Here is a 60,948-nt window from a genome sequence, read left to right as displayed (position 1 = left end):
TTGAATGGTGGTGCTGGCTCAAAGGGCCAAATGGCCTACTCCTGCACCTATTGTCTATTGAATTCCATAGATTTGCCAGCCTCTGGCTAAAGAAATTCCTCATCTTTTGAAAGGTATGTCCTTTTGTTCTGAGGCTATGGCTTCTGGTCCTAGACTCTCATTAACATGAGAGGAACATCCTCTCCTCACCCATTCCATCCAGGCTTTTCGCCATTCGGTATGTTTCAATAAGGGAAACAGAAATGAAATTATTAACCTTTCATTTTATGAAAATGAAAAGAAATATCCAAGGTCAGGGAATCCCTGACCTTGGATATCGATATCTCACTGAATGGGCAGCAATGGTGAGTAATTGAAGCTATAATTTTGTGTGTGCTGGACATTTTTCCAGTAAAAGTGACATTGGACTGAGTGTAAGCGTGTGTCAGTATAAATGTGTGGCTGTGTATGAAGGAACTGCAGATGCTGGTTTACACCGAAGATGGACACAAAATGCTGAAGTAACTCAGCGGGACAAGCAGTATCTGGATAGAAATCATCATCATTGGTCCAAAAACGCTCACCAAATCCACCCAAAACTTCATCCTCAATATTGATGGTCTCCCAGTATCCACCTCCCCTCACATCCGGAATCTTGGAATCATCTTTGATCAAACCCTCTCCTTCGACAAACACATCAAACACATCACAAAGACAGCCTTCTTCCACCTCAAAAACATCGCCCGTCTCCGTCCATCCCTCTCCTCCACAGCTGCAGAAACCCTCATCCACGCCTTCATCACCTCCCGTCTGGACTACTGCAACAGCCTCCTCTATGGCTCACCCTCAAAAATCATCAGTAAACTTCAATACATTCAAAACTCCGCTGCCCGTCTACTCACCCACTCCCCGATCCGTGACCATATCACCCCCGTCCTTTACAAGCTCCACTGGCTCCCCATCCCCCAGAGAATCCAGTACAAAATCCTCCTCATGACCTACAAAGCCCTCCATAACCTGGTCCCATCCTACCTGACTGACCTCCTCCACAGGCACACTCCCACCTGCACCCTCCACTCTGCTGCTGCCAATCTCCTGTCCCCCCCCCCATCCGGACCAAACTCAGATCCTGGGGGGACAGGGCTTTCTCCATCGCTGCTCCCACCCTATGGAACTCACTACCCCAAACCGTCAGAGACTCCTCCTCACTCACCACATTCAAAACATCACTGAAGTCTCACCTGATCAGCACTGCCTTCAACCACTGACCGTCACCTCACCTTCTGTCTCCTTTTTCTATTCGTTTACTTATTTATCTATTTATGTACTTCTCTATGTTCTAGTAATCCCTGTAAAGCGTCTTTGAGTGTTTGAAAAGCGCTATATAAATGTAATGCATTATTATTATTATTATTATAGAAGGAATGGATGATGATTTGGGTCGAGACCCTTCTTCAAACTGAGAGTTGGGGGAGAGGGAGACACAGATAAGGAAGTATAAGGTGGGAAAATGAGACATCAAAGCGGGTGAAGTCAAAGGAAAATAGAATAGATTGTTAACTTCAAGTAACCCTTGTTTTCCCTCTTTCCATCCCTCCCCCTTCCCCGTTCTCCGACCAGTCTGACTGTCCCCCGATTAAATTTTATCACCTTCTCCCAGCTAACAATGATCTATTCTAAGGTAGACACAAAATGCTGGGTCACTGGGTCAGGCAGCATCTCGGGAGAGAAGGAATGGGTGACGTTTCGGGTCGAGACCCTTCTTCCACTGCAAATTGGAGGAACAGCACCTCGTAGTTTGCTTGGGCTGTTTGCACCCCAGCGGTACGAACATTGACATCTCCCACTTCAGGTAGTCCCTGCTTTCCCTTTCTATCCCCTCCCCCTTCCCAGTTCTCCCACCATTTTTCCTGTCTCTGACTACATCCTATCTTTGTTCCGCCCCCTCCCCTAACATCAGTCTGAACCATTTTGTGTCTACCTTCGATTTAAACCAGCATCTGCAGTTTTTTTTCCCTAATGATCTATCGTACACTTTTTTTCCCTTCACCCCTTGTCCCTTTTGATATCCCGTTTTCCCACCCTGCACCTCCTCATCTCTGTATCTCCCACTCAGTCTGAAGCAGAGTCTCGACCTTCTTGTCCCTGGCCGCATTTCCACCGCCCGCCGCCAGGGTGAGCCGGCGGGCCTGAAGCAAGAGCGGGCTCTCCGCATGCGCTCCACGCTCGGCCACCTCTGGGCCGTGGTGACCCCGGGAGTGTGGCGAGAGTTGTTGTTTCACTCGCACGATCCTGACAAATTTATGAGAGGAAAGGTCAGGAAAACGATGGAAAAAGAAAGTGTAAACGGACAATCGGCTTCATGCAACACGGCGGAGGCGGCGACACGGTGATGGGCGTCCGTGTAGTCCAATAGGGAAGAGAGGGAAGTGGGAGGGCGCGTAGTTGGCCCATCAGGTGACGATGATGCGCACAAGCACCGCCCCTTTACGTGACGGACGCCGCAATGGTCCAATGAGATGCGAGCGATGCGCGTCATTCAGCCAATTATCGGCCAAGCACCGCCCAGGTACGCGAGTGATTGACGTGTGGGCGGGCCAATTGTCTTGGAGAACGTCGCGGGCCAATCAGCGAGTTGCACGGCTCGGCACCGCCTTCCCCCCTGCGATTGACTGACGCCGGACTGGTCCAATGAAGTGCGAGCGATGCGCGTCATGCGGCCAATCGGCGAATGGGGCCCGTCCCCACGGGGTGAGCGACGGCAACGCGGACCAATCAGGACGAGGCGGGGAAGAAGAGGGGCGGGACGGAACTCATCAGCCGGCGGCGCGGAGAGAGCGAAGGAGAGAGGTGGCGGCGCGGAGAGATAGAGGCGGCGGCTGTGGTGAGAGGTGGCACGGAGGGAGCCGGGAGCGTGGAGGAGAGGGAGGCAGCAGCGGCGCCGGGAGCGTGGGAGAGATAGAGCGGCGGGACGGAAGGATGGAGGGAGAGAGGAGCGAGGGAGAGAGAGAGGAGGGAAAGAGAGGGAGGAGCGAGTGGGCCGGGCCGGTCCAGCGGCTCTGGGCCCAGGCCCCGGCTTCCACCCCTGCCTGCCTGCCCGGGGCCTCTCCCGGCCCGGCGGAACCTTCTGGAACATCGGGAGTGTCTCCCCCCCCCCTCCCCCCTTATTGTTGCCCCCACTCCTGGTGCCGGGGATAGTGCGGCCCAGGGATGGACGGAGCAGATGCTGGGTCACCACGTGTAGGCAGCTGGGCCGTGTTGTTGTTGGTCAGTCTGGGCGAGTTGGGCCGAAGGGCCTGTGTAATAGACAATAGGTGCAGGAGTAGGCCATTCAGCCCTTCGAGCCAGCACCGCCATTCAATGCGATCCTGCCTTCTCCCCATACCCCCTCACTCCGCTATCCTTAAGAGCTCTATCCAGCTCTCTCTTGAAAGCATCCAACGAACTGGCCTCCACTGCCTTCTGAGGCAGAGAATTCCACACCTTCACCATTCTCTGACTGAAAAAGTTCTTCCTCATCTCCGTTCTAAATGGCCTACCCCTTATTCTTAAACTGTGGCCCCTTGTTCTGGACTCCCCCAACATTGGGAACATGTTTCCTGCCTCTAATGTGTCCAATCCCCTAATTATCTTATTCGTTTCAATAAGATCCCCCCTCATCCTTCTAAATTCCAGTGTATACAAGCCCAATCGCTCCAGCCTTCCACCACGCTGCATCACTATGTCTCGACGTGCTGGAGGTGCCCAGTGCAGTGGGCCGGGCAGCATCTTTGGAGGGAGGAACAGATCGAGAGAGGGTTCAAGACTTGGTCCTTGGTCCTCCAAAATATTCCAAATGGAATTTAAACTGGAGGTGGTGGAGTATGGACTTGAGCAAGAAGGGCTTCCTGGAGAAGAAGAGCCGCCTTAAATGTAGTTGAGTCTGGTTGAGTAACTATACTGGGGTGAAGACTTTAATTGTGCGAGGGAAAAATAAATCGCTACACACATCTGTTTTGGTATCTGGAATTGAATCGAGTGCCCACGTCTGCTCCGGTTAGGTGTAGATTTGGTGTCGAGCTGGCCATTTAACATTTTGGAAAAATAGGTCAAACGGTGGGCTTCCATCAGAATGGGGCCATGGGGTTGCCGGAGACAGATGGAACTGCAGGTGCCGGAATCCTGAGCTAAACACAGAGTGCTGGAGGAAACTCCCCGGGTCGGGGCATCATCTGCGGAGAGTGGCTCAAATGGAGATTGTTCAAGTCTGGGGGCTTAAACCAGCATGGGCCTGTGGGGTTGGAGGCACAAGGAACTACAGATGCAGGTCTACTCCAAAGATAGATGCAAATTGCTGGAGTAACTCAGCGGGATAGGCAGCATCTCTGGAGAGAAGGAATGGGTGATGTTTCAGGTCTGAAGAAGGGTCTTGACCCAAAACATCACCCATTCCTTCTCTCCGGAGATGCTGCCTGTCTCGTGGAGAGGAGATCTTATCGAATCCAGGCTGGGGCAGTCTGTTGGAAGGGTCCCAGTTGAACATGTTAGAGGCAGGAAACATGTTCCCAATGTTGGGGGAGTCCAGAACAAGGGGCCACAGTTTAAGAATAAGGGGTAGGCCATTTAGAACTGAGATGAGGAAAAACATTTTCAGTCAGAGAGTTGTGAATCTGTGGAATTCTCTGCCTCAGAAGGCAATGGAGGCCAATTCTCTGAATGCATTCAAGAGAGAGCTGGATAGAGCTCTTAAGGATAGCGGAGTCAGGTGGTATGGGGAAAAGGCAGGAACGGGGTACTGATTGAGAATGATCAGCCATGATCACATTGAATGGCGGTGCTGGCACGAAGGGCCGAATGGCCTCCTCCTGCACCTATTGTCTGTCTATTCCAACATTTTGTGTATATGTGCAGATGCTGGAGTACGGAGCTAAAAACAGAAGGTGCTGGAGGAGTTTAGTGGGTCAGGCAGCATATGTGGGGGGAATAGCCAGATGATATTTCACGTCGGGACCCTGTTCAGACTGAATCCAGGCTGGGGCAGTCTGTTGGAAGGGTCCCAGTACACATGGTCAGGTACTTCCTGGCTGTTCTCCAAAAGCATGTTAACATCCACTTATGATCGACCATCATGGAACTCCTGGTTTGCATCTGGACAAAGCCCCAGCAGGAGAAACTCAGCTGGTCAGCCAGCATCTATCTGTTCAAGGGCGTGCACTGGCAACATTTCCGTCGGGACCCTTCTTCAGACCAACACAATCAATCTGAAGAAGGGTTGTCGCCTGTCCATTCCCTCCATGGATGTGTAAGAAAGAACTGCAGATTCCAATTTATGACGATAGACACCAAATGTTGGAGTAACTCAACGGGTGAGGCAGCATCTCTGGAGAAAAGGAAAACATGACGTTTCTGGTTGAGAACCTTCATCAGATCTTCTGCCTGACCCGCTGAGTTGCTCCAGTATTTTGTGTCTATCATTCCCTCCACAGTTGCTGGGTGACCTATTGAGTTCCTCCAGCATTTTCTTTGATTGTTGCTCAAGCCTCCAGCATCAGCAGTCTCTTGTGTCTCTGAACCAAGAAGGTTGTGTAGTTTCAATGTCAGTGCTGACAATTTGGCTATGGTGGGGAGCTTGATACCTTGTCTGATGAGGCCAGGCAGGGTGGAAATAGGGCAGTCCCAAGCCCAACAGCCCATATAATATGTACAAGAAGGAACTGCAGATGCTGCTTTAAACCGAAGATAGACACAAAAAGCTGGAGTAACTCGGCGGGTCTCGACACAAGACGTCACCCATTCCTTCTCTCCAGAGATGCTGCCTGTACCGCTGAGAGCCCATATAATAAGCAGGATATCTCCAGGATAATGAATGGCCAAGTGCTGCCTGTTGGGAAAAACCTTTTGACATTTATGACCGTCTGTCCATCACTGCCCCACAGATGCTCCTTTAGCACTTTCTGTCATTAGTTCTGGATTCTAGCATCTGCAGTTGCTTGTGTCACCAACCCCACAGCCGTGTTCCAGTGAACGGTCCCAGCTGCAGTGAATTCTATTTTCTCTGTGATGCGGATGCATGGCGTAAATCCCTGTATGTGTCCTCTCAACTTGAGCCTGGCAGTATGTGCTTTGTCTGATTGAATGGAAGACTGTTTCCATTATAGTTTGCACATACTGCCTATGACTGCATGGGTTTCCTCTGAGCACGATGGTTTCCTCCTATACCTCTGAGGATGTGGGTTGTTAGATAAATTGGTCACTGTAAATTTCCACTGGTCTGTGGTGATTGGAGAAATCTGGGAAGAGTTGGTGGGAGTGTTGGGAGAACAAAAGTGACATTGCTCTAGGATTGTAGGCACTAGGAACTGCAGATGCTGGCTTACAAAAAAAAGAGAGCTGGAGTAACTCAGCAGGTCAGGCAGCATCTGGTCAGAGAACATGGGTCGGGACCCTTCTCCAATCTGAATCAAAACATCGCCTACCCATGTTCTCAAGAGATACTAGACACAAACTGCTGGAGTAACTCAGTGGGTCAAGTAGCATTTCTGGAGAAAAAGGATAGATGACATTTCGAGTTGGAACCCTTCTTCAGGCTTGTAGACACTAGGAACTGCAGATGCTAGTCTGAAGAAGGATTCCAACCCGAAACGTCACCCATCCCTTTTCTCCAGAGATTCTGTCTGACCCGCTGTGTTTCTTGAGCACTTTCTTTTATTTTCCTTCCGAGATGCTGCCTGACCTGCTGAGTTACTCCAGCATTTTGTGAATAAATTAGTTAACAAGAAGTTTGTACAAAAAGCAGAAAGATTAAACAAGGAACTGCTGGTCCTGGTTTACATTGCTGGAGTAACGCTGGGTCAGGCAGCATCCATGAAGAAGATGGACAAATGATGTTTTGCATTGGGGTACTTTGTCAAAAATCCATTTGTTTTTGTGGTCATTACTTTGACTCGTTTGTTATTCCAGAATTATTTAGTTCAAGCAATTTCAGGGCTCTGGCCTCCTGGGCCACTGATAAACCATTAGACTGCACTACCTTTCCCTCAGTGTCGGATGCAATGGTTACATGGGGATGGGCGTCCGAAGGCATCAGTGGTGGAGTGATCAAAGTCAGCGGAATTCCCCGCAGCTTTCCCACCATGGTGGGGCTACATCAGCCACTGGCTCTGGGTGCTGTCCTCCTGTCGTTACCTTTCCCAGATATTGTGGAGTATTTATGGGACTGCAGCCTTTCCCAGGAAGAGCCATGTTACCTGGTTCAAGTTGTGAAGGCACTGGAACTCCTTTGAGGGTGAGGAGAATAAATCACAGCACTTGTGCACGAGTTACACAAAGTCGTGCTTGGCACCTCGTGAGCACATGGTCCGTTGATTTTAGAAAACACTACTTGTTCTGATGACTGCGCCTTGCCATTGTGACCGTGTCAATAGCTTTGTCTCTGTCAATAGCAACCTTTTAATGTTGTCATTTGAACAATGCTGCTGAATTATGAGACGACTTTAAACAATGGTCTTGTTAATATCATCAACCAAAGGGCGGCACGGTGGCACAATGGTAGAGTTGCTGCCTCACAGCGCCAGAGATCCGGGTTTGATTCTCACTACGGAAGCTGTTAGTGTGGAGTGTGTACGTTCTCCCTGTGACCTGCAAGGGTTTTCTCCGGATTCTCCAGTTTCCTCCCACACTCCAAAGATATACAGATTTGTAGGCTATTTGACTTGGTAAAATTGTGAATTGGTAATGTGTGTAGGATAGTGTTAGTGTGCGGGGCTCGCTGGTCGACTTGGACTCGGTGGGGTGAAGGGCCTGTTTCCGCGCTGTATCACTAAAACCACTGACTTCCAGTCACTTCTCTTTGGCTCTGCAGCCCAGTGCTGGATGTTCCTTGCGTACAGGGTATAATATCTGGTGGCAGGACCGGCCTGTGACACGGGTCACGGGATGTTTCCTCTCCCTGTGCCTGCCCTTACCTCCATGTCCAATGAAATCTCCATTGCTCACTACAGGGGTATATGAGCCGTTGCAACTAGCTGTTGACACGTGGGCCCCAGCTTCTGTGGGAGAGTGCCATCCTGCGCAGACGTGGGTGTCTGTATGCACGTGGAGCTTTGCTGCATGCCTCTGGGTGAATCCATGCGAGGCACCACTACGTCCGTGCAGAGGTGTGATCATGTGGTTAGGTTATGATGCTGATTAACCAACATGCATGCACTCACACTGACTCCTGGAACCCAAGCCGTGGATTCCAGATACTCGACTCTTCTGCTGTTTACAAGCATGTTTTTTTGAGTTATCTAGATTAAATTTACTGTTCAGTTTGTCGTGTGTACTGAGGTACAATGAAAAGCTTTTTGTTGCATGCTCTCCAATCAGCAGAAAGACCACATTATTACAATCGAGCAGTCCACAGCTCGACCCTGAAGGTCTAAAAAGACGTTGAATCCTGTTTCCTAATGGGAACAAAAGTTTAAAACTGAGCATCCACTGCTTGTACGAACTTTATAGATGGTTTACGGGAGTACGTTTTACATGCGGCTCCTGAGACCGTGGTAGGTGTGACCTACTACTGTGAATCCCTGGTATTTATTCACAAAATGCTGGAGTAACTCAGCAGGTCAGGCAGTATCTCAGGAGAGAAAGAATGGGTGACGTTTCGGGTCGAGACCCTTCTTCAGTCTGAGTTACTCCAGCATTTTGTGAATAAATACCTTTGATTTGCACCAGCATCTGCAGTTATTTTCTTACACTGTGAATCCCTGAGTACTCATAATGAAGTAGCTGTTGGTCTGGTTCATTGAGAAACGGTTTATGGCGAGCCATTTGTGTACTGCGGCTGAATGAATCCACTACAAGATTCTGCTGCTCTGATTCACAAACGATATCAGTGCAGACGTTGTTGGGGGAGTCCAGAACAAGGGGCCACAGTTTAAGAATAAGGGGTAGGCCATTTAGAACTGAGATGAGGAAAAGCTTTTTCAGTCAGAGTTGTGAATCTGTGGAATTCTCTGCCTCAGAAGGCAATGGAGGCCAATTCTCTGAATGCATTCAAGAGAGAGCTAGATAGAGCTCTTAAGGATAACGGAGTCAGGGGGTACGGGGAGAAGGCAGGAACGGGGTACTGATTGAGAATGATCAGCCATGATCACATTGAATGGCGGTGCTGGCTCGAAGGGCCGAATGGCCTCCTCCTGCACCTATTGTCTATTGACGAGGGCAGAGCATACTGAACAGTGGGACGCGACGTGCCTGAAGGAGAACAGCTTTTGAGTTGCAAAGTTGGGTAGTAATTTATCCTTTTGTTGGCTTTGGCTTCCAGATCGCAGAATGGAGGGCGAGGTCAGTTTGGATTCCGTCTATCAAGCTGTTCAAGCTTTGTACCATCACCCAGAGCCACAGGGTAAAGAGAGAGCTTCAGCCTGGCTGGGCGAATTCCAGAAGTCGGTGAGTTCTTCAGTCTACAACATAGGTGTGCGAGGTGGTCTGTCTGGAAAGAGACGAGCAATGCACCCACACCAATCCTCACAAACATAGCCACCCACACAAATCACGCGACATAGTACTCTGTTGTAGTTTATTCCCCCGGTGATACTACTCGAGCGAATTGAAGGTGCTGTAATAAATTTTCAATGATTTATGGCATGAGTAGTTACTTCCACTGTCGGTGAGAAAATACCAGGGGGGGCACAAATTGCGGATGGTTGTAAAATAAAGTATTCAAGTTTAAACTAACTGTGTACACCGAGTTTGGCCAAGGTGCACAATTCTCTTCCGGCAGGTTGTTGAAACGGTCTATAGCTTGCTTTAAACAACCAAAAGATTAAACATTATGAAGAATGAGCAGATGGTGAGATCAGATCAGTATTGTCTAAGAAATCGCTTCCCAGCTGCAGGTGTGACCACAGGGCGCTTACTGAGCTCAAAGTTTAATGCATAAACCAGTATGTTGTGGCGGCGCCCGGGGGCTAGGCCACTCCCTTGGTCATTCCACTCGGCACTCAATGGACGGGAGGGATTAGGTCACTTCCTGGGTCAGTTCCCTTGGGTCAGGTGGTCTGGGACTATAAAAGGTTTTGGGTGTGTCGACTCACGAGTTCTTTAGTGCGGTGTATGTGTTCGTTGCGAAATAAAGTATAGCCACTACTCACCTGGCGTCTGGCCTGATTTCCGTGGCGACCGCACCCACTACACTGGTGACCCCAATTTTCCTTCGCAAGTCGCGATGGACCTGAACGCTCCACTACCCGACTCTTCCAGTCAGCCGCCTCTGGACCCTGCCGCCCGCGCCGCTCTCCACGCCGTGTCGGTGAGGCTGCCTCCATTGTGGACCGACGACCCCGACTTCTGGTTTGACCAGGCCGAGGCGCAGTTCGCCCCGCGGGGTGTAACTGCCGACGATACCAAGTATTTTCACGTAGTCGGCGCCCTCGACCCGGCCACCGCGCGCCTGGTCCGACCCTTCCTCCGCGACCCCCCGGCGACCAATAAGTACGTGGCCCTCAAGGCCTTCCTCCTTCAGCAGTTCGGCCTCTGCGATGCCGAGCGGGCAGCCCGGATCCTCCGAATGCCGGGCCTGGCTGACCGCCGCCCGTCGGTACTACTGGCCGACATGTTGGTGCTGCTGGGCGACTACGAGCCCGGTTTTCTCTTCAAACACGTTTACCTGATGCAGCTGCCGTCCGATCTCCGCCAGCAACTCCTCCACGACCCGTTCACCAACATGCAGGCGGTGGGCAGGCGCGCCGATGAGCTCTTGATGGCCCGTCAGCTGGCCCTCGACGCGTTGGAACTCCATCCAACGGCCGACGACTACCCGCAGGTAAGGGCCTCGATCGCCCGCATCTCTGCCGCTCCCCGACAGCCTTCCCGGCGGTATCCGGCTTCAGCAGCTCACCCAGCCGGCGGCGCGTCTTTTTCGCACGGCCCGCCTGCACTTCCCCCACCCGCCACCGGAGGTCGCTGGTGGTCGGACCCAGGGGCCGCGCTCAGCCTGCCGGCAGTTCCTCCATACACCACCGGAGGTCGCTGGTGGTCGGATCGGCCCGCACAGCCGCCCGTTTTCACGGACGCCAGCAGAAGGGTCTGGTGCCACTTCCATCGTCGGTGGGGCCCTTCGGCCCGTCAATGCCGGCAGCCCTGTTCGTTCCCGGGAAACGCAGGGGCCGTCCATCAGTGATTGCTTCGGCGGCCGGCCAGATTCATCGTGTGTTTGCGTGGGTCCGCCGCTCCGGGGCTTGTTTCCTTGTGGACACCGGGGCGGAGGTGAGTGTTGTTCCCCCTTCGCGTGCTGACCTCCGCAGTGGCAACCGCGGCCCCCTCCTTGCCGCAGCCAACGGGACTTCGATCCGATCATATGGGGTGCGCACGATCTCCCTCAACTTCGGGGCGGGCAGCTTCTCGTGGCCATTCGTGATCGCGGATGTGTCCCAGCCGTTGCTGGGTGCGGATTTCCTACGGGCACATTCCCTGCTCGTGGACGTTAAGCGGCAGCGTTTAGTGCACTCCGTCACTCTGCAGCCCGTTTTCCTCCGCTTGGGCGACCCGGTCGTGCGTCCAGATGGGCCCCTGTCGTCCGTGGACGCTGCGTTCTCACAAATTCTGGCCGAATTCCCCGATATTCTGGTCCCCCGGTTCCACTCCGCCGCCCCGAAGCATGGGGTGGTGCACCATATTACCACTACTGGCCCGCCCTTGTACGCCCGGGCGCGGCGTCTTCCACCGGACAAGCTCCGTCTCGCTCGGGAGGAGTTCCGCCTTATGGAGTCACTGGGGATCGTGCGCCGCTCAGACAGCCCGTGGGCGTCCCCGCTCCACATGGTCCCCAAGGCAGACGGTGGTTGGCGTCCTTGCGGGGATTACCGCCGGCTTAACGATGCCACAACCGCCGACAGGTATCCGGTCCCCCACATTCAGGAATTTAATGCACACCTGGCTGGGGCCACGGTATTTTCCAAGGTCGACCTGGTGCGTGGCTATAACCAGATTCCAGTCCACCCCGACGACGTCCCCAAGACGGCAATCGTGACGCCATTTGGCCTTTCCGAATTCCTCCGCATGCCGTTTGGACTCAAGAACGCTGCGCAAGCCTTTCAGCGGCTTATGGACTGTGTGTGCCGTGGCCTGGACTTTGTTTTCGTGTACCTTGATGACATTTTGGTGGCGAGCCGCTCGAGACAAGAGCATGCTGCCCATCTCCGCCAGCTATGCCAGCGCCTTAGCGATCATGGGCTTGCCATCAACATCACCAAATGCCGTTTCGGGGTGTCATCCATCGACTTCCTGGGCCACCACGCGACCCTGCACGGGGCGCTGCCGCTCCCGAACAAGGTGGACGCGGTGCGCCAGTTTCCACGCCCGACCACCGTGCGGGGCCTCCAGGAGTTCGTTGGGATGGTGGCCTTTTACCACCGATTTGTGCCCTCTGCAGCCCGGATCATGCGCCCGCTGTTCCACCTCATGGCGGGCAAGTGCAAGGAGGTCGAATGGACTGACGATGCAGTGGCGGCCTTCCAACACACCAAGGAAGCCCTGGCTACGGCCACGATGCTCGTGCACCCACAGGCGGATGCACCAACTAACCTGACGGTCGACGCTTCGGAAGTAGCGGTTGGGGCGGTGCTCGAACAGCGGATTGATGGGTGTTGGAAGCCTCTCGCTTTCTTCAGTAGGCACCTCAGCAGCGCACAGCGGAACTACAGTGCCTTTGACCGCGAGCTCCTTGCCCTTTACCTTGCGGTCCGCCACTTCCGCTATTTCCTCGAGGGGCGTACCTTCACCGCGTACACGGACCACAAGCCCCTCACCTTTGCTTTCGCCAAGGTGTCCGACCCGTGGTCAGCTCGCCAGCAGCGGCAGCTGGCTTTCGTCTCGGAATACACTACCTCCATCCGTTTCATCGGGGGTAAAGACAACCAAGTGGCCGACGCCTTGTCTCGACCCGCGGTCCACGGTGTCCGGCAAGTGGCCGATGGCATCGACTACTCAGCCCTGGCGGCTGCCCAGTTGTCCGATAATGAGATGTCCGCCTACCGTACCGCCGTTTCGGGCCTGAGGTTGGAGGACGTTCCCTGTGGCACTGGGGGCGCGACGCTGCTTTGCGATGTGTCCACCGGGCAGCCGCGCCCAATCGTGCCTGTTGCCTGGCGGCTCCGGGTGTTCGAGGTGCTTCACGGGCTGGCCCACCCTTCCATTCAGGCGACGACGACCCTCGTGGCTTCCCGTTTCGTTTGGCACGGGTTACACAAGCAGGTTGGACATTGGGCGTGCACCTGCATCCCGTGCCAAACTGCAAAAGTACAGCGGCACGTGCGTGCGCCGCTCCAGGAGTTCCCCGTCCCTCGCCACCATTTTGACCACATCCACGTGGACATCGTGGGGCCGCTGCCGCCTTCTCGGGGTTTCACCTACCTCCTGACTATGGTGGACCGTTTCACGCGGTGGCCGGAGGCAGTTCCACTGACGGACACGTGTGCCTCTACTTGTGCCCGTGCCTTGGCGGCACATTGGATTGCCAGGTTTGGGGTTCCGCTTGACATTATGTCCGACAGGGGGCCGCAATTCACCTCCGAGCTGTGGTCATCCATGGCCCAACTGCTGGGGGTTAACCTGCACCGCACCACAGCATACCACCCGCAGGCGAACGGCCTGGTGGAGCGCTTCCACCGCCAGCTCAAGGCCGCCCTGAAGGCCCGGCTCGTTGGCCCGGACTGGGTTGACGCGTTGCCGTGGGTTTTACTGGGTGTCCGCACCGCCCCCAAGGCGGACTTGGCCACCTCCTCGGCGGAATTGGTGTACGGGGCTCCGCTGACGGTGCCCGGGGAGTTCGTTCCCTCCGCCCAGGGTCAGGCAGAACAGCCCTCGGCCGCCCTGCAACGCCTTCGGGAGACGGTGGGCTCGCTGGCGCCAGTGCCGACGTCTCGCCACGGTTCGGTGCGGTCACATGTCCCTTCCGCCCTGCAGGACTGCCCTTTTGTTTTCCTGCGTCGGGATGCCACCTTCGTGTTGGACATGGGGGGGTCGTCCTGAGACGGTCTCTCTTTCGCGGCTGAAGCCGGCGCACGTTAGCCAGCCGGTTCTACTGGCGCGGCCTCGCCCTCGGGGTCGTCCGCTTTCCCCTGGCGGGGTGGTTCCGGTTCCTGCGCCCGCCGTGGCGCGCACGCGGGCTGGCCGTTTCGTGCCTTCGGTTCTTGGGGGGGGGGGGGGGGGGTCCTGTGGCGGCACCCGGGGGCTAGGCCACTCCCTTGCTCATTCCTCTCGGCACTCAGTGGACGGGAGGGATTAGGTCACTTCCTGGGTCAGTTCCCTTGGGTCAGGTGGTCTGGGACTATAAAAGGTTTTGGGTGTGTCGACTCACGAATTCTTTAGTGCGGTGTATGTGTTCGTTGCAAAATAAAGTATAGCCACTACTCACCTGGCGTCTGGCCTGATTTCCGTGGCGACCGCACCCACTACAATGTGTATAATTCAAGTAATTTATTTTCTAAATTTGGAATCTAATTTTCTTTTGCGACCGCGTTGCATTTCCTCTTTTAATTGAAAATTGCTGAGATAATTTGAATGAAACCTTGCCATTCCTGTGCTGACCGTTGAATTTCAACCTCCTGTCCATTCCCGGAGTTGATTATGTCAATTGTGTAGGAAAGAACTGCAGATGCCGGTTTAAACCGAAAATAGACACACAACACTGGAGTAACTCAGCATTTCTGGAGAGAAGGAATGGGTGACGTTTCGGGTGAAGGACTGAAGGAGGGTCTTGACTCGAAACGTCACTCATTCCTTCTATCCAGAGATGTTGCCTGTCCCGCTGAGTTACTCCAGAGTTTTGTGTCGATCTTTGGTTGTGTCAATTGTCTACTTCGCTTAACATTCTGGAGCTGCACGCTTTTTCACAGCGATGTCCCTGGAGATGATGTATCGAGGGAGTAGACCTGAGACGCAGCTAACGTTTCACAAAGTGCTGAAGAAGGGTCTCGACCCGAAATGTCACCCATTCCTTCTCTCCTGAGATGCTGCCTGACCTGCTGAGTTACTCCAGCATTTTGTGAAATAAGTACCTTCGATTTGTACCAGCATCTGCAATTATTTTCTTACACAAGCTAACGTTGGTTTATAACATTAAAGTGTTAGCACATGGGGCCGCCTCCTGTTCTGTACAGTTCTTTGACCCGTAATGTCCGTGCCGAACATGATGCCAAGATGAACTCATCTGCCTGCATGTGATACGAAACCCACAATTCCCTGCATAACCAGGTGCCTATCTAAATTCCTCTTATCTGTTTCCACCACTCTCCCCAGCAGTGTGTTCCAGGCGCTCGTCACCCTCTATGTACTAAAATAAACGCCCCACATATCTCCTTTAAACTTTGCCCCTTTCACCTTAAAGCTATGCCCTCTAGTCTTTGACATTTCCACCCTGAGAAAATTGTCAAAACGGTTTACCTTATCTATGCCTCTCATAATTTTATACACTTCTATTAGCTTGCAGTGTTCCAGAGAAAACAATCCAAGTCTGTCCAACCTCGCCGTACAGCTAATGCCCTCTTAATCCAGACCGCCTCTGATACATCTCTTCTGCACTCCGCTCAGCGACCAAAACTGCTGTAACTGCTCCAAATACATTACTCCAATGCATAACCAGATTTCTAGATAGAAAATTAACCCAATTCATTGAAAAAATTCTGGGAGAAACCTGGAGTTTATCGAGGTGATGCCCTTGTTAGTTAGGAATGTGACCTTTGTCAGCTTGCAGATACGAAGTTAGCTGTGCTGTCAAAACTGTTCCTTAAACCTGTTGCACTCACCGCATTACATGTCTAAAAGTAGTTCAGTGGAAGAAATTTAAGCCATGGATGAATTATATTAACAACTTGCATCGTCTTCTGAAGAGTGTAAGATTTTAGATGCTGTGGATTTCATAATTTGCTGTTGATTCTCTCCCACTGGCCAGATGTTCTCGTGGCAGATATCCGACCAGCTGTTGAGACTCCAGCGTGACATCGAGTCCTGCTACTTTGCCGCCCAGACCATGAAGATGAAAATCCAGTACTCGTTTTACGAGCTTCCCCCGGAGATGCACTCGTCGCTGCGTGATTCGTTGCTCGTGCATCTGGAGAGCCTGAAGGACTTGTCCCAAGCCATCGTTACACAGGTACTCACAGAGTCTCACAGTGTGCAAACAGGCCCTTCAGCCCAATTCATCCATGACGGCCATAATGCTCTATCCAAGCCAGTCACATTTGCCTGTGTTTGGACCAAATACCTCTCAACCGTTCCTATCCATCTACCTGCCCAAATGTCTTTTACATGCTGATATTCTATCTGCCTCAACTACCTTCTGTGGCAACTCATCCGTACACCCACCACCCTCTATGTGGGAGAAGCGCTCCCATATTCAATCTTATCCCTCTTGCCTTTAAGCTATGCCCTCTATTTCTGTGTTCTATCTTGTGATTCGCCTTGAATTACCTATTTCTTTACAATGTAAAATCTGAGTCAAAATGCCTCCTTTTACGGTGGATTTCAGAACAATTCCATCAATCTCCTATTTATTTCCTGGTATTTTCTGTCGTATTTCAACTCTTGTCCCCTATACATATGGACAATTTACAGCAGCCAATTAACTTCCAACCTGAAGAAGTGCCTCAACTGGAAACGTCACCTCTTCCTTTTCTCCAGAGATGCTGCCTGATCCGCTGAGTTACTCCATCCTTTTATGTCTGTCTTCAACTTACAACCAGCCTGCCTTTGGCGGTTAACCTCCCTCCTTGTAGGTTAATTGGCTTAGTGGCTTAGTATAAATGTAAGTGTTGTTAGTGTGCGGGGATCGCTGGTCGATGCGCACTTGTGGACCTGTTTCCGTTCTGTATCGCTAAACTACAGTGGACTAAACTAAAAGAAATTTTTCATCGAACGTGAACCATTTTGGTCACATAGCCTATTTTGAGCCTTGATTTGTGTTGTTTTCTTCTCTGTACAAGCTGGGTTTGTTTTGCAACCAGTGTACTGAGATAGTGGTTAAAGACGGCTCTGATTAGGAGGTTAAACACAAAATGCTGGAGTAATTCAGCGGGTCAAGCTGCATCTACGGAGAGAAGGAATGGGCAATGTTTTTTCCCGGAATGGCGGGACTATTGTATGTTAAAAGCATGGAGCGACTAGGCTTGTATACACTGGAATTTAGAAGGATGAGAGGGGATCTTATTGAAACATATAAGATTATTAAGGGATTGCACACGCTAGAGGCAGGAAACATGTTCCTGAAGTTGGGGGAGTCCAGAACCAGGGGCCACAGTTTAAGAATAAGGGGTAGACCATTTAGAACAGAGATGAGGAAAAACTTTTTCAGTCGGAGAGTGGTAAATCTGTGGAATTCTCTGCCTCAGAAGGCAGTGGAGGCCAATTCTCTGAATGCATTCAAGAGAGAGCTGGATAGAGCTCTTAAGGATAGCGGAGTCAGGCGGTATGGGGAGAAGGCAGGAACGGGGTACTGATTGAGAATGATCAGCCATGATCACATTGAATGGCGGTGCTGGCACGAAGGGCCGAATGGCCTCCTCCTGCACCTATTGTCTATTGTTTCGGGTCGAGGCCCTTCTTCAGACTGACTACGAGGTGGTCACAGGTTCCTGTCCATCTTCCAATTCCCCAGCCCCTATGCAGCCCCCACAGGGTTGAGGATAAGTGCACCCTGTACAGTTCTGTTGGTGAACGGATGTCCAAGGCTGCAATATTTCTCCTGTGCTCTGGTTGTTCTATTGTAAGCTGTGGCTCCCAATGACGTTGGAACAATCATCTATGATTGTGGGTTAGTCACTACCTTGTACTGCCCTGAGTGTGCGACAGAAGTCCACCACCAGTTAACCCCGAGTTTTCTCTCTTGTGCTGCCTTTATTAACAGTAATTGCTCGCTGACTTTTCTATTTTGGATCACAGCTGGCTCTTGCTGTTGCAGACCTTGCCATACAGATGACGTCGTGGAAGAGCTGTGTCCAGATGCTGATTGAAAAGTGAGTGTGGCCTTCATGTACCGGCAACATCAGGGACGCGAGTGGGAAAGTCGAGGTCGAGAGGTCACAGCCTCCAAATTAAAGGATGTTCCGTTAGGAAGGAGATGAGGAGGAATTTCTTTAGTCGGAGGGTGGTGAATCTGTGGAATTCATTGCCACGAAAGGCAGTGGAGGCCAAGTCAGTGGATATTTTTAAGGCAGAGATAGATATATTCTTGATTAGTAAGTGTGTCGGGTTATGAGGAGAAGGCAGGAAAATGGGGTTAGGAGAGAGATCAGCCATGATTGAATGGCGGAGCAGACTTGATGGGCCGAATGGCCTAATTCTGCACCAATCACTTATGACCTTATGACATGTCTTGTTCTATGTTAAGCCACTTTCGTATCCAACACACTAGTAGGGACAATGGGCAGAGGCCTATAAACCTACAAGTCTTTGGGGTGTGAAACCCAAATGGTCACAAAGTGAACATGCAAACTCCAAACAGACGAATGAATGAATAAGTTTATTGGCCAAGTATGTGCATATACAAGGAATGTGCCTTGGTGCTCCGCTCACAAATGACAACACAAACATACAGTTAACAACCCCCACATACCCCCCGAGATCAGGATTAAATCTGGGTCTCTGGCACTGAGGGGCAGCAGCTCCACTGATGCCCCTCTGTGCTGCCCTAGTACAATGCTAACCAGCATCATGGAGTTATAGAGGCAGAGTAATAGAGCCGTAGTGTTAATGAAACTCCCATTTATTCTCAGGGGTTTGTGTTGCTCCTGGTTTTTCTCCACATTATTGGTATCTTTGTGGAACCATGACCACTAAGCAGCAGTAAACATGGCATGCTGCGGAAAGGAGGCAGGGGATGGCATGGTGAAAGTATGTCTCAGTGTTGGATTCTAATAGGTGCAGGAGTAGGCCATTCGGCCCTACGAGCTACCTGGCCCATAAGACAGGCTGACCAGATTCGGGTTCCTTCCCATCCTGCAGGTTATTGAGTGACTTGGTGTGCCACGTATTTTTTTCTGTGTACCTGTTTGGGTTTGGGTGATGGACCTCACTGTGTGCGCCGTGTGTCCCAGGTACGGCAACGATGAATCTGCTCTACCGTTCCTGCTGGAGATTCTGACGGTGCTGCCGGAGGAGGTGCACAGTCGTTCGCTGCGAGTTGGCACCAATCGAAGGACGGAGGTCATCGAGGACCTGGCTTACCATGCCAGCTTGGTGATCGGATTATTGGTAACTCATCCTGCCTTGGTGTTCCCGTGCCCGCGCGTCACTGTGCCCAGCGCTGTCCGCGTCCTGCATCGTTTTAGATATTTCGGTTTAGTTTAGAGATACAGTGTGGGAACAGGCCCTTTGGCCCACCAAGTCCGCTCCAACCAACAATCACCTGTACACCTGAGTCTGAAGAAGGGCCTCGACCTGAAACGTCGCCCATTCCTTCTCTCCAGAGATGCTGCCTGTCCTGCTGAGTTACTCCAGCGTTTTGTGTCTATATCACCTCTACACTAGTTCTATCCTACACACTAGGGACGATTTATAGAAGCAAATTATCCTGCATGCTTATAGAATGTGGAAGGAAAAGGGAGCACCCAGATAACACTCCCATTTATCAGGAAGCCCTTTTTTAAGATGTTCTGTTAGTTTGGTAACACTTCACGTTGCCATTTGTTGTTGAGATATTTAACCCACTGTCCTGTCCCTTCTTCAGACAGCCTACATGGAACGTTGCAGCCATGATGAAAAGCTGGTGGTTAAAGTTTTCCGGTGCCTGATGAGCTGGATTAACCTGGGCATCCTGCACACCGACCACATTGCCAACAGCCAGCTACTGGTGGCTCTCTTCCAGGTCCTTGTGAGTATGAGCTGATAAGCACTGGCTTTTTGCATCAGTCTGGTGTATGAAGGGCAATTCCAGCATCCTTCGCTACACTTTGTGCTCTGATTCTTGCTGGGTGGTGTTTCGTGCGTAACAGTTGGCCACGGTGGCGCGGTAGTAGAGTTGCTGCCTTGCAGGGCCAGAGACCTGGGTTCGATCCTGACTACAAGGACTGTCTATGATGTTTGTACCTTCTCCCCGTGACCTGCGTGGATTTCCTCCGAGATCTTCGGTTTTTTCCCACACTCCAAAGATGTTAATTGACTTGGGGTATATGTAAATTGTCCCTGGTGTGCATAGGATAATGTTAATGTGCGGGTATAGCTGGTCGGTGCGGACTCGGTGGGTCAAAGGGCCTGTTTCCACGCTGTATCTCTAAAATTAACATAATTAATCGGAGCCCTGCAATTTTTCCTCGTAGTTGTCTTTGCTGCCTGTGTGAAGGGATAATTCTGCTCAAATCTCCACCAAAAGCTGTGATCTTTACCCACATGCCAAGCATTCGCCTTCCACTTTGCACTCTGCTGCCTTCATCCTGCCCCAAATGAAGCAATTGTACCACTTAACATAACATTTCACTCTTAGCACATAACAAAAGCTTTTCACTGTACCTCTGTGCATGTGACAATAAACTAAACTGAACTGATCTGACATATATTTGCGAGGCCTCCATAGTAGATCTTCAATCTTTGTTTAACTGTAACGTTGTCCCGGCTGATTTGCACCCTGCCTCGCTGGTGACCAGGTGACTATGCTCCAGGTAAGGCAGAGCTATTCCCAATGCAGGGCTTTCACCCAGAATGTTGACCATTCCGTTGCACCAACAGATACTGCTCGACAGATTACAAAATCTGCAGCCTCTTGTATCCCCATCCTGTTGGCCTTCCTTTGTTCGATTAGTTATGAAAGTTGATCTTGGGTGGTGTCGATGTCAAAAGCTTCACAACCTCACTGTGTTCCAAAGTGTTTGAGTCTGAAGAATCATATCATATCATATCATATCATATCATATCATATATATACAGCCGGAAACAGGCCTTTTCGGCCCTCCAAGTCCGTGCCGCCCAGCGATCCCCGTACATTAACACTATCCTACACCCACTAGGGACAATTTTTACATTTACCCAGCCAATTAACCTACATACCTGTACGTCTTTGGAGTGTGGGAGGAAACCGAAGATCTCGGAGAAAACCCACGCATGTCACGGGGAGAACGTACAAACTCCTTACAGTGCAGCACCCGTAGTCAGGATCGAACCTGGGTCTCCAGCGCTGCATTCGCTGTAAAGCAGCAACTCTACCGCTGCGCTACCGTGCCGCCCAAACCGAAGGGTCCAAACCGATTATATTGTTGAGGTGCATTGTCTGTTGTAGCACAATACTTGCCATGGCAATTATGGGCATGGCAATCTCTGTGAGCATGGGGTTGACCCTGGCCAGATTGTGTTGTTAACTAAATACTGTCCATTGCAGCCGGAATTATTCTCCCACTCTTCCCTGAAATAGTGTTGCAGTATCTATTATATCCACTGGAGGGAGCTGATATGATCTCACTTTAATGTCCCGTCTATTCCAGTTAACATTATCCCTGATATGGGTTGTACAATGTTTAATGCTAACGTGTCTTCAGTGAGACTTCAACCATTAATCTATCCTTTTACTTACTAGTAGTCTTGCATCCAATCTCCTGCTAACATGGCAGTTTTCAATGCACCAAGGTGGAGGGAACCAGTCCCAATCAGCTATCTGATGCCATCTGCTGGGAAGTGAATGATATGGTCTTTAGTTGAGGATTGAGCCAGGCTTACCCAGGGTAAAGTATGTGTTCAGGTAGCCACATGATGCTCGGAAACTGGTGAACCACACAAGGGATGAGAGTTGTTATGGTGGAGGAGGTAGAGGGGACCAGTTTGCTGAATGTAACTCTGACTCGAGAAACTAACATGGCCATAGCTGTTCTACTGTTACAACAGTGACGTTTTGTGAACGTTATAATAAATTCTCCGACATCCTGAGGCCGTGACAGGCGTTGTAGGCAGGAACTGCAGATGCTGGTTTAAACTAAAGATAGACACAAAATGCTGGAGTAACTCTGCGGGCCAGGAGAGAAGGAATGGGTGACGTTTCGGGTCGAGACCTTCTTCAGACCTTTAACTGGAATGGAATCAGCAGCCCCAGGAGTTGAGCAACTGCTGTAGCTGAAGAACCTGCCAGCCGCTGTGGACAGAGCTCTGAGCTTGATCGTCACACAAGCTTGGGTCATAGACGGGTTATCTGACTGTGCTTCACAGTGGACGTTTATACTTTTCTTACCATGCACGCTCTCGACCCTGCACTCTATGTGCCCAACAATCAGAAGCTGATCAAACTGCAGCCATGGGTTCAGTTTCTTTCCCCAGTCTGTGCCCCTTAAACCAGCGTAGCATTGCAGCACCGAGTAAACTTGGCCAATTCCACTCAGCCTGGGAATCACACTGGGGACTTTATGTTCCATGGGGCACAATGCTGCATTTGGCAGGTCAGCTTTGTGACCGAGCCAGCCTTTCTATTTTCTGTTAGCAGTTGGCATTGTTGCCATTTTCTTTTGCCATCCTGGGAAATATGCCAATTACATCACATCAACTCTGCCGGCCCTCTGTAACATTTAATTCCTGTCGATCGCAATGCTGCTTCCATTTGTTTTTATTCTCGTTGCCTGTTGCAATATTGACATTGCCTCCAGCAGAACTTGGGACTTGCTCTTCACATGTTTTTTGTCTGAAGAAGGGTCCCAATTTCAAACATCACCTGCCCATTATTCTATTCCAGATGCTGCCTGACCTGCTGAGCTGTTCCAATACTTTGGGATGGGGGGGGGGGGGAGTTGCTCCTATTTCTAGCAGTTTCTTGTGTTTCCATTCTCCATGAATAATTTGAACTTTTTGTTTATTTTCTAACTTTTTCTCGAAAGTTTGTTTTTGAGAGGGTATATGTGGCAAGAAAGCCACTGAGGTTGACATCTGTGCGCTTACCAAAGGCAATAATTGCCAGGACACAGAAGGTAGTTTGGTAAACATCTTTCTATTTGTAGGAAAGAAGTGCAGATGCTGGTTTAAATCGAAGGTAGGCACAAAATGTTGGACTAACTCAGTAGGGCAAGCAACATCTCTGGATAAAAAGAAGAGGTGACGTTTCAGTCTGAAGAAGGGTCTTGACCCGTAACGTCACCCATTCCTTCTCTCCAGAGATGCTGCCTGTCCCGCTGAGTTACTCCAGCCTTTTGTGTCTATCTTCTTTCTATTTGTGTGTTTACTGAGTGGGATATGGGAATGGTGAAAGTAATATCTGTAGATGTACACGTTCAGTTTAGGTTATTGTCACGTATACCGAGGTACAGTGCAAAGCTGTTGCGTGCTAACCAGTCAGCTGAAAGACAATACATGATTACAATCGATCCATTTACAGTGTACAGATACAGGATAAGGGGAAAACGTTTAGTGAATTCACTGTTTAGTAAATACTGAAAGATAAACTGTTCCCTGAATTTCAGAGGCACAACCAGACATCCTCAAACCTACACGAGGTTGCCAGCGATTGTGTGTGTGCGGCACTGTACGCTGTTGAAGGCTTGCAGGAGAGTCTGCGTCTGGCACTGCAGCTCCAGGAGGGAGTGATGGCTCTCGAGGAGGCTTACCACAATGCTGTCGCCTGTGAGGATATGGACAAGTGAGTAGTGATGGAGTTTCCACCTGGACTGTTCCACGGACCATGGCTGCCAGTCTGAGTAGATAATGATGTTGAAATGGCTCAGCGATAGGCACTGAGGGTTCCAGCTAATGAAATGAATGCTGCCCAATTTGTGATCTTGATGCGGCCTCCTGTACATCTGTGAGGCCACCGTCCACTATGTCCAAATAGATCTCCCGAGTTTAACTACTCTTCACGTTCCCACTCTGACCTTTCTGTCCTCGGCCTCCTCTATTGCCAGAGTGAAGCCACAGAAACTGGAAGAACAGCACACAATCCGCTATGGTAACTTATAACCCAACGGCATGAACATTGAATTCTCCAGTTTTAGGAGCAGATAATATTTTGAGTCGGGACCTTTCTTCAGAGTCTGAGGAAGGGTCCAGACCTGAAAAGTCACCTGTCCATTGCATCTACAGGTGCTGCCTGACCTGCGTTCCTTAAGCACCGTGTTTTGGTCAAGTACACAGCAGAATAAGGTGCAGAGGATATAGTTATGTATATGGAGTGGGCACAGGTGGGCCAAGAATCTTGTGCTGAAACGTACATGGAATTCTGTGTACAACCATCCCTTGGTTATTATCACCGACTTGGATTTAGGTTAATTGGCTTCGGTAAAATTGTACCTTGTCCCAGTGTATGTAGGAAAGGGCTAGTGTATGGGGATCGCTAGTTGGCATGGCCACGGTGGGCTGAAGGGCCTGTTTCCATGCTGTATCTCCAAGGTCTAAAGTGATGTGACTAGAGTGAAGATACATTTGTGTTGACAAGATCAAAGCGTGCATTACTCTGAATCTGACCATTATTGTACCTTGTAACATTAAGTTAATCAAGTCTCAGTGGAATGAGTGGAGGCATCTTTTATGTTGGCTTTCCCTTTATTCCGGTGGCCTTCATGTGTTCCAGGGCATTGAACTACTGCCGTATTTTCACTGAGCTGGCAGAAACGCTGCTGGAGATGGTGATCCGTTCACCAGGACAGGGACTGGGTGACCTTAAAACACTCAACCTCATCTTGAACTGTGTTGGACACGAGCAGTACGAGGTGAGTTGCCATAAGCGAGAGGAGCAGAGTTTGGCCACTCAGCCCATCACGTCTACTCTGCCATTTAATCATAGAAACATAGAAAATAGGTGTAGGAGTAGGCCATTCGGCCCTTGGAGCCAGAACTGCCGTTCAATATGATCATGGCTGAATATGATCTAAAATCAGTACCCTGTTCCTGCTTTCTCCCCATATCCCTTGATTCTGTTAACCCTAAGGGCTATATCTAACTCTCTCTTGAAAACATCCAGTGACGGCCTCCACTGCCTTCTGTGGCAGAGAATTCCACAAATTCACAACTCTCTGGGTGAAAAGGTTTATCTTTATCTGGCTGTGTTGTTAATCGTGGCTGATCTATCTCTCCCTCCTAACCCCATTCTCCTGCCTTCTCCCCATAACCCCCGACGCACGTCCTTCATAGATTCAGTGATACTTTATTGTTACGTGTGCCCAGGTACAATGAAATGCTTACTTTTGCATAAAACCTGGTAAAATAATGTAGCAGATCTCACCTAGGCAGTACACAAGTGTCGCCACTTATTGGCGCCTGTCTAAGTAGCGCATTTTAATTAAGTAATGTAAGAAAATAACTGCAGATGCTGGTACAAATCGAAGGTATTTATTCACAAAATGCTGGAGTAACTCAGCAGGTCAGGCAGCATCTCGGGAGCAGGCTGCAGCACCTTCCACTAGGCTGCTCCCAGGTGTGTTTCTATTGATTGTGTACCAAAAAACACTGAAAGGAACACACAATTAGTTGTAAGGAACCAACCTCATCCAGTTCATTACCTCATAACTTATGCTGCTCATTAGTCCTTCCACCAAAATGTCTCTCAATTAAGCTGCAATTTAATTCAGTCAGACTTAGGCGGGTTGCTGCAGCACACTATCCTCAGATTTGGTGGTTGCTGATTCAACCCCTAAACTTAACCATGTGACACTGGCAGACATACCTTGTGTCTAAAACATACCTGGTATTTAAAAGTCTTTAAATATTTTTAATGCAAAATAGATTCTTGAAAAGCAAGTGGGTGAAATGTTGCTGTTGGGATGCAGAGATAAAGTTACAGCTGGATGAGTCCTGGTCTTATTGAATGACAGTAGGCCTGAGTGGCTGTTTGGCCTCCTACTCCTCTCCTCTGTAGAATGGGCGCAGCGGTAGAGTTGCGGCCTTGCAGCGCAGGAGACCCAGGTTCGATCCTGACTGCCGGTGCCGTCTGCAATGAGTTTGTACGTTCTCCCCGTGAACACGTGGCTTTTCTCGGAGATCTTCAGCTTCCTCCCACACTCCAAAGACCTACAGATTTGTAGGGTAATTGGCTTGGTATAAATGTAAATTGTCCCTAGTGTGTTTGTAGGCTAGATAGTGTCAATGTGCGGGGATCACTGGTCGGTGTGGACTCGGTGAGCCGAAGGGCCTGTTTCCACGCTGTATCTCTGAACTAGAAATGACGCTTCATTAAAATTTGTACAAAATAATCTTGCTGTGGCTCTTATCCTACTGACACAGATGTGTTTGTGCAGGTGGCAGAGATCACGTTCAACTTCTGGTATCGGCTGGCAGAAACACTCCACAAACTGAAGGATCCCTCGGTGAATCAGATTTTCCGGCCGTATTTCCAGAGGCTCACTCAGTCCCTCACCTTCCACTCTCAGATGGACCCTGACCACGTAGGTACCAGCATTCCGTGGACAGCAAAACTGGGACGCACGACGCTGTTTCTTAAAGAGACCCTTCTAATTGTCTCTTGCGACTGCGACTCTGATTTTTGTCTGTGAAAATGCCTCTCAGTCCTTCTCAGATAGAGCTTGGATAAAGGGGTATGATGTTTAGTTCATTGTCACGTGTACCGAGGTACAGTGAAAAGCTTTTGTTTGGTGCTATCCAGTCAGCAGAGATACGATACAAGATTACATTGAAGCCATTTCCTCCCACGTTTCAAAGACGTGCAGGTTTGTAGGGTAATTGGCTTTGGTAAAAATTGTAAGTTATCCCTAGTGTGTGGGATAGTCCTGGTGTGGGGGGGGGGGGTGATCCCTGGGCCACGTGGACTCAGTGGGCCGAAGGGCCTGTTTCCACACTATATCTCTAAAGTAAAGTTGACCTTTCGTGTGCCAGCTGAGTGGCTAAAATGAGATAAAATTAAGCTGGTTCCTCACTGGGAAAGATATAAGGGATATCTGCCTTGTGGATGGATCTTATGGGTTTGGGTGTATGTTGTGATAAAAGATTTGGCCTTGGATGATTGAATAGGGTTTACATTATCCTGGTAAGGATAGTTAGCTTTGTATTACCAGAGGAGTCCCCAGTTCTTGCTTTGTTCCACTTTCATAAGCTCAACCTCTAGTAGCAGAATTAGGCCATTCGGCCCATCATGTCATTTCTGCCATTCTATCAAGGAGGATCTGCATTTCCCTCTAGATCCCATTCTTGCCCTCCCCGCATAACCCCTGACATTTGCAAATATCTCTGGCCCATGGCATGGGTAAAAAATATAAATAATTGAGCTGAGGTTGGGTTTGAGTTGGCCATGGTTCGATTAGGTTTTGATTTTATTTCTAAGCAGACTTGTACCGTGAGGTCCAGGATGATGTACCTTTACCTTTTGCACAAACTTGTACCGACCACCTGCAACATCTCTCTTGCAGGAAGGAGTTCTTGATGAGGCAGATGATTTCTTTGAGTTCAGGCTACGCGTTTCCGACTTGCTGAAGGATGTTATCGTCCTCATCGGAGCTTCAGAGTTTTTCCTGCAGGTGAGTAAGAAACCTCCGACCGGACGCAATAAACAGCTTGGCATCCTGTAGGAAGGAGCTGCATTTGCTAGTTTACACAGAAGATAAGACACACAATGCTGGAGTAACTCAGCAGGACAGTCAGCATCTACGAAAAAAAGGAATTAGTGACGTTTCGGGCCGCCCATTCCTTCTCTCTGGAGATGCTGCCTGTCCCACTGAGTTACTCCCGCATTTTGTGTCTATTAGAGTCATAGAGTAATACAGTGTGGAATCAGCTGCCAGACCAGGTGGTTGAGGCAGTCACTATAACAACATTTTATAGAAACATAGAAAATAGGTGCAGGAGGAGGCCATTCAGCCCTTCAAGCCAGCACCGTGATTCATTGTGATCATGGCTGATCATCCACAATCAATAACCCGTGCCTGCCTTCTCCCCATATCCCTTGATTCCACTAGCCCCTAGAGCTCTATCTAACTCTCTTAAATCCATCCAGTGATTTGGCCTCCACTGCCCTCTGGCAGAGAATTCCACAAATTCACAACTCTGGGTGAAAAAGTTGCTTCTCACCTCAGTTTTAAATGGCCTCCCCTTTATTCTCAGACTGTGGCCCCTGGTTCTGGACTCGCCCAACATTGGGAACATTTTTCCTGCATCTAGCTTGTCCAGTCCTCTTATACATTTTATATGTAGCTATAAGATCCCCTCTCATCCTTCTAAACTCCAGTAAATACAAGCCTAGTCTTTTCAATCTTTCCTCGTGTGGCAGTCCCGCCATCACAAGGACCTTGGACAGGTGCATGAATAGGAAAGATTTAGAGGGATACAGGGTAAACCTGACCAGGTGGGACTAGCATAGAAGAGGCATCTCAGTCAGCACAAGCAAGTTGAGATGAAGGGCCTGTTTCCGTGCTGTATGACTCTATCAACAGCCTTAGCAATTTTTATGTGCTGTGCATCTATTTGTTAAGCAATTTTCTTGCATCGGTTTAAATTTAATTTGTCATTTTAGTTTGATGTAACTTTGGGAATGCTATTGCTGACTTTGGGCCTTGTTTCCCAGCTATATTCAACGCTGAAGGAGGGCAGCACAGCCTGGGAGGAGACGGAAGCTGTGCTCTTCATCATGACCGCGCTGGTCAAAAACCTAAACCTGTGAGTGCGAATCTTGTCTTGGCACAAGAATGTTATCTTTTGATTCTAGTTTAGTTTTGAGATACAGCACGGAAACAGGCCCCCCGGCTCCCTTGAGTCCGCGCCGACCAGCGATCCCCGCACATTAACACTATCCTACACACACTAGTTTCAGTTTAGTTTATTGTCACGTGCACCAACCGAGTTACAGTGAAAAGCTTTTTGTTGCATGCTATCCAGTCAGCAGATAGGTTAGACACAAAAAGCTGGAGTAACTTAGCAGGTCAGGCAGCATCTCGGGAGAGAAGGAATGGGTGGTGTTTCGGGTCGACACCCTTCTTCAGACTGTGTCTGAAGAAGGGTCTTGACCCAAAATGTCACCCATTCCTTCTCTCCCGAGATGCTGCCTGATCCACTGAGTTACTCCAGCTTTTTTGTGTCTACCTCCGATTTAAACCAGCATCTGCAGTTTTTTTTCCTACAGCAGAAAGGTTCATTGGTTTTGGTGAAAATTGTAAATTGTTGCTAATGTGCATGATAGTATTAATGTACGGGGATGGCTGGGCAGAAGGGCCTATTTCCGCGCTGTATCTCTAAAACTAAAGTAATCCAGGCATTTGTCCACTAACTTAACCGTATCTCGTGGGTTAATAACCGGTTCTACGTGTACTTGTGTGAGCTCCCTCGGTTGGTAATCTTGCCACTTGTGGATAGTTGCCGTAACAAATCTGAGCACTTTTCAGCAAGTAAAATGTTGTCCTTTCTTTGCATTTAGGGAAAAGGAGCTGCGGCTGGGAGATGTGGTCCAGGCGGTGATCAACCTCCCTGACAACACACACCTCGCAGTGCAGCACTCTGGAGTGCAGCTCTTGGGCGAGTTGGGGGAATACATCAACGGCAATGTGCACTGCCTCGGTCAGTACAGACTTTGCACAGCTTCCTGTCTCCTTTCAAATGATGTGTCATAAATAATAAGAGCAGAATTAGGCCTTTCGGCCCATCAAGTCTACTCCGCCATTCAATCATGACTGATCTATCTCTCCCTTCAAACCCCACTCTCCTGCCTTCTCCCCATAGCCCCTGACACCCGTACTAATCAAGAATCTATCTCTGCTTTAAAAAATATCCATTGATGTGTGTACGAGTTGCATTGCCGCAAGCTTGACCAGTCGCTCAGAGTAACGTACGTATTGTGATGCCTTCTACATCTCACACTGTTAGCTCTGTTCATTTGATGCTACAAATAATCCTGCAGTTTACCACATAGAACCTAGTTTAGGGAGGGACTATAAAAGCATTTAAAAGATACGTGGTCAGGTACATGGATAGGAAAGGTTTAGGGATATGGGACAAATTCACTGATCAGTACTGCACTCCATGCCACTTCTAAACCGAGGTACAGTGAAAAGCTTTTGTTGCGTGCTAACCAGTCAGCGGAAAGACATGATTACAAGCGGGCCATTCACAGTGGAGCCAATCTCCTGTCCCCCCCCCCCCCCATCCGGACCAAACTCAGATCCTGGGGGGACAGGGCTTTCTCCATCGCTGCTCCCATCCTATGGAACTCACTACCCCAAACCGTCAGAGACTCCTCCTCACTCACCACATTCAAAACATCACTGAAGTCTCACCTCTTCAGCACTGCCTTCAACCACTGAAGGTCAACTCATCTTCTGTCTCCTTTCTCTGTTCGTTTACTTATTTATCTATTTTATTCACTTCTCTATGTTCTAGAAATCCCTGTAAAGCGTCTTTGAGTGTTTGAAAAGCGCTATATAAATGTAATGCATTATTATTATTATTATTATAAAGGGAATCGCGTCTCAGATCCATGCTAAAAGTAAAATGTGTGATTTTTTGTTATTTCTTTGCTCAGAGCCAGTGCTGAATTTCCTGACCCAGCGCCTGAAGCAGAGGGAGCTGGCCAACGCCGCGGCCGCAGCGATGCAGAACGTCTGCGCCATGTGCAGCGACCCGATGACCCGGCACTTCGAGGGGCTGCTGCAGGTCGCCTCGTCCCTGGACGCCCTCCCCCTCTCGCACGACTCCTCCATCGGCCTGCTCCGAGGTACAGAATCACTGACCTTCCCTTGCTGCACAGAGTGTCGGGGAAACAGCCCGCAGTGTGTGCGCCAAGGTTGGTTTACAGCGGGGAGACATCTGGTCTGAGCAACTCCGGTCGTCTATGAGGGGCCTTATTTACAATCTATTTTAGCAAGAAAGTAAATTCTCAATAGGTCAAGTAACTTGTGTAGGAAGGAACTGCAGGTGTTGGTTTAAACCGAATATAGACACTAAAAAGCTGGAGTAACTTAGTGGGTCAGGCAGCATCTCTGGGGAAAAGTCCTTGATTAGTACGGATGTCAGGGGTTATGGGGGGAAGGCAGGAGAATGGGGTTAGTAGGGAAAATAGATCAGCCATTTGATTGAATGGCCGAGTGGACTTGATGGGCCGAATGGCCTAATTTTTCTCCTATCACTTATGAAGAGAAGGAATAGTTGACGTTTCTGGTCGAGACCCTTCTTCAGACTCGGGGTCTCGACCCAAAACGTCACCTATTCCTTTTCTGCAGAGATGCTGCCTGATCCGTAGGTAATATCAGCTGTGCTATTGTGTTGTGACAAGTTGTGTCTCTTTGCCAGGCATTTCTTTGGTGTTGGTCCGGATGCCATCAGAGAAAATCGAGGAGACTTTCCAACGCCTCTGCTCCATGCAGGTTACTGCTCTGAAGAAAGTAAGAAACATTATATTCACCAGCCTTTTAAAAGATGCGTGAGAGAGCATTGTTCCTTCCCTGTGAAGAAAATCTAAATTGATCCAGTGGACCGAATATGGTCCTTGGCTTTTCCTTGCTGAAATTTGCTGAAGAAATGTATCCTTTTGTTAGTTAGTGAGTTTTGTTTACTGTCACATGCACTGAGACCCAGTGAAAAACTGTTTTGTTGCGTGCTAACCAGTCAGCGAAAAGACTATACGAGATTACAATTTAGATGTCCACAGTGTGCAGACACAGGATAACGGGAATAATGTTTAGTGCGAGAGAAAGTTTAGGGAACTCCAATAAAAGATAGACCGAGGATCTCCATTGAGGTAGATGGTAGGTCAGTACCACTCCCTAGTTGCCACTAAATAATGAAAATAGATGCACATAGATCTCCTGATGTTCTGTGCCACTGACTTCATTATCAGAATTTAAAAAACAGAATTCAGATTGGGCGACACAACAACTCCAACAACCCGGGTTCAATCCTGACCTCGGGCGCTATCTGTGTGGAGTTTGAGTGTTCTCTCTATGACCACATGGGTTTCCCTCTGGGTGTTCCTCTGGTTAATTAGTTGTTGTAAATTTCCCCCTGCGTGGAGATGAATGGTAAAATCTAAGGAGAGTTGATGTTAATGTGGTGAGAATAAAATGAGATTAATATAGTATTAGTGTAAATAGGTGGTTGGGAGTCAGCTTGGACTCTGAGGGTTGAAGGGCCTGTTTCCATGCTGTATCTCTCTGTGACATTCTGTACAAAATCAAAGAAATTGAACAAAAAAGTGCATAAAATCATTGCAGGAGTAGATCAGGTGGATGCAGAGTCTCTTGCCCTGAGTTGGTGAATCGAGGACATTAGGTTTAAAGTGAAGGGGGAAAGATTTGAATCTGAGGGGTAACCTTTCCACACAGAGGGTGGTGGGTGTATGGAACGAGCTGCCAGAGGAGGTAGTTGAGGCAGGGACTATCCCAATGTTTAAGAAACAGTTAGACAGGTATATGGATAGGACAGATTTGGAGGGATATGGACCAAGCGCAGGCAGGTGGGGCTAGTGTAGCTGGGTCATGTTGGCAGGTGTGGGCAAGTTGGGCCTGTTTCCACACATGACGCTAAATGGTATTTCTGGGTTCTGGTGAGACTGAACCTTCATCCCTCCGTTTCCCCGGGGTCTCTGGTGTAATTGCCCTGGTGTATCAAGTGCCGTTGTTACAGTGAGTTGAACCTCCCCACTTTTGCTTCTCTCTCTCAAGCTCTTGACGTCTGACATGACCAATGGAATCTTAGCAGACCCAGCAATGTGGTTGGACAGACTGGCGGCTATATTCAGGTACAACCCCTTCCCACTGCTCCTCATAAAGCTGCCCGGTTGATGCATCTGACTATCTAAATTAATCCTCAGTCATTGACTCGTGTATTAAAGCACTCCACTGGTCACAAAGAGGTAGCAGGATGTGGTGTCACTGGGCTTGTATGTTTAGTTTAGAGATACGGCGCGGAAACGAGCCCATCGGCCCACCGAATCTGCCCTACACACACTAGGGACAATTAACATTTATACCAAGCCAATTAACCTACAAGCCTGTGCGTCTTTGGAGCGTGGGAGGAAACCGGAGATTCCAGAGAAACCCCACGCAAGTCATGGGAAGAACATACAAACTCCGTACAGACAGCACCCGTAGTCGGGATCGAACCTGGGTCTCTGGCGCTGTGAGGCAACAACTCTACCGCTGCACCACCGTGTCCTAAGAAGCACATGCTACTCTTTCCCTGGTTACACTCCTGCTCTTCCTTAATTATAAAATGTTTCAGGAATTTCTTTAATCTTGCCCATGTGATTGCAACCTGTCTTTGTCCTTCTAATGATATTTGTAATAACCCTCCCACCATTTGCCCAGACACTGGCCGTTGGGCCAGTGTTGTGTTCAGATTGTCTTATCTACCATGTGCTTTTATATTCTCCATCCAACCCTTGACATCTCGTCTGCCTAGAAATTATCATTCACCATTACAGGAACACATTGGTTCTGAGCTCCTCCTGTTTCATTTTTAGCATAACTCTCTCTTCTCAGAGATGTGGACTTGCTGTACGTACCTTATTCTAGTCTACCTTTGTGAGAAGGTTGAAATTAGCCTCCCTCTAATAAGGGGTTTTAATTTCAAGTTATCCATATTCTATTCCATAACCACCTTAAGATGTAGCATTCTCATTGCCATCTTCAAAATACCGCCGTGCTGTCACACCAGCCCCTTGCCCTGCTGTATTCCCTAAAATAAGGATACAGAGAACATTACAGGACAGGGAATGAGCCCTTCAACCTAAAATGTCTGCGCTGAACAAGGTGCCAGGTTAAATTGATCTCATCTGCTTGTACATGATCCATAATCCCTCTTCTCCAGAGATGCTGGCTGACCTGCTGAGTTACTCCAGCAATTTGTGTCTATCCCACTATTCCTTGCACATCCAGGATGCTTGCTTTAATTTACTCCGTCCCGTCTGGGTCTGAACTGCCAGGTTACCAGACTGGCAGTCTACCATACAAGTCATACACACTGCCGGGTTAACAAGAAGAAAAGGTCTTCTGAACGCAAACAAGTCCTGTATTGTGTCAGCTCACTTTCTGCCAGCTGCCTTGAACTTGGCAGTCAGTGGCACACTTGGCAATGTTTGCCAGTCTCTCAGTCATTGAGGTCATAAATCTTAGCGGAGTGAAAGGAGTTCCCACCGGTGCAGGAGGTGATATTGTTGGTCATTCACGTCATAGAATGCCGAGTCAGATGTCCATGGGTTTAAGTCCCTCTCGAGAGACCGGGGCACATAATTCAGGCTGGCACTCTAATGCAGGTCCTAGGTCCTGGTAACGTTTTCATATGAGGCCTCCTTGATCAGAGAACAGTGGAGTTCTCTCTTGTCCTACACTAGCAAATGTTTCTTCCTTTGAGTTAGATTTAGCTCTTACGGCTAATGGAATCAAGGGATATAGGGAGAAAGCAGAAACGGGGTGCTGATTCTAGATGATCAGCCATGATCATATTGAATGGCGGTGCTGGCTTGAAGGGCTGAATGGCCTACTCCGGCACCTATTGTCTATGTTTCTTCCCCCCCACCCCCTGCCATTAACACTAAATAACAATTACCTGGATTTCTGTCAATGTGATGCAGCAGCATCAAGTTGGTTATGGCAGGAGCAACATTCTGAATGTTCCTCGTTCTGAAGCAGTTCATGAAGTTATGAGTTATGCAAGATATCTATAGGAGCCAAGCCTTCCTCTGTAATCATAAATATAATTGTTGCCACGCATCCAATGAAAGTTTGCTCCAGATTTAATCTCCTAAACTAACTTAGAAGTGCTTGAATTGTGTTTCCTAAAATGATGGACTTGCTCTGGCGCAGTGCCAATCCTCCATCTCCATCTCTGGCGCAGTGCTAATCCTCCATCTCCATCTCTGGCGCAGTGCTAATCCTCCATCTCACTTCAACAGGCACACAAACGCCGTGGTGGTGGAGGGCAGGCCGCATCCCTTTCAGAAAGTCATCCAGGAGGTAAGGTGGCTCACCACGCCCAAATAGAAAGGAACATTTGTAAATTGGAAACAGTTTGCAATCAGGAAGCTGTGTTTGTCAAGTTAAGTGAATGTCGGAATTGCTTAAGAGTTTAATCAACATTTGAAGCGAGGTTCAGCGTAGGGTGCGGTTTTACAACAGCCCATAAACAATTTGGAAGTGATCCATGCGATAAGCTAATCTGTTTTAACTCCGATACTGATGTCACAGGGTTGGGTTATGCTTGATCTGACCTCCTCATGCTTAGCTGATCCAATCACCGGGTCAAATTGAACTGCAGATCTGGCAGCTTTGCCGTTGCATATAGTGGAGCAGTCCACAGCTGGCCACTAGGCCTGGGGCTGCTGTTCCTCAGACCACCACCAGGCTTGTGCACAGCTCACTCCACCCACAGGCTCCTCAACTATTTCTCCACTAATCGGAGACATTTAAAGATGCATAATTTCTCAATCTGCGATTGATTGATACTTTCTGGTCACGTGAACGTGGTGCAGTGGTGCATTGCCGTGTGTACTTGGTACAGTTGTTTGCGTGCAGTTCAAAATGTGAGAAGGGTGCAGACAAACTTACAAAAGTATTCAATATAGTCCTTCTCTTCCCACGCCCGCGAGTCCCTCGCTCTCAGTGGAGAGCCCTCCACCGACCGCCGGCATGGTTGGCCGATGATTCAAATTAAGGGTTTTCATGTTGGCCAATGTTTCATTGACTAGTGAGTGCTTGTGCAGTCGGACAATTAGTCAGGTTAGAGAAAACTTCATCCTGCAATTAACCTTTGGGTGACGATAATGCGGTGCACAGACCTATATCTAATTTAGGGGTGGTTAATGGTGCAGTGTGGAGAGTGTGTTGCTCCCCATCCAATCCTGTATTGCTGGTCTGAAGAAGGGTCTCGACCCAAAACGTCACCCATTCCTTCTCTCCAGAGATGCTGCCTGTCCCGCTGAGTTACTCCAGCTTTTTTGTGTCTCTCTTCGGTTTAAACCAGCATCTGCAGTTCCTTCCTATAGGCTTGGCAAGAGTAGGCTTCTGTGACCGTAAAGTCTCTTGCCTTGAAAACTAGAAGCACTCTATGGACAGAGTGCTGGAGTAACTCAGCAGGTGAGGTAGCATCCATAGAGAACATGGATAGGTGACGTCTTGGATTTCGAGCATAAACGCCACCTATCCATGTTCTCCAGAGATGCTGCTTGACTTGCTGAGTCGCTCCAGCACTTTGTGTCCTTTTGTGTATTAACCAGCACCTGCAATTCTTTGTTTCTATAAGCATTCAATGGACTTCCTTGAAATATTACTTGTCTTTGTGGTTTCAAACTGAAGGCTCGAGGAATGACCTTCCGGTTTGCAATAAAATCTTTTATAACCGACCTCCATGTGCTTTCCATTGCAGATCTGGCCAGTGATATCGGAAACCCTGTACAGGCACCAGGCTGATAATCGGATGGCAGAGAGATGCTGTCGCTGCCTGCGCTTTGCGATCAGATGCGTGGGGAAGGGATCTGCCATGTTGATTCAACCTCTGGTCTCTCAGGTGTGTGCGTGCGCATATACCCCATGCCCCTTCAGTTTATTTATTGTCACGTGTGTCGAGGTACAGTGAAACCTCTATCCTTGTTGCAGTTATCCACGGTTAGAATGGGTATCTGTCTGTCTTCAGAGTCAACAACATCAAGCTTAGTTTAGCGAGGCAGCATGGAAACAGGCCTTTCGGCCCACCGAGTCCACAGAATAGGAACGATTACATTTTCACCAAGCCAGTTAACCTACAAAGTCTTTGGAGTGTGGGAGGAAACCAACGATCTCGGAGAAAACCCACGCGGTCACAGGGAGAATGTTCAAACTCCATACAGACAGCACCCGTAGTCAGGATCAAACCCGGGTCTCTGGCGCTGCAAGGCAGCAACTCTACCGCTGCACCACCATGCACCCAGTTCTAGGGCGGCAGACCCAAGCTTCCTTCTAGATCCCAAAGATTCATCCGGGGGTAGGTTAATTATTCACTGTACATTGCCTCCTCTGTGTAGGTGTGTGGTCGAAACTGGACAGATGCTAGGAGAATAACATGGGAACAGTGTCTGATGAATGTAAATCGATTGTCAACGTAGACCTGGGATGTAATGTCGAAGATAGACACAAAATTCTTGGAGTAACTCAGCGGGAGAGACAGCATCGCTGGATAGAATGAATGGGTGATGTTTTGGGCAGAGGGTCTCGACCTGAAACGTCACCCATTCCTTCTCTCCAGAGATGCTGCCTGTCCCACTGAGTTACTCCAGCATTTTGTGTCTCTCTTTGCTGTATGCCTCAAGCTCTCTCTATGGATGGTTGCCGCAAGGAAAGATATGCTGTGTGTTATTGGTCACCAGAGGGCAGAACTGGACTGAATGAGTTTTTTGAGGTGAGGAGTGGGTGGATGGGAAGTTTTAGATTAGTTCCTACATCGGCCTGGCTGATTTGGAGTTGCTGGTCAAGGAAGGTGTCTTCTTTTGTGTAACTCACCCTCCCTTGCAGCTAACATTGATCCAATTTCTACCTACACTCTGTGTCTCTGTGTGTGTGTGGGGGGGGGGGGGTGTTGAACTTGCCTCTCAAATCTCGTTTAAACTTTCTCCCAACGTCTTAAACTTGTGACCTCAGTATTTGACATTTCCACCCTGGGGAAAAGGAGATAGACACAAAATGGTGGAGTAACTCAGCGGGACAGGCAGCATCTCTGGAGAGAAGGAATGGGTGATGTTTCTGGTCGAAACCCTTCTTGACTACCCATTCCTTCCATCCAGAGATGCTGCTTGTCCTGCTGAGTTACTCCAGCATTTCCTTCCTACACATACTGGGGAAAACAAGTCCGTCTACTCTAAGCAATCTTATAGATCAGCCTGTGCACCACGCACCTGGTTCTGTACTGCACAAAACAACGGGTTTGTAGGTTAATTGGCACTCTGTAAATCGTCCCCTTCTGGTCTCGACCCGAAACGTCACCCATTCCTTCTCTCCCGAGATGCTGCCTGACCCGCTGAGTTACTCCAGCATTTTGTGTCTATCTTTGATTTTAACCAGCATCTGCAGTTTTTTTCCTACACATCATGTCTCTCTCTTTCTCTCATGTTTCTGCCCATCCCCAGATGGTGAGTGTGTACCAGTCCCACCAACACTCCTGTTTCCTGTACCTGGGTAGTATTTTGGTGGACGAATACGGCAGTGAGGAGAGCTGCACGCAAGGGCTGCTGGAGATGATGCAGGTTCGTTATTCGTGAATTACCCACACACTCGTGCGCGACTGTTTTATAGGTCTTTGGGTATATTCATCATGTGACTTATCGAGGAGCAGGATCCAAAATAACAAGTTGGTCTTCCAGCCTAAGACTTTATTCAAAAGTGTGGGCTTCCACTGCAGATGTGGCGCTATAAAGACATTATGTGTAGAACGTAGAAACGCACAGAAACAAGCCTCAGCCTATGATATCTATGCCTACATTGATGCCAATCCCATGGTCTATTTCCTGCCTGCTCCAATGCCCGTCTAAATGCATCTTAAGACATTGCCATCATGTCGGCTTCCAGCGGTTTTCCTTGTTATGCATTCCAGGTACCTACACGTGTGACAGACACACAATGCTGGAGTAACTCGGCGGTTCAGGCACCATCTCTGGAGAAAACGAATAGGTGACGTTTCGAATCAAAACTCTTCTGCAGGCTGAAGAAGGGTCTCAACCCGAAACGTCAACTATTCCTTTTATCCAGAGATGCTGCCTGAACCGCTGACTTACACCAGCATTTTGTTTATCCTTGGTGTAAACCGGCATCTGCAGTTCCTTCCTGTGTACACCTGTGTGTGTGAGTGTAATTTGCCTCAAATTTCTCCTTAAACGTTTCCCCTAATATTTGTCTCTAATCTTTGATTTTTCCAACCTGGCAAAAAGACTCGATCAACCCTATCCAAGCCACTTATAATTTTCTATTCTGTATCAGATCGCCCCTCATCCTCCTGTGCATCAGGGAACACAATCTAACCTTGACCAACTTCACCTTATAGTGAATATCCTCTAATGCGGATAACAGCCTGGGGTGAAGATTTAAAATCACACTGAAAAGGATAAGGTTTCAACGTCAGTTTATTGTCACGTGTACCAGTGAAATTTGAGTTACCAGACAGTCATACTAAATGAAAAGCAACAAGACACACAGCCACACAAACAGCCATCACAGTGAATTCCACATTCCTCACTGTGATGGATGGCAATAAAGTTCAATCGTCTTCCCCTTTGATCATTGGGTGCCAGGATCACACTTGAGAAATGCTGTGTTGTGCCGTGACACCAAAGTTATGTGGTCACCACTTTATTTAGCGAATCTATTGTCATGCAAGTTTTTAAGATGCCATTATTTCCAGTGGATCAAAGGGATGAAGTTTGCATGTGATTCCTTTCAGGCATTTTGTGGGCCAACATTCCATCTTCTAGAACAACCTAGAGGCTTCCAGAACCACCCTGACACGGTGGATGATCTTTTCCGCTTGGCAACAAGGTATGTAAAGATTTCCTCGTAGATTTTTTTTGTTTTTGCAGACTTTCATAGTTTGGTCCCCTCATTAAACGCAAAGAAAACTGAGTTGCATTTCTTAATTTGGAATGAAGCTGTAATACTAGAATCACCAAATACCCATGTTCGAGGAATGGTGTATCAGTGTATGAGAAGGCTTCAGAGTTAGTGGTAAGAGGTCCTTATAACAGCCCTTGATTATAACCAATATCTTCAATGGGATCTGGGTTTTGTAAAATTATCAAGTTTAGTTTAAAGGTACAGCTTGGAACCAGGCCCTTCGGCCCACCGAGTCCGCGCCAACGAGCAATCACTTGTACACTAACACTCCTACACACTAGGGAAAATTTGCCGTTTTTTTCAGAAGCCAATTAACCTACAAACCTGCACGCCTTTGGGGTGTGGGTGGAAACTAAAGCAAGCAAAGAAAACCCACATGGTCACGGGGAGAACATGCAAACTCCATACAGACAGCACCCACAGTCAAGGTCTGGGACAGTGAGACAGCAACTCTACTGCTGTGCCACCGTGCTGCCCTAGTTGTTACTGAGATCAAATTCAATTTGTTTAGAATCATTTAAATTTGCTTCAGAATTCCAGGAGGTGAGGCAAGAGCTGACTACCTGTTCATCAGTTTAACAACTTAAAGTAGGCAAACAAAGCTGGTGTAAGGCAGCATCTCTGGTGAGAAGGAATGGGTGATGTTTCGGGTGGAGATCCTTCTTCAGTCAATAATTGTTCTTCAGATATGGGGACAAAAGTAATCAAAATGAAATGGCAAACCTACTTTTCTGTCAGGTGCCACCTGACCTGAATATTTCCAGCATTTTCTCGTTTAGGATTCCTAACACTAGCCGTGTTTTACTTTTAGGTTGCTGTTTTTAATGGTACATATGTTTCACACTGGAATCCCTTCGCTAATTTGCAGAAATTGTTTAAAGCATACATGGAGATTTTTTTTAAAATATATGTGTGTGTACATATATATGTATATATTTCGCTTGGGTAGTTCGGTATGAACATTGACTTCTCTTACTTCAGACAGTCCCTGCTTTCCCCCTCTATCCCCTTCCCAGTTCTCCCACTAGTCTTCCTGTCTGACTACATTCTTTCTTTGTCCCGCCCCCTCCCCTGACATCAGTCTGAAGAAGTCTCGACCCGAAAAGTCACCCATTCCTTCTCTCCAGAGATGCTGCCTGACCTGCTGAGTCACTCCAGCATTTGGTGTCTACCTTCTATATATATATTTATATATATATAAAATAGGTGGGGTTATGTGTATATACATATATAAATAAAATCCCATATATGTCATGTTTTATATATATATATATTCGTGTCTGGATAAATATATTAACATATTTATATCTAATGTATGTATTATATTATGATTTTGTGCATTAATTTATATTAATATAAATAAAATAATGTTAAAATATAGAAAAATAAATAAAATCTGGATTTTGTCCAGATTTTTTTTGTAAATCTTGTGTGCATTCCTCTAAATGAGACAGCCCCCTGAGGGGCCTTGAAAAGCGAGTACAGATACTCCTCAGCTTCCAATGGGGTTTCATTCCGAGAAACCCATCGGAAAAACAAAGTATTGTAAGTCGAAATGCATTGAAAACGCGTGATCACGTGTCCGGAAGCGAGCGGCGGCTCACTACAGGTCCCTGCTGTTAGCACCGTCGCAAAGTCCAACCATCGTAACCTGGGGAGTACCTATATTCTACTTTCAGTATCTGACAGATCTGCGCATCATTGATCCGCTGAAAGGAAAAGTATCATGTTTGAAGCAATCTCCAATCTCGCTTAATTCCTGCACACAATTATCTGCCTTTGAGACGGCAAGATAGAGGCAATATTTTTGTAATGCTGCTTATCTGATCTTGAACACCTTTGCGACTATAAACCATGTTCCTTTGTGTAGTAATACTTTGCTGGCAGCGGTCGGTTGCTGTAAAAATCTATCACATGCACTGCTCCTTTAGGAATTGTTCAATTACAGGTCTTCACCCACTGCAGACCTTTCATACATTTCAGTTTGCTCATTGGAATGCAGAAGATTGCAGATTACAGTCACGTATGCAAGTTAATTCCTTCCCTGGCTCTGGTATGCTGTGTCTCAAAATGATTTGTTGGAATTTACCAAGGGGAAGGATTACATGATAATAATTTTCCACCCAGGCTCCAAGCTTGCAGAAATACAAACGTTATGTTCTGTGTTCATAATATTTTTCTTCCAAGCTTAATCATAAGGAGTTTCTGTCATGGTAACAAATTCCATCAGTGTAGTTTCCCAAGGGTAAGCTGCTGGGAACCTCTTAAACGTTGGCCTCTGTAGGCTCACAGGTCACTGAGCAGTGCTTGCCTTGTTGTTTCATCGGCTCACTGATGGAGCGCTCTCTCAATTAATCAAATAAATGGGTTTCTTTTTAACTCTGCATAATCTGAAATTGCAACTCGCTACATAACATGCAGCAGATTTTACTACATGGTCAGTTTTCAGTCCTACCTAGTCATAGACCCATAGAACACAGCGGTGGAGTAACTCAGCGGGTCTGGCAGCATCTCAGGAGGACACGAACCGGGATGTTTTTTCAGAAGCTAAATGTGGCCTGTCCGTGTTCACCATAGATGCCGCCTGACCCACTGAGTTACCCCAGCACTTTGTCTTCTACGCAAGGTTCCAGCAATGGCAGTTGCTTGTGCTGCCATAGAGCAGTTCAGCAAGGAAAGAGGCCCTTTAGCCCACCTGGTCCATGCCAACTATCTATCCCAATGCCTTTTAAGAGTTGCAATTGACTACGGCCTTTGGTTTTAGAATCCTCATGTTAGAATCTAGGCTTAGAAAATAGTTTGAATCTGCAAAGTTGCTACGCAAGGTGCATTACTGCTCGGTCGGTGCTTCTGTTAGCTCTGAATTGAATGTTGCTGATTTGTTTGCACTTCAAAAAGAAAGCCCTGGTTTCCTGCCATGCCTTTCGTGTCCCTTCCAGGATTTCAAAGTACTTTTTAAGGTCAAACAATAAATTTTGAGGTGTAGTTACGCGGTAGTAATAAAAACTGAAAATCTTCAAAACACTCGGTTGGTCAGGCAGCGTCTGTGGAAAGAGAAAGAGTTGATGGTTCTGGTCAGGAGCACCTTCAGTCTGAAACTTTTTTCTCTCTCCATACACTCTGCCTGATCTGTTGAGTATTTCCAGTGTGTTATTTTTTTTATTTTAGATTTTGAGAAGGGGAAGATGTTTTCAGAGCTGTGAAAGGGAGAAAGTAGTCGAGAAGGTTAGAGAGTGAAGGGTAGAACCAGTATAGGGTTAATGGGGGCAGTAATCAGCACTTGGTGTGGCTTTGTGTAGGGTGATGTTAATAGCTAGACTGTGGGACATGTACTCGTGGAGAAAGAAAAAACTGGCTACAATGATTACCATCAGTAATGATCAGTTCTGATCGAGTAAAAAAGCAAGTGTCTAGAATTGAAGAATTCAACAGTGAGTCTGGATAATCTAAACTGATGAGGAATAAATATTGATGAGGTCACAGGATAAATCGAAGATAGAGGCAAAATGCTGGATTAACTCAGCGGCCAGCCAACATCTCTGGAGAAAACGAATAGGTGGTACTTTGGATCGAGACCCTTCTCAGGATAATTCTCCTGGTTTTTGTTATTACTTCCAAGATGGGAAGATTACTTCCAAGATGGTGCCCAACCCAGGTGACTATTTGCATACTAGCCACAGACTCGTCTACCAATCATGAATTACAACCCCCCACACTAAACACTGTAAATGGCTCGGTTGTGATCGTGTTTGGTCTTTCTGGTGACTGGATAGTATACAATAAACTGTAACTAAAACTGTTTGTCTTGAGACTGCCAGGGCCTTGGTATTGTGCCTGATTCATGAGTTACACATTACTCTGTGCCCTAACAAGTGAGGCAGCCTATTGTACTCTGGATCAGTGGTGTACTGACCAAAGCAAAAGGTGCTGTGACAGCATGGCAGCTGATCCCAAGCCTTTCTTCATGGCCGTTGATGGAGACTTTCCCATGGGAGTCCTGGCTGCATTCCCCTGTTCTGCGTTTGGTGTAGCCTCTTCGATCTACTGACATGCCGAGATACGCACAAGCGACAGATCAAAGCCGGAACCTTTTCTTTCCTTTGGTTATGTATCATAACTGTTCAACAGCGAACAAACAGTAAGCTGCTCAACAGATTCGCTGTTAAGAATTTCCTTTATAGACAGTAGGTGCAGGAGTAGGCCATTCGGCTCTTCGAGCCAGCACCACCATTCACCCTGATCATGGCTGATCATTCACATTCAGTACCCCATTCCTGCCTTCTCCCCATAACCCTTGACTCTGCTTTCATTAAGAGCTCTATTAACTCTCTCTTGAAAGAATAGAATTTGATCCTGAAGTTTTAAGTTCTTGGCAAAGTCGCATGTTTAAGTCACTGGCTTAAATCAACAATAGGTGATTTAATTGCTTGATGTATAAATCTGTTGATGGCTCTAGGTTACTGTGTGTCCCGGGATGGCAGTGAATCACACTGACTAAATAGTCAGCTCCAGTCCACGTTTGCCAGGACTTCAGTAATCCCTCGGGTTGAGCACCATAATCCTGGTCTAATAACATGGAAGGTTATTGAGGGTTGACACAGGAGGAGGTGGAAGCTACCGGCAAACTTGCAATAATATCCCTTACTCTTTAGCTGCGGATAATCGCTCACTTGCTTGCATTGATAATCGTATGGTTTGGCAGCGGAGCGCTGCTCTACAGTGGTTGATGTCCACAGTGTGGGAATTGAAAACACACTCAAAATGAGGTGAAGTCATTGTACAACACATTGGTGAGGCTGCATTAGGAGTATTGTTCAGTTTCTATTTTAGAGGTACAGCGTGGAAACAGGTAGTGTCTCAACCTGACACGAGGGACAGTTGTTTTACATTTATACCAAGCCAATTAACCTACAAACCTGTACATCTTTGTTTGGAGTGTGGGAGGAAACCGAGGTTCTCGTAGAAAATACATGCAGGTCATGGGCAGAACGTGCAAACTTCGTACAGACAAGCACCCGTAGCCAGCATGGCACCCTGGTCTCTAGCGCTGTGCCACCACACCGCCCACCTGGTCACCCTGCTCTAGGAAGGATGGCGTTAAGCTCGAGAAAATTTACAAGGATGTTGCCAACACATGAGGGCCTGAGCTACAGGGAGATGTCGAGCAGGCTCAGAACGCAGGAAGCTGAAGGGTGATCTTTTAGAGGTGCATAAAATCATGAGGAAGTAAATTTTGTGAATGCACAGTCTTTTAGTCGGAGTAAGGGAAAAAGAGAACCAGATGACATAGGTTTTGAGAGGGGCAAAATTCGAAACCAGAGAGGCAACTTTTCCCACACTCCAGCATTTTGTATCTATCTTCAGAGGTAGTCGGGGCAGGTACAACAACAGCATTTGGACAGGTGCATGAATAGGAAAGGTGTGGAGGGATATGGCAGAACGTGGGCAGCAGGTGAGATGGGTCATTTTACCAGCATGGGTAAGTTGGTTCAAAGAGCCCGTTTCTGTGCCGTATGACTAAACGAGCACTTCTCTTCCCAGATTCATTCAGCGAAGCCCGGTGGTGTTGATCCAAAGCCCAGTGATGTCTCTGATCATCCGATGTGCACTGGCGGCAACTTTGCTGAACCATCGTGATGCAAACTCCAGCGTGATGAAGTTCCTGCAGGATTTGATTCACGTGGCTACAATCAATGAGGTGACAATGCGATACCTGCGTCTCATCCTTGTACTGCAGTACTGATCTCCGCCTCGCACCTCCCATCCCTGCCTAGTCCCGGACAACAGGGATAGACTTCCCCTGGTCCTTGCCCATCAGTACACTGGTCTCTGCAACCAACATGATTAACCAATGTGAGCCCACCACCGACATTTCTCCCCGTCCTCTCCCCTGTCTGCATTCCGCAAAGACCACTCTCTCCCGGTGACGCCTTGGTTTGCTGATCCCTTCCCAGATACTTTCCCCTGCAACCGCAGGAATTGCAATGCCTTCCTGTCCCTTCACCTTCTATCTCACCTCCATCCTTGGACCCAAACAGTTCTTCCAGCTGGGTCTGGGTCTGATGAAGGGTGTAGAAAGAAACTGCAGATGCTGGTTTACACCAAAGATAGACACAAAATGCTGGAGTAACTCGGGACAGGCAGCATCTCTGAAGTGAAGGAATGGGTGATGTTTCGGGTCGAGACGTATCTGAAGAAAGGTCTCGACCCGAAACATCGCCCATTCCTTATTGCCAGAGATGCTGCCTTTCCCGCTGAGTTACTCTTGCATTTTGTGCCTATCTCTGATGAAGAGTCTTGACCAGCAACGTTAGCTATTCCCGCTCCAGAGATGCTGCCTGGCCCGCAGAGTTACTCCAGCACTTTGCTGAAGATTCTGGCACCTGCAGTTCCTTGTGCCTCTGTGGTGATTGCGTTTGTTGTTGCGTTCCAGCACAGAGACGACTTTGAGCTGCGGAAGAACCTGGTGCACGGGTTTCTGGGGGAGAGCGGGGCGCTGCTGGTGGCACAGCTGGTCCAGGCCTGCTGCTTCTACCTGGTGCCCAGCATGCTTGGTAACGTGGCCGACGTCTTGTGGGAGCTCCGCATCTTTGATCGCAAGGTGAGTACCACCGGGCACTCTCTCAATTCCTCACCTGATGATTGTAGGTAAGTGTGTTGCACGTGTGAAAATATTGGTAGGGGTGGATCATTCTACTTTGATTCTGATCTTCTGGCTAAGTAGGAACATGTTTGAATCTAGACTTGGCCCCACCTTTACACCCAGCCCCTTAGTTCTATTTGTTACAAGTCTACTACTTTAGTGTTTGAATATAATAATTGGCTGAACTGACACGGCCCTCTGCAGTGGATCATTAGAAAGATTTATAATCCTCGGTAAATCACAGAGTGCTGGAGTAACCCAGCAGGTCAGGCAGCATCTCTGGAGGACATGGATAAATGACATTTTGGGTCGGGGCCCTTCTTCAGCCTGGCTGAGTTACTCTAGCTACTGCCTGAGCTGCTGAGTTCTTTTAGCACTTTGAGCTTCACTCAAGATTCCAGCATTTGTAGTTCCTTGTGTCTCCGTTTATAATCCTTGCCTTGTTCTCGGGAGGCTGATCCTGAGGATTTGCTCCCTTTCTAGATTCTCAGGATCCATTCCATTGGTTCCTTTCACAGTCTTGCAGTGAAATCATCTCTAATTTATGCAAAACTCCTGTGAGTAAAGGCCAGTTTCCCTCAATCTCTACTCGTACCTTCACGCCAGCAATGAATTTAGTGAGCCCATGCAGTACTAACTCAGCCAAGTACAACCTTCCTGAGCAACAGAGGACAAGGGCATGCACACACCGCACCAGCTCCTTGCACTCTAGACCGTTTGTCATCCTAACTACCAGTTATACTTTGGCTTTACTTTCTCTGTGCAATGATGCATCATACCAGAAACCTTCCATGAAAACATGTATCTGTTTCACACCATTTAAAAAAAAAATCTTCCTGCTTAAAAAATACTCTAAGATAGACACAAAATGCTGGAGTAACTCAGCGGGACACACAGCATCTTTGGAGAGAAGGAATGGGTGACTTTTTGGGTCGAGACCCATCTTCAGACCCGAAGAAGTTACGCCAGCATTTTGTGTCTGAAAGCATTTTCAGTCTGAAGAAGGGTCTCGACCCGAAACGTCACCCATTCCTTCTCTCCCGAGATGCTGCCCGACCCGTCGAGTTACCCCTGCATTTTGTGCCTATCTTCGATTTAAACCAGCACCTGCAGTTTTTTTCCGACCAGCATTTTGTGTCGTGCTGCCTGTCCTGCTGAGTTACTCCAGCATTTTGTGTCTATCTTCGGTTTAAACCATCATTTGCAGTTCCTTCCTACATTAAAAAATATATACTCTTTCTAATTTTCCTACATAATCTCACTTTTTTTTTCCATATTATTATTCTGACACTACATTCACTTAATCTGTTTATCCCATTGTAGACGTCTTTTCATCCTCGCTTTTTCAACATGCTTCATGTGGTTGTGCTATTGAGGGACACCAACGGGATCTGTGCTGCATTTCCTGATCTAAATTTTGACCTTGGAGGGACTCTACCCCATCCCTGATCCAAATCTAATGCTTCCCATCTGTGTAAGTGGATGAATGTAAGTAAAAGAGTTGAATGTCCTGCTTTTTTAAAAAATCCATTCACTTTTGGGCTAGCTTGGACATTTCAGAGTCAGTAAATTGGAGGGAATATATGGAATCATCCTTTACCTTTTGGGACCTAGTCACTGGCAAGGTGTTTAGAGATACAGCGCAGAAACAGGTCCTTTGGCCCACCAAGTCCAGGCCAACCAGCGATCCCCCCCGCATATTAACATTATCCAACACGCACGAGGGGCAATTTACAATTTTACCAAGCCAATTAACCTACAAACCTGTACGTCTTTGGAGTGTGGGAAAAAACCGAAGATCTCTGAGAAAACTCACGGGGAGAACGTACAAACTAAGTACAGACAGCACCCGTAGTTGGGATCGAACCCGGGTCTCTGGCGCTGAAAGTGCTGCAAGGCAGCAACTCCGCCACCGTGCCGCCCCACCGTTCTTGCTCTCGATGCTAGCTGGGTTATTTCAGTGTCGGGTAAATTGGAGGAAGCATCTAGAGTCGACCTTTTGTGAGGCTAGGCAAAGATAATAAATTTGCTCCTCTGAAGGATGTTTCTAGCTCAAATGTTTTTTAACAATCTAGTAGTTTTCTACTTGTTAATTCCATCTAATTAGTATTGAATCATACAGCACAAAAACAGGCCATTCACCCACTCTTCCACGTCAACCAACATGCCCCATCCGAGCTAGTCCCCTCTGCCCACATCACTCTCAACTTTTCCTATCCATTAACTGAATTTAATTCCACCTGCCAATATTTTTCCCACCTCCATCTAACCATTTCCCCTCCCCCTCATCTCCCCCTTTATCTAGTTCCACCTATTGCCTAAGATAAACACAAAATGCTGGAATAACTCGGTCTGAAGAAAGGTCCCCACGCGAAACGTCACTGATCCATTTTCTCCAGAGATGCTGCCTGACCCGCTGAGTTATTCCAACATTTCGTGTCTATCTTTGGTACAAGCCAGCATCTGCAGTTCATTTTTGATTCCACCTATTCCCGACTAGCCTCTACTTCAACCCCTCTCTCTCACTTCTGCATACTATACACTCGGCCTTGTTCAAGGTCTCAGTTTGTTATGTCCGCCATCCTCTTACCTCCGCAGATGCTGTTTGACCCGCTGAGTTCGTCCAGCCATTGTTTCCTGCAGATTCCAGCATCTGCAGTCTCTTGTGTCTCCACAGCTTCCGTGGTGGGATATCAGGATTATTACTGCAGGCACCTGAGCTACTAGTTTAGTGACTGAATGTCTGCACCAGTCACATACACTAGTGTCCACTCTGTTTCCATGTGGGTGGAAGGAAAGCCGCTTAGCAGCTAGGGGCCGGTACAGCCCGTCGTATTTGGACTAGAAAAATTAATAAAAGGAAGTAAAGTATTTTTAAGAGTTTAGATTCCATTAACTTTAGTTTATTACTGAGGTACGAAGGTGGATAATGCCCACTGGAGTGTTTTATGGTCATGTGTCCCAGATAGAACAATTAAATTCTTTCTTGCAGCAGCACAACAGAATATCTAAACATAGTACACAGTAAACAATATAATAAACGAGAGAGAAGAAAAGGTTTGGTGTGTGTATATGTGTACACATACACTCCTGCAGCATTTGCTATTGGACTTGCCCGTCAATTCCTTTCTGATTTCTCCCTATGAGCGGCTGGGCCAATACACATCCATCCAGAGAGAGTGTGCGACACGGTGGTGCAGCGATAAAGTTGCTGCCTCACAGCGCCAGAGACCAGGGTTCAATCCTGACTTCGGGTGCTGTCTGCATGGAGTTTGTACGTTCTCCCCGTGACCTGCGTGGGTTTTCCCCAGGAAGCTTCAGTTTTCTCTCGCAAACCAAAGGCGTGCAGGTTTGTAGGCTAATTGGCTTGGTATAAATGTAAAATTGTCCCTAGTGTGTGTGGGATAGCATTAGTGTACAGGGATTGCTGGACCCAGTGGGCCGAAGGCCTATTTCCGTGCTTTATCTCTAAACCAAATTAAATTCCACAACAGTAACTGTGGAATTAAGTTTTTTTGATATAATCTCAATAACCATGGCTGTGAAACCACTGGACTAAGGTTTAAAATCCCACCTAGTTCACAAACATCCTTCAGCATGGAAAATTGTCACCATCACCCAGTCTAACCCCAGACTTTCACAGTATGGCATTGGTTGCACTCTGAAATAGTCTTTAGATGAGCAGTGAATGTAAGTGATTAAATAAATTTTAAAAATAGCATTTACTGTTTACAGTTTCGATTTCCGTATCCACTGGAATCTGTCTCTGACTAATGAGAAAAGAGCTGGTTAATGTTTCCGTTGGAGTCTTTAATGGAATTGGTCTGAAGAGTTGTGTTCAAAAGATTAAGCTCTTGTCTTTCCCCATCAGATGAACAAGCTGCTGTGCATTTCCTGTTTTTATTTTTTTGCACAAGGGAGTCATTTGGGGAGGTGAATCAGACTTCAAGTTGGCCTCTGGGACAAGGATTGAAATCCAGCACGGACAATTCTTATGTCTTCCCTGTGTTTGTTCTCTCTCTCTCTCTCTTTCTCTTTCTCTCCCTCTCTCCTTTTTCTCGTTTTCTCTCTTCTTTTTCTCTTTCTCTCTAATTTTTCATTCTCTTTCTCCTCTCTCGTTTGCTCGACTCTCTTTATCTCCTGTCTCATTTCTCTCCTCTCTCCATCTCGCACTGAACACTGTTTAGGAGTTACAATGACAATGGTAACACTAATATTAATTTTTCTCCCACATTGTGTCACTTATGAGTTTACCTTCAGTGGTAGAAAGTCACGAAACCTCTTTATTAAACCTGTGTTCAAGCATTGTAGAGCTAAGGCATGTAGATGGAGTTAAGACCCAGAGCAGCCCTGGTCTAAATAGAGAAAGCAGACAGGCTAGAAGGGCCGAGTGGCTCACATAGGCCAAGAAACCAGGGATGGGGATTGGACTTAGATGCAACCACTTATTCTGTTGGACCTGTACGTTATTGAAAGTCAAATGAATGATATGGAATATTTAAGTGGTAACACAGCAGTGAGTTGTATGTCTGATTCACCTTGTTCTCCATCACAATTCCATCATTCATGAATCTGTAGACGAGAAGTAACATCAAATGGACAGGCATATGACTCTTGCCATTCATTTGCCAGCTCAGGCTTGTTGTTTGGTGTCAAAGGCATCCTCTAAGCAGTGCTTGTTAAAATACACAGCCAACTGTTGACAAAAGCCAGGGCTAACACCTGAACTGTTATTTGCACATGCCTCCTCTGCCGCTAAGCTGAGCCTCCTGTAACATGGCTTGTCTTTGTTCCCTGTGTGTGTGTGTTTGACACCAGACATTCTGTCAGTGGCTGGAAGATGCTCTGATGAGCCTCCCGAAGGAGCTGTCGGCCGGGGCTATCACCGCGACAGAAAAGCAAGTCACAGAGTTCCACAAGCAAGTCATGTGGTAAGCGCAAGTCTTACTGATTAGTTTGTTGTCACGTGTACCAAGGTACCCGACTGGCTGGCCTTGCCGAGAACGAGTCGCACCCTGACCACTCCCTCTTCTCCCCTCTCCCAACAGGCAAATGGAATAGAAGTGTGAAAAACACAGCTCCAGATTCAGGGACAGTTTCTTGCCAGCTGTCATCAGGCAACCAAACCATCCTACCACAACCAGAGAGCAGTGCTGAACTACTATCTACCTCATTGGTGACCCTGGGACTATCCTTGATTGGACTTTGCTGGCTTTACCTTGCACTAAATGTTGATCCCTTATCATGCATCGATATACTGTAAATGGCTCGATTGTAATCATGTATTGTCTTTCCACTAACTGGATAGCACACGACAAAAGCTTTTCACTGTACCTCGGTACACGTGACAATAAACTAAACTGTTATGCAGTGACAAGTTTTTGTTGCGTGCTACCCAGTCAGCGGAAAAACAATACATGATTACGATCAAGCCATCCACAGTGTACAGATACAGGATAAGGGAATAAAGTGAATGACATTTAGTGTACGATAAAGCTAGTAAAGTCCGCTCAAAGACCAATCAGTTGCACAATACATTTGAGCATTGATGTAATTGCCCAACAGTTGCTAATCTATATCTCTCATTTCCCTCTCCCCTGACTCTCATTCTGAAGAAGGGTCTCGGCCCAAAACATCACCTATTCTTTTTCTCCATAGATGCTGCCTGATCTGCTGAGTTACTCCAGCTTTTTCTGTCTATCATTGGTTTAAACCAGCATCTGCAGTTCCTTCCTACACACTAGAAAAGAACAATCTTTATCTAGCACAGGTTTACCACCGCAATCTGCAGTTCCTTGTGTCTCGATCAAGCCTCTGTTACTACTGTTTTCTGGTAACTGGTGGTCTGGGCAAAATTACCAGAGTAGACTTGGAGTCCCCGCCAAAGTGTGGTGCCAAGGCCGGGTGAGCCGGCCAGCCTCGGCGGGTCAAACTCGGTCCCTGCGGCCGGGGCTCTGGAAGTCTGTCCTGAGCCGGCAGATCCGTTCCCATAGCCGACTTCCACAGCCGATCGGCGGGCCGGTATGTCGGTGGCCTAGGCGGATCATTCCCGTACAGTGGACTCCCCTCGGAGACCGTGACCTCTGTTGGTCTGGCAAACTGGGTAATCCAGGAAGGTTCCGGAACGAAGGGTGATGGGCCTTTACAATTCAACCTATCTTACCATCCTAGACTACGTGCCCTGACAGTGGTGAAATTGCTGTTATCTTGATCTCTTATCTACTGCTAAAATATTCATTATTTCACACCGTGTAAAGTAAAAATGCTCGGGCGTTCAGCGCGTGATGAATGCACTGAAGCAAGCCAGCACAAAGTTTACCTCTCCATCATTTTACTCAGCTCACCTCTCTGTTACCTTGTCTTGACACACTTTGTACTTTGCCTCTACTTGCCCCTGCAGTAATTCAATGCTCTGATCCTGACTTGCCTGTTTGGCTTCATTGTACGTTTTGTCTATAGAAGTAGTAGCTGCCAGGCTGGAACCTCCTTGCCTTGTGGCTCCTGTTTGCTGTACACCTTCAAAACGACATTGTCAACCAGATGGTCGACACAAAATGCTGGAGTAACTTGGCTGGTCAGGCAGCACCTCTGGAGAGAAGGAATGGGTGACGTTTCGGGTTTGAAGAAGAGTGTCGACCCGAAACGTCACCCATTCCTTCTCTCCAGAAGTGCTGCATGATCCGCTGAGTTACTCCAGCTTTTTGTGTCTGTCTTTTGTTTTACATGTTATCCAATCAGGTAAGATTATACAACACAATCAAACTCGAGTACGATGCGTAGAGAAATGGTGATTGGTGTATGTTAGCCGGCAGTTTGCTGATTATATTTTAAAGTAGAAAGCAACTAAAGTTTAAAACATCCTCATAAATCATTTTCTCCCTTTCCCCTGCAGTGCTGAAGATGCTGCAATGATAGGTTGGTCTTTAATGGAATTCTCCGGCTTCTACAGGTAGCGTCAGGACGTAACCATGGATTTGCAACGTAAGTGAAAATTTAAAAAAAGGATAAAGGCTGGAAATCTGAAATAAAAGCACCAGAAGCTGAAAAGGTTCAGCAGGTCGGGCAGCATCTGTGGAGAGGGGGCAGATGAGGTGCCTTCTACCTGAAACATTAGCTGTTTCCATCTCTGGATGCTCCTGACCTCTGAATGTTTCCAGCATTGCGTTGTCGTTTTAGTTACAGTGTAAGCTTCTATCTTGCTGTTGGTACAGGTCCACCACCGATGACTTTATTTTCTTCTTTACCCGGCAACTGGTAGTCCGGCACCTCCTTTATTCTAGGCAGAATTCCGCAGGCGCACTTGAAATCCCCGACATCCCCCTGAAAATGTGCCTGGGCTGGGTGAGGATGCCGATACCGACCTCATCTGGACTTCCATGGCCCATCGACGGGTCGAATTTTGCCTAACAAAAGATTTGGGCTTATCAAAGGCTTTGATATGGCAAGATTAGGGCATTCTGAGGCTGTGCCCTCTGGTCCTAGACTCTCCCACCAGAGGAAGCATCACTTCCACATCCACTCTATCACTTGTTCACCAAGGCCTGTCGCTGCAGTACTGTCTGTACACCATTGAGCTGAGCAGGGTTTCTTTTTTGTCTGAAGAAACCAGTCGGAAGAAGGGTCTCGACCCGAAACGTTACCCATTCCTTCTCTCCAGAGATGCTTGCAGCACCGTGTGACCACGCTGGGTGGTGACTATCTCCGTTCCGCACCAGTGCTTCAGCCTCTGCAGATTCCAGACCCAAATAGCCTGGCTTCCTGCCTGCCGACTGTTTACCAGCTAACGATGCCTGGGTACAAAGAACAGTTTATGGCCAGAAGGTTTAGTGTCTATTATTTTTCGGAAGTGGGTGTGTGCGCGCCCCTGTGAGACTTGCTTTCTGCTCAATGCTGCGCTTAACCGCCTCATTAGCACCCAGTGAATGTGCAAGGATTCCGCACGTCGCCACATTCCCACATCTGTTAAAGGCCCCCCTCCCCAGTACATCTCACAACCACAAGAGCCCTGGTTCGATCCTAACCTCAGGTGCTGCCAGCAGAGTGTGAAATTTAACACCGCACCACTCAATTTTCTCCCACGTTGCAAAGATGTGCATTCTTGGTTAGGCACAAAATGCTGGAGTAACTCAGCAGGTCAGGCCGCATCTCGGGAGAGAAGGAATGGGTGACGTTTCGGGTCGAGACCCGAAACGTCATCCATTCCTTCTCTCCTGAGATGCTGCCTGACCCACTGAGTTACTCCAGCATTTTGTGTCTACCTTCGATTTAAACCAGCATCTGCAGTTTTTCCTATGCATTCTTGGTTATCTGTCCTCTTTAAATTTACACTTGATACAGGTGAGTAGTAAAATAATCAAGGGGGGGGGGGTTGATGGGCATGGGAGAGGGAATAAGGAGAGAGGGTTTGGAGCTGATGGGATCACTAGGTGAGCCAGGACCCACGAGCCACATGGCAGCCTCCTCTGTTATTTTGAGTATAACATTAGATCTTTGACCAGGATTTTGAAGTGTTGATTGATAGTGTTTCCTATCAACAACTAGATACGATACGATACGATAGAACTTTATTTATCCCATTGATCTGCCAACAATCACGAAACACAAGATACATGAAATTAAAGTGACGAGTGGAAAGGATTGGGGACATGCAAAGAATTGGTGGGGGAGGGGAGTCAGTCTACTCATGGCAGAAGGGGGGAGGAGTTGTACAGTTAGCAGTCCTGAGCAACTATCTACCTCATTGGAGACCCTCAGACTATCTCTAATCAGACTTTGCTGGACTTTATCTTACCCTAAACCTTATTCCCTTTATCATGCATCTGTACACTGTGGACGGTTCAATTGTACTCGCGTGTTGCCTTTCTGCTGACTGGTTAGCACGCAACAAAAAAGCTTTTCACTGTACCTCGGCACACGTGACAATAACCGAAGCCATGCAGGGGGAAGCATTGATGCTGAGTTGGATGAATGTGACATGAGGTTTGACAACTGGAGCATAAATGCTGCTGTTGATCAGACTGGCTGAACAGTCTACTACTGTGCAGTGCACTCTTCATGTGAAATGGAAGTGGTTTCAAAAATATTTACTGACTGGCATCTTTATTAAATCCCTAGCTTTGTCGGACATTCCTTGCCAGCGCACAGACATCACGAGAGGATTCCAGTGGTCGGTGCTCTACGCGACTGGAAAGGGAGCGAGCAGACAGACAGGCAGCCGAGCGAGCGGTGGCTGGTCTGGCTGTGAGCGCGGGAGGTGGGGGAGGGGCGGTGGGGAGGGCAAGGTTAAAGGGCAGGTCACGGCTTCAGCAGCAGGAGGGTGGCAGAAGTGGGGTCTTGTTTGTCGTACGTCAGATCGATTCATCAATTGTTTGTTCCGTTGCACCGTGTTTTAATTTTGGCGCCTGCAACTTGCCCGCGGCTTCCAACACAGAGACGCGCTGGTTCTTGTTGGGACAGACAGTTGTTCAGTATTCAATGCTTTAAACAAGGTGCCAGTGTGCCATAACGCTTGCTGGCAGGTTGCCTGAGGAGCATGTCGAGGGAAGGGAAATTATTTTAACCGTAAATACCAATTGTTTTATACCAAAATGTGAAATACTAGCACTAGATTGTCACCTTGAATTTACTGTTCCTGACTGCATTGAGCCGATATTAAACATAGAAAATAGGTGCAGGTGTAGGCCATTCAGCCCTTTGAGCCAGCATCACCATTCAATATGATCATGGCTGATCATCCAAAGTCTGTACCCCGTTCCTACCTTCTCCCCATATCCCTTGATTCCGTTAGCCCTAAGAGCTATATCTATCTCGCTCTTAATACATTATTAGTTTTAACTGGAACTATCAATGATTGTGACTGTGTCTTGTAATCGGGCAGAGATGCATCATTGATTAAACTCTTGCCGGAGACTGTGTGCACCATTCGCCTACTGAAGCCCATGAACCAGCTCCTCTCTTCCCAGAGAGGCCAGGGCTTGGAGAAGATGCTGGACCTGAGGCTGGTGTTTCCATACAGCAGCAACACTGTGCGGTCCAGGTGTCACACACTCACAATTCGGGAGTGATTTTCAGGAATTAAATATAACTCCCAATTTCAAGGCCGGTCTTCCTTCCAGCGACCACCTAAAAGCATTTGTCATGCATCTCTCAACTAAACAAAACGTGAATTGATTCACGTCCTTTGCTTATTGCAGTGAACAAGGTAACTAGCTGCTGCGTTTCTCAGCATGGGTGACTGGTTTTAGCTGCCAACGTTGAGTCTAACATGGTGGCTGGACAATTGGGGGGGGGGGGGGGGGGTTATCTTTACACAGCGGCGATGCTGATTGAAGTTTGGGATAGTCTGACGATGTGTTTAGTCCTAACCCCCTGTCCCTGTGCAAGTGACTGCTGCGGTGGCTTATAATCACCCAGTGGAGGAGGCTGCTGAGATAGCCACACGGCAGGGCCGACGTTTGAATTTATTGCTAAACCCAGGGGCAGCTTTCAGCAGCTAACGGGTCCAGACTCTGATGGGCATCAACACCCAAGTTCGTAGCACCTACCGACAGCAGGTAGACCACACTGTGATGCGAAGTGCTGGAATAACTCAGCGGGTTAGCCAGCATCTCTGCAGAAAAGGAATCGGCGATGTTTTAGGGTCGGGCCCCTTCTTCCGACAGGAGGTAATGGGGGGGGGAGGGGGGGGCAACTGGCGGTAGGAAAAGGCCAGAACAAATCAGGGCCGGCAACAGATGACCAAGGAAGGGTGGAGTCCACAATGGCCCATTGTTGGCTGGGGAAGAGGTGTTAACGAGGGGATGCAGAGAAGAAGGGGTTCCAACCTGAAACATCACCTATTCCTTTTCTCCGGAGATGTTGCCTGACCCGCTGAGTTACTCTAGCACCATGTGTCTGTGTTCGGTATAAGCCAGGAGAGGCAATTCCTTCCTACACACTGCGTGGCCCTGCACTGGTTTCCTAGCTACTCCTCACTGCTGCTACATCGAGTCTGGCTGAAGGCGGTGTACTGAGGGGAATGTTGAACAGTGTTCGGAGCTGGTTTTGGAAAGGAGTGGGGCGGGAGTGTGTGATGGGGAGAGTGACCTGCGGAGGTGTTGGGGCTGGTGGAGGTGCAGTGTGAGTGTGTGTGGGAGCCACAGTGCAGGTGAGTGAGGTAGTCAGCCCACAGTGACAGCGATCAGCCACGGTCACTGGCAACGTCGACCAACAGCTCCTAATCTGTGAAATAGAATCTGCAAATTTGGGGACAGGTTTTAAAAGTTTTTTTTTTAATAACTGGCTTAAATTCAAAAAACTATTTTTTCAGTTTTGCAGCAATTTAAAAGAAAAAAAAACAAATGGATCGTCTTTGGTGTACTGTGTCTATTAATTTAAGCAGGTGGTTTGCGGCCCAATTTATGTGAAGTGTTTTGTCAGTGTTTAGTGGTGGTACAGATGTGCCCATGTACAGAATCTTTTTATATTAAATTTTGAAAACATCTCACTTGCTATCTGTGTTGGATCCATGCTCTTTTATCCTTAAGTCACAGAGTGATACAGCGTGGAAACAGGCCCTTCGGCCCAACTTGCCCACACCGGCCAACATGTCCTAGATACACTAGACCCATCTGCCTGCGTTTGGTCCATATCCCTCCAAACCTGTCCTATCCATGTACCTGTCTAACTCTTTCTTAAATGTTGCAATAGTCCCTGCCTCAACTACCTCCTCTGGCAGCTCGTTCCATACACCCACCACCCTTTGTGTGTAAAAGCTACCCCTCAGATTCTTATTAAATTTTTTCCCCTCTGGTCTTCGATTCGCGTACTCGGCAAGAGATTCTCATGATTTTATACAGCAACAGATGATATTAACCCCCCAAAAAAAATGTTTCTTAGTGCAATGAGGGGAGTTCACCTCTGTTAACCAGTCAAGTAATTTGTATATTTTGGGGGGGAAAACAGATCATTTAACCCTTTTAATTTGTCATTCAATTAGACCCTGGTTGGGTCTCATTTCCTCAACCTTTCTTAGGCAGTTCCTGGTTAGAAACATAGAAAATAAGTGCAGGAGTAGGCCATTCGGCCCTTCATTGCCAGCACTGCCATTCAAAATGATCATGCCTCATCCTCCAATTAGTACCCTATTCTTGCTCTTTCCCCATATCCCTTGATTCCTTTAGCCATAAGCGCTAGGGCTCTGTTCTCTGCAAAAAAAAAAGTGAGCAAGTGAACCTCCCCTAGCTCGAATTACTCCACCAATCCATTGAGGAAATGGAAAAATGAAATGGTTAATTTAGACTTTAGAGATACAGGGCGGAAACAGGCCCTTTGGCCCACTGAGTACGTGCCAACAAAATGATCACTCCCGTACACTAACACCATCCTACACACACCAGGGACAATTTACAATTTTTACCAAAACCAATTAACCCACAAACCTGTACGTCTTTGGAGTGTGGGAGGAAACCGGAGCACCCACGTGGTCACAGGGAGAACGTACAAACTCCCTACAGACAGCAACGGTAGTCAGGATCGAACACGGGTCTCTGGCGCTGTGAGGCAGCAACTGTACTTGGACATTAGCTGGCAGTGCCTAATGTTGGGGGTGATTCAAAAGAATCGCTTAACCTGTAATTCTGAATGTATTTATGTACAGACCATGCCAAGGTAGCAAAGTGCTTCTGTTTTTTTACAGAAATGCATCGGTCAGTTTTATCCATAAGTATGAAAATACACACAACTTACTCAATGTAACCATGCCTCCACAGTATTGCAATGAATAGTGTCAAAAGCACACAATACTGATTAAGAACAATTACTAAAAATGCATGAATTTAATTCTGTGCTACAAAGGAATGCAAATATTTACATGTTGGTCTTTCACGTTTAATAATATTTTGGGAGATCGATTGCATGTATAAATGGCCATAGATTGTGTCATCGTTGCGGGATTAATTAATCAATCTGGGACCCTCGTCCTTTCATGGCCCTGTATCACTGAGACTTATCCAGTTGGCAGCTTGGCTTGCTAGCAAAACAATCTCTCAAATGAGGTTTTAAACCAAGTGTCTTCTCTGATAGGCATAAAAGATCCCGTGGCGCACTGAGTAGGAAATAACTTCCTGGGATCTTGAAGGTATTTATTCACAAAATGCTGGAGTAACTCAGCATCTCAGGAGAGAAAGAATGGGTGACGTTTCGGGTCAAGACCCTTCTTCAGACTGATGTCAGGGGGGCGGGACAAAGGAAGGATATAGGTGGAGACAGGAAGACAGTGGGAGAACTGGGAAGGGGGAGGGGAAGAGAGGGACAGGAACTATCTAAAGTTGGAGAAGTCAATGTTCATACCGCTGGGCTGCAATCTGCCCAAGCGAAATAGGAGGTGCTGTTCCTCCAATTTCCAGTGGGCTTTACTATGGCACTGGAGGAGGCCCATGACAGAAAGGTCAGACTGGGAGGGGGAGTTAAAGTGTTCGCCAGGAGATCAGGTTGGTTAAGGCGGACTGAGCGAAGGTGTTGAGCAAAACGACCGCCGAGCCTGCGATCTTGACGTCAATATCTGTTCTTCACACCAGCATTGTAAAAACTGAGATTCAAGTTACAATTGCATTGCTGTGTGGGAGCTGGCTGTGTACAAAATGGTAGCATTAGAGCAATGAGTGTACATTGGGAAGTAAGTTCCTCGGCTGTGAAGAGTTGGTGTTATACTGAGCTGGGGTGAATGGTGCTGTACAGAGAGGCTGGCCTTTTTAATAGTGGGTCCATCAGACCCTACACCGGCAGCCTGGGAATGAGTGGGTTAACCTATGATGAGCGTTTGTCGGCACTTGGCCTGTACTCGCTGGAGTTTAGAAGAATTGGGGGGGGGGGGGGGGACCTAACTGAAACATACAGAATAGTGAGCAGCCTGGATAGAGTGGATGTGGAGAGGATGTTGCCACTAGTGGGTGAGTCTAGGACTAGAGGGCACAGCCTCAGAATTAAAGGATGTTCTCTTAGGAAGGAGATGAGGGGAAATTTATTTTGTTAGAGGTGGTGAATTTGTGGGATTCTTTGCCACAGAAGGGTTGTGGAGGCCAAGTCAGTGGATATCTTTAAGGCAGAGATGGATGGATTCTTGTACAGGTGTCCGAGTAGGCAGGAGAATGAGGTTAGGAGGGAGAGATAGATCAGCCATGATTGAATGACAGAGTAGACTTGGTGGGCCGAAAGGCCTAATTCCATTCCAATACCTTATGACCTGAAGTTTGGATTTACAAGGCACATTTTGACACACCCTAAGGGTGTACAGGAGATATTGGCACTAAGTCTAGCATCTTTCCACAGAGGCTGATGCTTGGTCAAAGGAGCTTGTTTGTCCGACCAAGGAAAGTGGAGAAGTTGGTGGATGGAATTTGTAGTGGGTACCTCGGACAATGACCAGAAAAACGCTGGGGGTTCTCAAACAGGCCAGGCAGCGTCTATGAAGAGGGAAACCATCAACGTTTCAATGGCCTTCGTGGGAACTGAAGATGGTGGTTTGGGTCTTTCCTGGACTCTGGAAAATAGATAGGTGGCGTTTTGGGTCGAGACCCTTCTTCAGAAAAGTCTGAAGAAGAATCCCGACCCAAAATATCACCTGTCTATCTCCTTCCAAAGATGCTGCTTGATCCACTGAGCTACTCAAGCACCTCAGGTTTGGAGACATAGGGGCCTAACGTAGACAAGTGTGGGGCTGGCCTAGTTATAAACCCCCTGGGTGAGTTGGGCTGAAGGGCTTATTTCCATGCTGTATGACTCGAAGCCTCTGACAACAGGAACAGGGCATTAGCTAGTAGTGAAGAGAGGCAGCAGATAAGAACTGCAAAGGTGTAGAGTCTAAAGATAGACACAAAAAGCTGGAGTAACTCAGCGGGACAGGCAGCATCTCTGGAGAGAAGGAATGGG

General features: G+C 47.9%; 1 protein-coding gene across 3 annotated transcripts; it reads left to right on the top strand.

Annotated features, from left to right (window-relative positions):
* The first annotated feature begins 2,789 nt into the window (after positions 1-2,789).
* On the top strand, positions 2,790-55,294 carry LOC144611297 (transportin-3-like). Of its 3 annotated transcripts, none has more exons than XM_078430338.1 (24): positions 2,790-2,863; positions 9,269-9,393; positions 15,896-16,096; positions 17,881-17,954; positions 19,035-19,191; positions 19,667-19,810; positions 23,364-23,539; positions 24,467-24,605; positions 26,130-26,276; positions 27,255-27,362; positions 28,406-28,497; positions 29,252-29,391; positions 30,353-30,544; positions 31,120-31,211; positions 32,490-32,566; positions 34,721-34,781; positions 36,190-36,330; positions 37,922-38,038; positions 39,229-39,323; positions 44,940-45,096; positions 45,832-45,999; positions 50,860-50,972; positions 52,934-53,022; positions 55,156-55,294. In XM_078430338.1, exons 2-23 carry the CDS (start codon positions 9,277-9,279, stop codon positions 52,992-52,994), a joined length of 2,769 nt encoding a protein of 922 aa, XP_078286464.1. In that variant the 5' UTR covers positions 2,790-2,863; positions 9,269-9,276; the 3' UTR covers positions 52,995-53,022; positions 55,156-55,294. The 3 variants fall into 3 exon arrangements, with proteins under 3 accessions (XP_078286464.1, XP_078286462.1, XP_078286463.1); XM_078430336.1 differs by having other exon boundaries at positions 30,353-30,613; XM_078430337.1 differs by lacking the exons at positions 52,934-53,022; positions 55,156-55,294 and adding an exon at positions 47,365-47,529 and having other exon boundaries at positions 30,353-30,613; positions 50,860-50,971.
* Positions 55,295-60,948: the final 5,654 nt, after the last annotated feature.

This window comes from Rhinoraja longicauda, chromosome 40 (assembly GCF_053455715.1).
Source record: "Rhinoraja longicauda isolate Sanriku21f chromosome 40, sRhiLon1.1, whole genome shotgun sequence".
NCBI classification, from domain to species: Eukaryota; Metazoa; Chordata; class Chondrichthyes; order Rajiformes; family Arhynchobatidae; genus Rhinoraja; species Rhinoraja longicauda.
The sequence above is the reverse complement of the archived record's forward strand: the minus strand, read 5'-3'. Positions and strand labels throughout refer to the sequence as shown.

Bases quoted from the DNA above. Each gene is read 5' to 3' on its own strand.
- LOC144611297 (XM_078430336.1), top strand. From the start codon at position 9,277: ATGGAGGGCGAGGTCAGTTTGGATTCCGTCTATCAAGCTGTTCAAGCT. The intron at 17,955-19,034 runs GTGAGTGTGGCC...CGTGTGTCCCAG, and splicing joins GTCCAGATGCTGATTGAAAA to GTACGGCAACGATGAATCTG. The intron at 45,097-45,831 runs GTGACAATGCGA...GTTGCGTTCCAG, and splicing joins ACGTGGCTACAATCAATGAG to CACAGAGACGACTTTGAGCT.